Below are 51240 nucleotides of genomic sequence, written 5' to 3'. Positions count from 1 at the left end.
TTGGACCTAGATATCCCAACGTTCTCAGGTCGTCGACCGCCTCGGGCCTGGGATGCGATTCGCAGGATACAATAAATTCAATATATTAACTATTGCTTACGTTTACTGCATTGTTACAAAATAGAAACACCCTGTGAACTTCATCGTCGCACGTATCAGTCATTGGAATGCTTTCCTTTATATCTTAGTCTATACATTTAAATAAAATTGGAGTATCTGTGTGTAATATTGAAATAACCGTTTTTTACTACATGTATATATATACGGTACCTACACCTAAAAAAATTTTTTACAATTTTTGTCTGTCTGTCTGTTTGTTTGTTCCGGCTTATCTTTGAAATGGCTGGACCGATTTTGACGGGACTTTTATTGGCAGGTAGCTGATGTAATAAGGAGTAACGTTTACGTACGAGTATTTAGAAAAAATCTTTTATTTTAGAAAAATAAAGTAATGTTTCAATGTCCAAGAAATGGTCTAACTCTAAGCAGTCTTAGTTAAGCAAGTTCGGTTAAGGAATCCGAAAAGGGAGAACCGAAGGTTCTGTTCATTGAGTTACTTGACAAACGGTCTCATCAAAATCTATATAATACTAGCTGACCCGACAGACGTTGTTGTGTATATAATAAATAAAATAATGTTTTTTATAAATTTGTCAATAATATATCAAAACATCAAGAATTACTTCATAAAATATGCACCCTGCTGTCGTAATGAAATTGTTTCACAGAAGAACTGTCAAACCGTGCGTCAATAAATTCTCTCATAGAAATTATGTATGGACACATCAAAGGAAAAACAAATTTGTTGTTTTTATTTAATTTAGCAGCATTTTCCTATTTATTCTACTTCCACAAATAATATAAGACCAAAATTAGCCAAATCGGACCAGCCGTTCTCGAGTTTTAGCGAGACTAACGAACAGCAATTCATTTTTATATAATATATAGATTACAACTATTTATGAATATTAAAATATTAATTTGAAATTGAATAGGTACATGACCAAAAGGATCCTATCCGTAATATAATAATTGCGAAGAAATCATTGATGCCGTAGTCTGCAAACATGCTGGACGCACTACAGTACCTAGGCAATCTCATTAGGATGCGATTTGCATCATATAAAGACTATATGTCACGTGGACACTACGGTGGCGCAAGCAGTCGCCGATACAAACAAAATGTATATAGAGAGTTACTCACCTGGTGTGCTTTTGGTTGCGCAACCAATTTGGTGGCGCGACCAGCTCGGACGCATCATGAGTCTGGTGTCTGTATGGGGTCTAGTATGGTAGCTTACGGACACAACGGTGGTGCAACCAGTACCAGCTACCATCAAAATGAATACAGTACTATATAGAGTTACTCACCTGGTGTCCGTTTGGTTGCGCAACCAATTTGGTGGTGCGACCAGATCGGACGCGTCATGATTCTGGTGTCTGTATGGTCTCTAGTATGGTAGCTTACGGACAAAATGGTGGTGCAACCAGTACCAGCTACCATCAAAATGAATACAGATCTATAAAGAGTTGCTCACCTGGTGTCCGTTTGGTTGCGCAACCAATCTGGTGGCGCGACCAGCTCAGACGCGTAATGACTCTGGTGTCTGTATGGTGTCTAATTTAGTGGCTTACGGACACAGTGGTGGTGCAAACCAGTCCCCGCTACCATCAAAATGATTTTTTTGATGGTAGCGGGATTGATTTTTTATGAAAATAAGGGACGAGACGAGCAGGATGTTCAGCTAATGGTAATTAATACGCCCTACCCATTACAATGCAGTACCGCTCAGGATTCTTGAAAAGCCCAAAAATTCTGAGCGGCACTACAATTGCGCTCGTAACCTTGAGACATGGTATATTAAGTCTCATTTGCCCAGTAATCTCACTAGCTACGGCGCCCTTCAGACCAAAACACAGTAAAGTTTACACATTACTGCTTCACGGCAGAAATAGGCGCCGTTGTGGTACCCATAATCTAGCCGGAATCCTATGCAAAGTAAAATGCAGATCTATAGAGAGTTACTCACCTGGTGACTGTTTATACCGATCTTAGTTTTGAGTTTTTACTCTAATTAGTGTACTCGACGTAACAAGCAAAACAACAAAAACATCAGTAAAACAGTTTCAAGTTCTGAGTATCCCGAATATAACTTTAAAAGAAGGATATACTCAAGCTTTTGGCCATCATCATTGCATTGCAGTATTTTTTTTCGGCACCAATCTACAATCAGAAGTTATGCTAAAATGACAGCTAAGATTCATGGATTCAGCAGCAGGGACGCCTCAGGGTAAATTAAATTTTATTGCAAAACGTTGTCTCCCGCTGTTTTACGCTAATAAATTTATGTCATAAATACCAATTATTATAGCTTCTGTATAAGAAATGGTATCCCGTACTTTATAAGATGTACTCTTTGTAGGCACATACAAAGATATCGATAGTCCCGCTAAGAGTTCTGTTATAAATAATAATGGATTTTTCAATGAAAGACAACTTGAAGCTGGCGGATGTATGGAGGAATGTGCGAGCCTAAATCTCTAAAAAGGAGTGAAGTAAAAAAAATGCATTTTTATAACGCCATGCAATTTTTAAATTTGAAAAAAGAATAGTTCTTTTGAGCTTAGTACTTATCATATGTATTTATTTATCTATTCACCATTGGGAGGCTCCTTTGCACAGGATGCCGGCTGGATTATTGGTACCACAGCCGCGCCTATTTCTGCCGTGAAGCAGTTATGTGTAGACATTATTGTTTCAATTGGAAGGGCGCCGTATCTAGTGAAATTACTGGGAAAATGAGACCTAACATCTTATGTCTCAAGGTGATGAGCGCAATTGTAGTGCTACTCAGAATATTTGGGTTTCTCAAGAATCCTGAGCGGCACTGCATTGTAATGGGTAGGGCGATTAAATTACAATCAACTGAACGTCCTGCTCGTCTCATCCCTTACTGTCAGAAAAAAAAGAAATGTTTGTAGAAATCTCAGCAGTAAATAAGAAAGAGTTCTATACGAAAATACTGCGTTTGGTTTTAATACAAGCCTTTGACATGTTTGGTCACGAATCCATATATTTACGCAGAATGATGACCACGTTCCACTTTTCCGACCACTCTGTAATGTTCTTGTAACTTATACTTATGCCTATACTGCTCTTCAGTTATGATTTTTCTTTAAATAAATGAAAAGAATATTTCTGTACTTTGTACCAGTTCTATTTTCTTTACAACCAAATTCCATCATTATGCTTTATTTATTTATTCATAAAGGCTTACCAACTAAATATAATTTATTAACTCTTGCACTGAGAATTAAACAAATATAATAAAATAGTTTAAATGTACTTAAGTTATATGTAGGCACAACATTACTATGCTTAATACATGTGAAATTTTAAAATCTAACATTTACAAATTTTGGACAGCAATATTAATTTGTTTTTTAAAATTAAGGAAATTTGAATACAAAAGATATCAATGTTTTCATCTATATTAAAAATACTATTATATAATTGTTAATTATAATAATAAATGATTTGTTATATGACATTATTAACCTCGAAAAAAATATATAAAATGGCGGGAAACCATCGAAGTTTACAAGAGAAAAAAAACGCGATCCAAGTTTGAAGTCAGAAAATTAAAATTTTGAAGTTTCATAATTCTAACAATCTTTTATCAATTTTTTAGACAAGTTAGTTATTTACATATCATTAAAAATCATGCAAACGCAAAAAAAACTATACTAAAATACTAGTTAATTGGTGTAACTTAACCTAACCTAAGTGAGTAGCTAAAGTCAAAGACAAAATATCTTTATTCACTGAAATCAAATTTCAGCATTTTGCATCGTCAATTCATGGTTTCTTATAATAAAAGCTACTTAATGTAGTTTGAAAAAATAACACATACCTACTCTGGAAAATTATAATATTTTGTTTTATTAAAACAGAGTTAGCATTTTTATCATCTAAGTAATTAGTTATTCTATACTCGTAGTAATCTTTTTTTATAAAGTTTTCGTTTTATTGAATTTTTAAATTTGTTTACTGGCAGATTAAGCATATTACTTGGGAGTTTGTTATAAAAGCGTATATATTCCCCTTTAAATGATTTATCAATTTTATGGCCTATACTATACTCATTACTCTGACGAACCAATTCAAAAAGAAATAATCTAATCATTGTTGTATTACACTTTTGGTATTTTGGAAATCTCGGTCTGCACTTGAACTAACTTAACCTAACCTACCTTTAGTTTCTGGAAAAGGATTTGGTTTTCAGATAAGTTTTAGCTTGGTATACCTTAGATAATCTTTAACCTCATCTACATTATGTTATCTGAAACATTACAATAAATACTGGTGGTCGCCCATATGTATTAACGTTCTAACGTAACCTAACCTATCTTTAGTTTCTGGCAAAAGATTTTATATGCTCAACTTTAATTATACAGGGATCACGTTAATTATAATTACTTTGTATGAACAGAATCATAAATATTTCTTATCGCAATCACTAACTGTCAAGGGCAAACTTCATAAAGAGGTTATCATCAATGAAATATTTAAAACTTTAAAAATTCATATCTCGTAAAGTAGACATTTCCTAGCAAAATGAATACCACCATTGGATTTCTGATTTTTTTCTGATATAGTAGTAATATTGTTTAGTCAAAAATTGTGCCAATGGATTCTATATCGCAGCTCTTGGTTTGATTCAAAACCAAGCGGAATACGAAACTCAAGTAATAAGTTCCATTGAATCAATAAACAACGTACATATTTGTATGTTCCATCTACAGAGATTTCTGAGTTGTTTTCGATATCTCATACTTTTTATCTGACACTAAAGTGCACTCGGCCACGTTATTACAGTGATCGAGTCGGCAAAATACATTTTACGCGATGATTTTACAATAAACTTGCACATAATCATTTCGAAATGACACTCTCTGTGAAGCGAGTGCCTGGTAAGTGCCGAACAATATTATTTTAACATTACCTCGTTTGAGGGGTAGATATTTTCTGTCTACATATTGTGATCTTTGTATTTATACGCGTATGTATTATATGTAAAACTTTGGATCCCTTTTAAGAATGTAGTCTCGGTTTTGGCAAAGAACACACACAAGAGTCGCCGCGTCTGTCTGTTCGCCATAAACCTTAAAAGCTAAACACCGAAAAAACCGATTTTCATGATGTTTTGACCAATGATACCAATACCAATGGCGTGGTTCTCAAGGAAGGTATAAGTATACTAGGAATTAGAATGCCGCAGTCGCTCCGCGCTCGTCGTACCGCTTTGCTCACTGCGGCGTATAATTGAGCGAAGCGAGGTAAACTAAGTCTGTGTACAAAAACAAAACAAAATTAATCAAATAAGATTTGATCAATCGGCTCAATTTTTAATAAATATAAATAGCGCGTGCTAATTTAGAATAATTTGTAAATCATGTTTCTTTATAATTAAAATAATTGAATCAAGTCGAAATTCATAATGCAGTCTCTCGACTATTGTCGAGTAATTTCTAGGTTATATATATTAATTAGAAATTTCAAAAGCTTTCTATGAGTTCAATTTTTTTTTTAAATTGGTCCATTAATGGCTGAGAAACAATTTAACACAGAAATCAATTGGAGTCACCCGGTGGGAGCTCCGCTCAGCGTCGCTTCGCTCAATAATTTGTTTAGTTTTGGTATACATCATCAATATTTGTTGGATGTGGCGAAAAAATATAGGCCGTCTGGGCGCTTTCAACGAAAACACTGTCTAAATCCTTTGAGATATAACAAAATAATGTATGGTGGAATTGTGTATCCTGGGCAATCGAATGCTAAGCTGAAGTTATATGGTGAATTTAGTAGTTTTTGTTTGCTTAAAATTATTACAATTTGTCTTTATCAAATAATGTAATGCTTTAACCCCTTATTCATAATGGTCCACTAACTTAAAACAGCTGCTAAAGAGTGTTATTTCTCATTCTGACTTCGGTCAATAGAAGAAGACAGAGTGAAAATTAGCAATGCTTTAACTTACCAGACTATTATGAATAAGGGGGTTATTGTCTAGTAAATTAGAATCCCTACACAATGTCGTAAATTAAATTAAAAATTAAATATCCAATATGGAGGTACAAAAATAAATAAAATAAAGTCACATTCTGAAAATTTTTCACCGTGCAAAATTCCGTGTTTTAGTAATTAATTTAGTACATAGTATCATAAATTTGAAAAAAAAATCAAATTATGTAAGTCACATAACTTTTAGAAGTTTTAAATAATTTAGTAATTTTGGTTCAATGTCTAACGGAGTCATCCTAAGATATAACGTCTATATCTCAGGTAAAAATTACTTAATTTGTATTCCATAATTTTGAAAACCCAAACAGGTAATAAGGTTTGCTAGTAATACTTAATCCATCAATAAAACAGAGTGAATTTTCAAATAAACTTCACGTTCATTTAGATACAAAAAACGATACAGCATTGAAATACACTTAATAAATTAACGGGGACCCTCTGGCTTAAGTTCCAAGATTCAACCTACACTGAATCATTTACTGCATAAGATAGCATCTCTTACTTTATTGGACATTGTGCATACGCTCCGATTGCACGATAAAATAATATCGACCTTCACTACATTAATCAGTTCCTACCTCTTACCACACAAGACAAGACCGTACATTGAAAAGACGATTCTATAGCCACTGCGAAAATTAAACACCAATCCAGATTGACGATAAGCTTGTAATTGGTTTTCAATTGCCATATTTTATTTATGCCCTGTGTGGGAGGGAGTTGAATTGTTAAAATCGTAATTGGTTGATTGTGGGGCAGTCAGACTGCGTTATCAGTATCGCTAATTAATTGCTTAATCCATGTTCTGTTCTTGTAATGTTTACTTTTTTAGCTTTTGTCATTAATGTTTAATTTAAAAGTGCTATAGTATTATTATAAAAGGGAGGCACAGGATTCCGGTGGATGCCACAGTGGTTCTGCCGTGAAGTAGTAATGTTTATTACACTAATAAATTTGAAAACAAAATCTTATGATCGATGCGGGGCTCGAACCCGCGACCTCTCGCGTTACGTGCGAGTGCTCTTACCAACTGGTCAACCATTCGAGTGACGTATCGTTGATAAAATCTTCTATGCTTTGTTCAACTCTCAGGTTTGTACTCTAATGTTTTCACATTTTATTTGTGTAATAAATTTAATCACAGAAGTGAGAGTTACTCATATCACTTTGAAACATAACAAATTGCTTAGATTTGCAAGAGAGACATCACAAGTCAATTTCCTAATATGCAAATATTGGGGATGAGCAGGTCATCAACTGTATAGTAGATCCTGTAGATGAAGCCACAGATTCCTAAAAAACCAAATTCTGAGAGACACTGCAATTTTGCTCGTCATCTTGAGACATAAAATGTTAAGTCTCATTTGCCCAGTAATTTCACTAGCTAGAGCGCCCTTCAGACCGTATCACAATAATGGTTACACATGTGCAAGCAGAATTGTTTACTTTTGTAACCATTAATATTTTGACGCAACACACGTACACTTACTTATTTTATACATTGTACTAATGTATCTATCACCTGCCCACTACCTAAGGAGCTTATCCGCCACACTGAGTTGTGTTGGTTGGGTGGAAGAAAGCATTGAACGCAATGGCCGCCGTTACTAGTATTATTTATATATTATATTCTAGGATTTCATCATTCACGTGCCGCCGAGGTAATCTTAAGTATCGCGTTTAAATAATAAATACCAGCGCCCTAAAATTAATACAACCAGGGCGTCGATCCAATCCGAGTTTGTACAACCAAAGTAGGTTTATCACACATTTTTTGGTCCTTCGAGCCGGTGTGTTTTGGTTTGAAGGGCACCGTAGATAATGATATTACCATACTAATGAGGCTTAACATTGTATTTCTGAAACGAATGAGCGCAATTACGATGCCGTTCAGAATTTGTATACAATCAAGAACTACATTTTAATGGGCAGGGCGTATCACTTATCACTCACAGGTGAAAGTCATGATCATCTCGCCACATTTTCTTTTAAAAACGATTTAATTGAATATATTTTTAAATATAAAAGTACTCGTTGGTCTAAGGTATTGAATTTTTGAATAATATAATCCTCGCTTTAATAACATTTTTGGATCAATCTTATAGATATAATATATAATCTTATAGTAAGAGGCAAAGGGTCAATACCTGCTACTGGGTCTCGAAATCTCGAGGGATTGCCAATTCCGTGATCATCTGGAGGGCAAACCCAAAATGGCTTCGAAGAACCAGCTTCTTCCAGCGCCATAAATAGAGCACGGTAATACTTCAAGCCAGTCCACATTCTAGCGCTCTACAAAGCGCAGCTCCGGCTACATATAGAGTACTGCTGTCATCTCTGCCCTGGCGCATCCCAGTATCAGCTCGATCCATTTGACCGCGTGCAACGCAGAAGAGCTCGAATTGTCGGGGTGCTCTGTGAACGGCTGGATCACTTGGCGTTGCGTTGAGACGTCGCCTCATTGTGTGTTTTCTACCGCATTTATCACGCAAGTGTTCCGAAGAGCTGTTTCACCTGATTTCTGCCGGAGAATTTCACCTTCGCACGATACGCCACAAATCAGAATATCATCCCCATCTCCTGGATGTGTGGTGGTCCTCCACAGTGCGGTTTTCAAGGAGCTTCTTTCCACGTAGTACAAAGCTGTGGAATGAGTTTCCTTATGCGGTGTTTCCGGGACGATACGACATGTGTACCTTCAAAAAAAGCGCGTACATCTTCCTTAAAGCCCGGCAACGCTCCTGTGATTTCTTTTGCATATTTTGAAAAGTCAATTATATGAGTATTCACCACCAAAATTTCAAAAATGTATATTTCATACTTACAAGGGATTTATACAAAAAAACGGATTTATGGCCAAGGTACAACATACCCTATGTACCTAGGCAAGTACTATGGTGTACCTAGAAAAGGGGGGGTAATTTATGAATGAAAATATAAGTATTCTTAACTTTAGTTAAGTTTACAAAATATAACTCACAGATTCTGAACAAATGTACAACTGATTGTCAGTGACCGAGGTACAACACTACTCAAACTTCAACAAAACGGTGGATTTCAAATAATTTTGGGTTACTTATCTTGTATCTATATGATTGTTTTAATACTAGTTAAAGATAAGAACCAATGGCATATAGAAGTTCAGTGACTATTATAAAACGTTTAAAGCTATTATACTTTAAGCATATTATAAATACTTACTTTTTTCCCCAATAAACTTTTTAATGTTGATAACACCAAATACCGGCTTAATGGCGGTAAGTGACTAGTTTCAAATTGAATAGTCAGTAGTGACCGACATTAGACAATAGAATTTAACGGGATTATTGCGGGAATTTTTGTAACTAGCCTTATGGCCGAGTTCATTGCTGCATTGAAAAATTTAGACAAATTCTTAGAAAGTTAAAGTACTTCAAATTCACTAAAAATCATAAAAAAAATAACAAAAAACAACCGACTTCAAAAACACTATTTCAAAACAATAGATATAATGTGCACTAAAAAGTATTAAAATAATTGCGTATTTTTATACAATCTAATTAATAAATCTAATTCTAGTTACGATTACTGTAATTTTTGGAGTCGGTATAGTTATAGGAGAGATGTGCTTGAGTCGTGAGGAGGCGAGAGGTGAGAGCGGGTCGCGTACATAGTGCCAAGGTACAACAGGTTCCCCTACTTCTTTGAAATTGTAACTACCACAGAAAATATATACTTTGAGATAAAGTTTTATAATAATTCATAAAAATATTCATGACATATATTATAATAAATTCATTATAATAAGTTAGCCTATAATTATGAATATTCAAGAACATATTAAAACGTGTTACGGTTAACAAAAACCATTACATAAAAAAATATATAATATTGTAATGGGATTTACATTGAGGACTATGCGTGCTAATTTGCAGCAATAATGGCACTTTTAACTTTCGTTATTACTGTCGGGTCGATCCAGAGGCAAATGACATTATAATTATCATTATAAACTCATATTTGTACTGATTATGGTGACATTACAAATTTATATTGCCATGCTCGATTACTCTGTGCTGAACATAAGGTTATTATTTATTCTCACGTCATCAATTGTTAAAAGTGCAAATCATCCCAATATCGATGCATTCTTAGAAATATTCATAGAACTATATACAAATTGAAGGTTTCATTATAATATACGAAATACGAATCCTTTTAAATAGCTTAATTTCGAAATGATTAAATGTAATATGATTAATATATTATAGATCATTTTGCAAGAAATTTCTTCACTCGCACAGCCAAAGCTGCTGTTTTCCCGAACCGATAGGACTTAGGGACCTTCAAGAAAAGAGCATAGACCTTAAAGGCCGGCAACGCATCTCTTGAGACCTGTTGTTAAGGATGTCCATGGTCGGCTGCCTCACCTCTCCCCATCCCGTGAGCCTCTTGCCCGTTCGCCCCATCTTATGTAAAAAAAAGATACATACATCCAGTTCACTCAGATTTTTTTTTCTATGAAGCATAACTAATTGTAAATTTTTAAAATATGGCTGTGGTATTTCTTTGGTAACTAAATTGAATTATCGTGTCTCATTGAAAAACGGATCTGCGTCGGAAACATTTTTGTGTGATGATTTTTTAAGATATTAAATGTGGCCTTAAACCAGATGAATCATTTGATCTACTTCAAATAGCGAATTCAAGTTATTTTAATGGGTCGGTTTAATCGGTAAATGGTTGTCCTCCGACGGCTGTCACTGATTAAAATACACATTTTTTTCATTGCTAACACTAGCAATTAAAGTTTTTATTCAAGAAAACAAACGAATTACAAACGACGAAATTCAACATATATTGCAGATTAGATCGGGAAGCGTTCACAAGACTACACGGGCACCTTCGTGTGAGAAGTATAGTTACGCGTTAAGTGCCGAAAAACCTCACTGAAGCTCAGAAGCTGGCCCTTGTGAAATGGTGCTGTGGCATGATGAATGAATTTGAAGCAGGCTTGTCTCGGCGCGTTTACGACATAGTGACAGGTGATGAATCCTGGATTTTTCAATACGATCACGAAACAAAGCGTAAGTCGACAGTTTGGCTGTTTCAAAACGAACCAACGCCTACCAAAGTGAAGCGATTGACAAACGCAAGTAAAATTTTGATCGCTGATTTCATTATTGTAACGGGGTATTTAGTGTGCTAGCGTTCGAGAAGGCCGAAGAAGTAGTGTCTACTGGTGACTCGGAAAAGTTTTTCCGAAAACTGGTTTAGACGCATGACACTTAAGAAATGATTTAAGAAAATTATTTTAACCATATAAGGTGATTTTTTAGTTTCTCAAAACTGAAAACCCCACGTATATATCAATAAAAAGCGGGTGTCCGGGTGCACAATACGACAGAAGTAGAAACTTCATCAAGGCGAGGTTCTCCAAATACCGATAAAGCCGAGCGTGACTGCTTCACCACAAAATATAGTGATCATTGCAATATAGTAATAAATATATACAAGTTTTCGCATCAAGATTTAAAAATAAGCATCGTCATTATCATCATCAGCCGGAAGACGTCCACTACTGGACAAAGGCCTCCCCTAAAGATCTCCACGACGAGCGACGTCCTGCGCTGACCTCATCAACCCGCCTGCCAAGCGATTATGACAAAACCCCCCCAAAATTAAAAACATGTCAAAAAACAATATTACTTCAGAAACAGCTTAATAAGTATGGTTAATCAATGGAAATAGAATACAAACAAATCAATGAAAAATTTAATAACATCTCAAATTCCTCTACTAAAGTTACTCTATAGACACAAGACCATTTTTTTTTTGAAAAAGGAGGAGAATCGAGCGTACGTGTCACTTGGTATTAAGTGATCACCGCCGCCCACATTCTCTTGCAACACCAGAGGAATCACAGGAGCATTGCCGGCCTTTAAGTCAGGTGTACGCGTTTTTTGTGAAGGTACCCACGTCGTATTGTCCCCAAACACCGCACAAGGAAGTTCATTCCACATCTCTGTAGTACGTGGAAGAAAGCTTAAAAACCGCACTGTAGAAGACCGCCACGCATCCAGATGGTGGGGATGATATCCTAATTTGTAGCGTGTAACAGTTTAAAAAAAAACATAATATCAATTCGTATTACTTATTAAATTTGAGACACGGCTCAATAATTTGCAACGGCGGACACCCGAGGCACTCTCAGCATACGATATTATTATCGTATCGACCCAGAGGCAATGACATATAAACTCATATTCCCACACATTACGGCGACATTACAAATTTATTTTGCAACGCTTCATTACTCTGTGCCGAGAGCTGCCTTTATGCCTGTCCTGATTTAAGTTTCGCTTTTGTATTTTTATTCACACGTCATCAAGATATTAAACTTTAATAAGCCCCAGGCGTATATAATTGAAAATTAAATGATTATCTCTTACTGCTGAAACTTAAACGCAACGATATATTTTGTCTTAGATAATTTATACGTTTTCATAGAACCTTTTACCAGTGGGAGACTCCTTTGCACAGGATGCCGGCTAGATTATGGGTACCACAACGGCGCCTATTTCTGCCGTGAAGCAGCAATGTGTAAGCATTACTGTGTTTCGGTCTGAAGAGCGCCGTAGCTAGTGAAATTACTGGGCAAATGAGATTGAACATTTTATGTCTCAAGGTGACGAGCGTAGTTGTAGTGCCGTTTAGAATTTTTGGGGTTTTTCAAGAATCCTGAGCGATACTGCAATGTTATGGGCAGGGCGTATCAATTACAAAAAAAAGAAGCAAGAGGCTCTATCTAGACGTAGTTATCCAAGTTTTAAGTAATAGAATAGTCCTTCTCTGTGGTTATACTAAATTATATTTGAAATTCAGTTATATTATTAAAAGTAAAAGTTATTGTAAATATATGAAAATTTAGTATAAATATGACAATAATTTTCAAAAGATATTTGAAAGACGTAATAATTTAAAATAAACAGCTAATGCCCACTCGACTAAGTAAACTCGATAAAGTCATTTATCGGGAATTGCATTTATAATAAGCTTCCTAACAACATAATGTCAATGTCTCTTCAAAAGTTCAAATCCTAATACATATGTATATATTATATTATACGAAAACTTCTAGAAACACCTTATAACGTCGGATAGTGCCCACGTTGAACTCTGTCGACTAATTGATAAGCTTCCTTAGAGCTTTGAGCATAGATACGGTCATTTTGTTTGTTAAAATGTTACTCAATTGTAAAAATGTCATCATCCGTAAACAAAAATTTTCTATGACCTCACTTTGCGTACCGATTCAGTAGTTGTTTAAATTCTACGACCCTATTCTTTTTTAAATTATCAGTTAAGAAATGACCAGTACGTCTCTTATAGGCTGCAAGTCCTTAGTCATCTTTTAAAATACACGACATGGTTCTAGGTGGAATCTAAATCTTCCGAAATAAAATCATTTGCTTTCAGACAGAATTTCTTCGAATTCTTTCCCTTACTGCTTTGACCACCTTTTTCGTACGAATTCTACGTGGACGGTCAGATCTTTTTCTGTCACAAACAGAGGAGGTCTCATTGTACCTATTAATAGCATTGCACACAAACATTTTACTAATATTTATCGTATGTAGAGTTTTAAAAATTGCATTTGGCTCCATACCTACTTTGTGTAATACAATCACAGCGATTCGGTTCTCTTTATCACTCCACTCCATTTTCATATCGCAAAATGTTGTACAATGTATTGGCGCCAAAATTAGAAATCTCAACGAACAATCATGTAAAAATGACAGATTCCAAATTCAAATATAATATTTTGTTTATTTTGAATTGTAACAGTATTTATGGTCAGACTAAGTTTGTATATATAGTTACACAATGTATTTTTATAATCGCTAGCAAAATGCTCGCGATTATGCGACACTGTGTGTGTGGATTGATGTACATACTCTTGTTTTTATTTATGTATAAATTTTTTTTTAAATTCTTTTTGGCTAACTCATGTAAGGCATTGAGTATTTGACGTTTGAGTATTTTTGTTGCATCACTTTACATACTGTTTTGAAATAACATTAAACCACGACCAAATAATATTTTTGAATATAATTTGTTAAATTAATAGTAATAATTAGAATTGAATAATTAAAATATTGCTCTTAATAGTGATTTTCATTATTATAACACTAGAAATAAGGGATTGCTTGTAACTAATTCTAGTAGGCTTCATAAGATACATAATAGCTTTAAGGGTAAATGTATACACTTTTATAATAAAGTCCCAGCCACTGTTTAGGCATTATCTATAAATAAATTTAAATGTTTTATTAAAAATGGCTCCGTCGTAAATCCTACTACTCCACAGCTATATATATGTGATACAACAGCCTGGGACTAGATTATGATTATTTTATAGCAATAGCAATGACAGTACAATATAGTATATTTAATTAAAAAGAGCGCAAAAAAAGAATGCTGGGAGAGTTTCTTGCGCCGCTTCTTCTCTCTCAGAGTACCATTTCTTTCCGAAGCGGTAGTAGTATGTATATTAGAAATGACATCAAAAATAACTCTAAAGGAATCAATTTTGAGAAAATAAATGCCTTTTATGCCTTTTACAAGCATATAAAATGTGGATTTTATTAATCTTAAACTAGAGATCGAATATTGAAAACGGCTGATAATAAGATGTTTTATTTTTCTATCTATCCACTAAAAAGCTAGAATTGTTATTGGGAAAAAGACTGCCAACATCAACCTGTCTAACAGCGTGTTTTTGGGATTAAGAAATATTTGCGATCTTACGAATATTAATATTATATTCGGATCAGATTAAAAATTAAAACAAAAGAATTAAATTAAAGTTACCAGTGATGTAAAACTTAAAATAAATAAGGCTTATCACACGTGTGTTATTAAATAATTGATTATAATGAAAAAAGGTATTGCTTAGCCAGGGACGAGTAAAAAAAGAAGGACTCCGCGCCGTGTATTAGCAAGTGAAGCACCGTTATGTTAGTGTAATAGTTACACAATTTTTTCTCCCTTAAATAATCAATATCCGGACGACCGAGCCTTGCTCGGATTTGTAAGAATGTACAAAACTTGAACTAAAGAAAAACTAATAGAACATCTGGATTCGGACCGGGGTCTTCTGCTTTCCGGATCACCCAATGTCCCATCTCATCTGAGCTATTACAGTCTTGTATATAGTGGCGAAATTTACCTTTGTATTCTAATGTTATGGTAGCTGTTTCTCATTAAAACACGGATAAAACTACGTTTTTTTAAAGTGAAACCTAGCTAGATCGATTTATCAACCCCGAAATCCCGTGCATACTAAATTTTATGAAAATTGTTGGAGCCGTTTCCGAGATTCAGAATATATATATATTTATATACAAGAATTGCTCGTTTAAAGATATAAGATATATGGCCACAAATACTTATATAGATTCGCTGTTACACTTTTTTACAACGCACGACGGCATTTTTAAAATATTTTATTGAGACGCAAACTGATCTGTCACAGACGATGACAATTCTCATAATGGCCGCCCATCGGCCTCTAGTAGTGTAAGTGTGTGTGTGAGGCTATGTATTTACACGTTAATTGGCTTGTTTTGTTGCTGCACTGTTTTGTAAGTCTCGGAGTCCTTATGGACTCCGAGTCACCAAAAAATAATCTTTTACTAGTCCGTGTGCTTAGCTTGGTTATTAACGCACGTTTAAAAAATGTAACATGTGATAAACGTGTACCAACTAACCATAAGGAATAGGAAACGTTATATCGAAAAGAAATAGATTGAAGTAGACAAGTCTGGTCGAATATCATTGAACAAGAGAATAGAAGCAACAGAAGTTTAATGGTCACATGGTTAAATTATAGTTGACCAATATTATTCCCTCGACATAAAATCACAAGTTCAGGCGACTTTTTTTTATGAAAAATAAAGGACGAGACGAGCAGGACGTACAGCGGATGGTAAATGAAGGGCCGCTCAGGATTATTGAAGAACCCGAAATATTCTGAGCCGCACTACAATTATTGCGCTCATTAGCCCAATAATTTCACTAGCTACGGCGCCCTTCAGACCGAAACAGAATAATGTTTACATTACTGATTCACGGTAGAAATAGGCTCTGTTTTTGTACACATAATCTAGCCCGAATCCTGTGCAAAGTAGCCTGCCACTGGTATAATTAATATTAACTAAAAACTTCTACGGTGACTCACAACCATGATTAAAAAATGCAATCCCCACTGAATATTGCTTTTGTTGCACCGTATAATATTTATCATTTTGAGTCCATCCATGTCCAACATAATCTTTATCCTATGCTAAAATATTATGGATAGTACATTGATGGATGATATTTTCACTTCAACAATAAATCATAATGTACATTGTCCATTTCACATTCATTATTTATCTGCGATTTCATTTTTGATTTTGTATCTCGAAGCTATCCGTGCGCATTCGTTTTATAAGATCTTTTACATAATTCATCACGTGCATTGTTTGTTTCTGTTACGGCTAAATGTAGTTCTTTTTATATATTTTTATTTGTGTTTAAATAGATTTAAAATGTACGCTTTTGCTTATAAATGCACTCAAACTAATATATGAATAGGAAAGATATGCGAAATATAAGGGGCATCACTTGTGGTGGTTAGTCGATCCTGTCACGGAGATATCTGCTTTGTTTTTTAGTAAAAAGTTTAAAGTTTATTACTTTGAAATTATTTCATGTGTTGATAAAATTATAGTTATTTATTTGTAACTACAAATATATACCTTTATTTATTTATTTTTTTACAGATTGATACTGTATTCGTAAATCTTTTGCGGTTTTTTTATGATTCTTTAATTTTTTTTTAAACATATTCAATAAGTTTTCTTTGGAGCATTTTCATTCGTTGGATGAAGGTGTAAATATTGATTTTAAATATTGGTTCATTTAAAAAATTCATAAGAGTAGGCTACCAAACTTTTCTGGAAATTTTTATGGACTTTTAGTACGTAATATAACGTTTAAGTCTCATAAAGCGACTATCACGAAATGGCCAAGATCAAGACCAATATCTTTTATCCAGATGTTGATTTTGTACAGACAGAGCTTGGGAGTATAGTTTGTTGTTGTTATAGGGGAGACGGAGGGCAGTACAATACAATTTTCACATTTTGTTTCAAATACCAAATACTACAGACAGAAATCGTATGATATTAGTTCCAATCGATAGGTCATTATTGACACTTGTGAATGACTAACACAAAGAAATCGAAAGGGTTAAATATTGTGGTCAACTCGTTTCAACTCCCCTCATACCGAGGTAACATGAAACAGGGGTCGACGAGAGTTGAAACAAATGATTTTTGAGAAGAATTAAGGGCTGTAAGATAAAAGTGATGGTATAATAAGGAGGTATTTATCTTCAGTTAATGAGATTTTGAAACACATGTAACTAAAATACAGAACCCTAATCAAAATATAGGCATCGTTAAAAACTTACTATTCACGATTTTTGTCACATGGGATGCAGAGCACAACCACGCGACTGAAACACGTCAGCCCACGTAGGGAAGTGATTGAAAAGCGACGCTACAAACTCGATAACTATACAAATGATTTAAGTTTTCTTTAGTGTTAATTCCGCCAATATTTCAACACGTGTTTGGCCTCTACACGAGGCATCCTCAGGACGTGTTGTCTCGCCAAAATCTGGCACGAGACTTGTAAAACACGTGTCAAATTGTTTAAAAACAAATATTGGCGGAATGAACACTAAAGAAAACTAAAATCATTTGTATAATTATGGATTTCCGCAAAGTAACGCCTACTTTAATAAACTCGATAACTGTTTTAAGTTCCCAGAAATCGGTCCTGTTTCAAATCACCTCAGTCTCCCCTAAATGAGGTACTGCAAAATCGGAGCTATGTTAGGGTTCGGCTCTAAGATTTCTTAATTTCTTAGACGTGAAAGAATTATCCATGACTTTTGGGTATAAATATAATCTGGAGCTACTAAACCGATATTGGAAATAATTAATTAAATAGGATGCTTCCTTCATGATATGAGATACTTGATTTAATACAGGATGTATTTAATTAAAATTATCAGGCACTCTATTTTATATCATAAGGTCGTAAGATCCTTCAATTCGGAATATATTGTATTCATTAAAATTCGTTATTGACTCCGCCAATCTGAATTCGCTATTCATTTTTATCTTAAATAATAACTTTCAACAGCAGGTGCGTAACATTTTATTTTCTTGCCGTGTGATAAGAGTGATCGAGTAACAGGAGTTGTCTTCAATCTTCGATTCTCTACAGTACGTGCTCCTATAGGAATAGTGATTAATAATGTGAGTTGAAGCAAAAAGCTCATTACGGTCGTAAGTTAACATGTTTCCTTTAATTAGATGTACAGATCTAAGTTAGAAACGAATACAGGTTTCGCTGTATCTCGTTAAAGGAGTTAGAATGTGGTATGTTAAGTTATATTATTATTTACATGAACTGTCTATTCTGAGAAGGTAATTTTGTTGTTATGGAACTTGTTTTGTTGGCTAGCTTCGGGAAATGAGAGCATTTTGTTATGAAATGTTAGTTATGTAGTGTTATCATGATCTCGACTCACGACTTAAACTTAATAAGGTCTCAAGTAGTTCTATTGCAATGAATTTTATCTGCAGAGGTTAATGGTTTCGTTCTGTTGGTATTTTGGTTGACTGGTAGCTCCTTAGAATGTATACATTGTACCTAATTTTAAGCATTAATGTACTTATCATATTTGTATCAACTTTGTAACGAATCTGGTAAGATAATGAAATAAAAACTCTCATTTGTGATTATTAAATCTTATTATTTCCAGCAGTTTGCCTTCTGATTAGGATTTCGTATTCAAAATAACTAATAAAAACTCAAACCGACTAGATCTTGAGCGGTTTTTATTCAATTTATGAGGTGTGAGGCAATTTTGAATGCAAGTTTCCGATTTACATATTATATCATACACATAGTATTTGATAAAAGTCCATGGTTGGGCATAGATGTTGCCATTTGGCTAGTTGCAGAAAGCATCATTAAAGTTAATTTATTTAATTCAGTTCATTAAATATAATACAGTCACATTCTTTTTCATTTTCAGAGTCAAAGATAAGCATGAAAACTTTAACTTTAACCCCTCGTTTACACCAAGAAACAAGTCAAAAACTTGTTTTATACAAAACTTGTAGAATACATGTCAACACACAATTATTATTTGTTTTTAACATGTATTCCAATTGTCTGAAACATTCTTGCGTTCACACTGTGTTGCCAACAAGTTTGTATACAAGTATAAAACACATTCGCGTATAGATCTTAGTCATGTTTGATACAGTCTGATACATTGATAGGGTTCACATCAACATAAAACATACATGTTTTTAACAAGAATTGTTAATTTTATTGAAGTTTATGTATAATTCTTATTAAAAACAAGTTTTACACTCTATCCATGCTTGGTGGATAAAGTTTTAAACATTTACCGGACAGACCGATTTTTTTTTTAGTGGAAAAGAAGAAGATAAATGGAGTAGTCAAAGACATAAGCTTATATTAACATATTCGTTCGAAACTTTTATAATCGTCTCGCAAGCATGTGTAATGCATAAGCTACATTTTGCCTTTGATATCCGATGCAAATACAAAGAAGAATATGAGTCACCAGTAGCTAGAAGTCTCAAATAAACCGCTAAGTAACAAAAAAGAAGCACGTACGCCTTCCTTTAAGGCCGGCAACGCTCCTGTGATTTCTCTGGTATTTCAAGAGAATGTGTGCGGCGGTGATCACGTATCACCAGGTGACTCGTGCGTACGTTCGTTTGTCCTCCTTTACCATAAAAAAAATAATTGCTCTGCTGGAGTGATGGCATCTCAATACTGTGAATTCTGCTACGAAAAGTATGGTGCAACTTTTTGAAGCAAATTCTACAAATTTACTGGTCTCATTCTAACATAATTTCTGTATCTACTTCTGTCTTCTATTCTTAAATCATTCAATAAGGAACGATAGGCCCTTTCTTGCTGTCGTCTCATCAAAAGTGATCGCGACCAGTACTTGCGTGGTTTTCTTGAATTTCCTTCATTCTGTATGATGTACAAGTTTACTGCACTCAAGTTCCGCAGTACCTTCACTTTCTATTGTCTGTACCAGTAGTCTATTGTGTTGTCAAATTCGTTTGCTTCTGCACTGACATGTCAAAATCTTTGTAATACAACTAAGACAAAACGTTTGCATCTCTCAAAATTGATGCAAATATTGGACATCATTGTAGGATGGCATTGTAAACATTTATTAGGAAATATCAAGATGGTACAATATTATTATGTGCAAGTCTCTCTCATGAGTCAATACGTAGTGATTGATTTACAAATAGTAAATGGGTATTGAAAATGCGTTACCATTTCAATTAACATAATTGTAATTTCACAAACAATAACATCACAAATAGTATTTTTTACGCAAGTAGTTTATAAATAAGTACCGATTATGTCAGACCATTGTTACTTTTAGATGTAAGATGTTAAGTCTCATTTGCCAAGTAATTTCACTAGCTACGGCGCCTTTCAGAGTTCAGACCGAAACACAGTAACGCTTACACATTACTGCTTCACGGCTGAAATAGGCGCCGTTGTGGTACCCATAATCTAGCCGGCATCCTGTGCAAAGGAGCCTCCCACTGGTTGTTACGCAATGTTGAACGACTGTATAGAAAATAGTAATAGTCGGCGACATGTCTTTGTAATATGAAAAGAAAACACAAGTATAGAGCGAAGTGTTTTTATTTTGCAGGCACAGCGCGTTCTTGAGAGCTCGCGTGAGTCGTCGATTTAAACGGAGTGCTGATTCGTCCAAGCGGCCGCGCTGCGTGTATTGACCACATTCTGATACCACTGTCACATTGCACGATTCCTGAAAAGCATTTTATAATGTAATATTGTACCAGCTATCTATTAAAAATGCCTCACCTATTATCGGAATGAATCTTGAAATCTAGAGCGATTACCAATTTAGTGGTTATCTGGTTGGTAAAGCCAAATTGGCTTCGAAGAAGCTGAGTGTCATACGTAGAGCACGGCAATACTTCAAGACGGCCCACACTCTAGCGCTCTACAAAGCGTAGGTCAGGCGATATATGGAGTATTGCTGTCATCACTGGTCTGGCGCACCCCAGTATCAGCTCCAACCGTTTGGCGGGGCGGGACCCAGTGCTCTGTGAACGGCTAGATCACTTGGCGTTGCGTAGAGACGTCGCCATTGTGCGTCTTCTACCGCATTTATCATCCGAAGAGCTATTTGTCCTGATTATTTTCACACGCCACAAATAAGCCACAATTACAATTTCGCGGGTAGGTTTACTGAATAAAATTTAGAACACACACACACAAATATATATACACAAATATATAGCTGGAAGTAGGAAAAGAAAATATACCATCATCAGATCGTAGATAGATTGTATGGTGTCAGATCAATATTTGCAAGAATACGTGAAAGAGTTAGAAAACTATCTGAAAGTCTCATTGGCCCAGTAATTTCACTAGCTACGGCGCCCTTCAGACCGAAACACAATAATGCTTACACATTACTGTTTCACGGCAGAAATTGGCGCAGTTGTGGTACCCATAATCTAGCCGGCATCCTGTGCAAAGGAGCTTGGTCTCCCATTATTATTGATCCCAAATACTTACCACCAAGTCTAAGCCTTCAAAGGAGCGGTGCGATCATTGACTGACACCCTAAGTAATAAAACGACAAAAATATCGAAACGAACGATTGTATTGAAACTATTTTAAGTATGTTATTTATAGTAATACCTTATAATGATTCAATTGGACTTCTTTCAATGGTGCCGCCCAAGCTGTAAATCCCATTGAGCCAACGCTTGCAAGTGGGTAGTGATTAAATGCTGTTAAAACCCTATTTGTCAACATAAAGCTTTTACTGTAATGCCCTATTGGACTTATAGTGGCTGATCTGACTGTATGGTGAGCCAATTTTGGCATGGCGATTTCTTTACCACATGCAACAATACCTCTTTTGAAGTCTTCATTGTCGTTTTCTTCGATATTATTGTCACTTTTTTCTGTAATATCTATATCATTATTTTCAAAATCATTATCTATTATTCGCACATCATCGCGTTTATCGTATATTTTTTTTCGTTTTCTGTTAGCACTCTTGTATTTATGTTTGTTTCTATCTTGCATTGATTTAAAGAAGAATACATTACGTATTAAAATAGCAGAATGATGATAGGAGTCCCAGCCTTGCCGACTGAGTCTATTCACAAGATGAGACCAAGTATATGCTATTTTAGGTATTATAACTTCATCTATATCAAGTGGTATTAAAAAACTTGATTCAATTAAATTCCTATACAAACAGTCGTTGTACGAAATGATATGATCCCTTCTTCTTTGCCACAAAGATCTTTCTGGATTACTTTTTATAGGAACTTTGAAAAGCCTTACGAATCCTATTGACTGGTAGAACTGCAGAATTGCTTCAGTGTTCTTATGTACGCTATCGAGGTACATGTCTATAGCTTCCGCACCAAGTAGTCTGTTTGTTTCTATCCATTCTAATAAACTATCTGATATATTGTTTTGAAAGTTCATATCCTTAACACATATTGTGAATGATCTTTCATATTTAACTGTATGTTTTCGCTTGACAATGAATGCATTAACTGGGTCGTTACATGGTTCTGTAATTATCGAAACTATAGAGGTTTCTTTTAAAGGTTCCATCAACGGACAAGAGAGAAGAAGTGGTGTTTCAACTTCCAACGAAGTATTATCCCATTCATGCCACCATATTTCCAGTGGTTTTGCTGCGACAACCTCAACAATATCTTCTCCGGACAATGAACGCATTTGACAAAATAGCTGGTCCATTGAAGTTGGGTTACGACCTGAAAAAGAATATAATTACGTTATTGAATTAAAAAATATTATCATCTATCTCTAAAACAACTTGATCAATATTAAAAATTATTAAATATACCTATGAAATTTTTTGCGTTGTTAAAACAAAGTTGGTAGAGGAAGATTTCTCCTGGATAATACAATAAACATATCCAGAGAAAGTGTTTTCCGGGCGAGAATAAAATCCGAATCGACTATACGCAATAAAATCGCAAATAAATTATATGCATTTATTGCAAACCTATTCAGAAACCAGTGCCCGGAAGGTACTTATTCATTTGATTGCATAATACTTGTTTAATAAATAAACTTCATAACAATTCCTAGGCAACACAAAGACTATTATAGAATGTGAAGTTATATAAGCAATAATAATTTCCTTCGGTGTATTCGTAGCGGCTCTGAGACCCGAGGGCTATCATTACAACGGTTCTTCGCTTGCTAGCTCTGTTGCAGGATGACATTTCCTAGTTATACATTAACTGAAGGCTATTGTGAGCTTCTACGACGAACTGTACATGGCAGTGGGAAACTTTTTGTTATTTTTAAGCATTCTGTATTAACAGGCGGTTATTTATGATTTCTTTTCTAAACGATAGTTTGTATCTGTAGTCTATGTTTACGTTGCCAGGTGTCCGGTTAAGCCGGACATAGTTAGGCTTTTTGATTGTATGTCCGGTCAAAATAAACGGTGTTTGGCTTGTCCGGCTTTTGTTAGTCTTTTTTCTTTAATTTAAAAATGTTGATAAATGATAATCAAGTATTTAATTTTGTCTGATGATTTTTTTTAACTGTTTAATAATAAAGTTTTAGACTGATTTGGTGTTTGATTTTATTTATACTTTAATTTAACAAGATTTATGATAACAACTTAAAAAGTTTTGCGAATTTTTTCATTATATGGATTTTAATTTATTTTTATTTTTCTGTAGTAAGTATAGTAATACTGAGACACTAAATAAACCAAGAGTGTCCTTTTGTAGATCTTTTTACCCTAATGTTCAGCAAACCGGCTAATATGTCTGGCTATTAGGTTTGGCGATCTGGCAACGCTATCCGTGCTTGTACTAGTATGGTTTATACTGTCTTAAATTTAGTTAAAATATATTTTAATTATATAAAATACAATAATAATATATTTAAAATTATTATTTATTAATATCAAAAGCACTTTCTTTATCTATGTACTTTCTTTATCTACACCCATGCTTTAAATCTTCTGTTTAAGATTATAAAACAGTAACCTTATTGCCAACATTAAAACACCCAATGTCCTAATAACCATGACATCATCCAAACGACTGTTGTAATGAAATTCAGTACAACATTACATCATCCGTTTTCATTACAACACTCGTTTGGATTATGTAATGGTAACTAGGACTAGGTTTTTAATATTAGCAATAAGCTAACTTCTTTAGAATCTATTTGGTATTAAAACCCACTTTCGTGTTTTACTACCCCTTATTACACAACAGTTGCATAAATAACTATTAAATAAATGAATAGCGATTTTTATTTTATTATGAATCCTGCTTCACCCCTCACAGGCTGCCTGCAAATGTTAATAATGTGAAGTTCTCTATCCTCATAATATAAATGTGATTAAGTCCTTTATAAGTTTGACGACTCGTTATCGCCCAGTGGTTAGTGACCCTGCCTACTGAGCTAGTGGTCCCGGGCTCGAAGCCCGGTAGGTGCAAACATTTAAATGATAGATTTGTGTGTTTGTTTTCGACTCATGGATGTAGATGTATTTATGTATGTTTAAGTAAGTATATTGTATTAAATATATCGTTGTCTTGTACCCACAGTTGTATAAATATGTGTCAGTATTATAACAAATAGTAGTCTTATTTTACTCTTGTGAGGCTGCCACAGAGCAGTAATGTTAGATGACATTTCACAACAATACAACACGATCACTGTTTTAACATTCACATTGTTGAATGTTTTAGAACATAATATTATTTTGCAACATTTTCTAATATTTTATAGCCATTACTTCAGCTATATAAATTACTTTGTTAAATTTCGCTCTGACTGGTCGCACTCCCTTAGGCGACTTTATAGGAACGAGCTCAGTTCCATGCATTACACAAAGTAATGTGCTAAACGCGCCAAAATTAATTTTTATTCCAAAATTATTTAAATGTTTTATAAAATGTTCACCAATATTCGACGACTAACATTTTTGTGTGTGTCTTTTATACTTTCCTATTTATAGTATTTGCTTTAAATAATATTACATTTAATAATGTTTATCTTCTCGTTCCGCTATTTGCCATCTACATATATGAAATATGAAAGTAGAAGCAGATTGTAATCCACAAAACATCTTTTCTCAAAAAATTGTAGTTCTCCGAGCTTACAATTAACGATCTACCTATTTACTTATCTGTAAAAACACTAATTTTTTTGTACATTGAAATTAAATTTAAAGTAAAAACATCTTAAGATGCCATGGATACATGTTTGTAAATGAAACTTTTTGGATACATTTACTCCAAGAGAATTCATGATACAAGGAGCCGCTAAAGTATGGTGTTATCCTAAAAAGGAAAGCTTGCGATAGGAGTGTTTTAATACGACCGTGTACGTCACTATACAGCCTGGCAAAATAAGGCTGCCCGATATAGGAATACATAGAGTATTAAAACTAAAGGAGATGCCAGACAGTGCCGCAATCATGGAATAAAGAATTCGAACAGTAGGTAATAATATTTCGTTTTGGGGTATAATTTAATTCGCTTATGAACAGTTGTCAAAGTGTTAAGAGAAGATTTAAACTAATGTTTATTTGAAATACAACAAAAACTAGAATAAGAACCGCTTTCAATATTCGATATCTTATCAAAGATCATTAAGAATCCAAAAATGACATCTGTCAATCAATCGTAAACTATCACTTCAATATATCAATCTTAATTCCCTATTCCATACAGTATCAATAGAAAACGCGAAAAAAGATTACAAAAGTGTGTAATAGATCTAGATAGATAGATTTTTAGTTTTTTTTATTGAGGTGGAGAGCGAGCTGCGCTGAATAAAGCTGTTCAATTGATGAAATGTTATTAACAATAAATGATTTGTATTATTTATCTGTTAATACATTATTATTAATAACATTTTGCGCAAGTCTAATATTTTTATTTAATAATACTTACTTACTTTGTGACTGCCTTGTAAGGCAATTATACGAAATTGGATGAAGATCCAACTATAAACTTAATCTATGTTTTTTCTTCCATTTATTTGGCCTCAAAGGAAGGAATACAGGAAAATAAGATGATTTTTGCCTATAACGCGTCTCCACAATTAAGATGTTCTTGGGCCATCCCAAAAAAGGTTAAATGTGGGTGAGATTGAACACGAAATTAGCCACATAGCATAGTAATATTTTTACTTAAAATAAACTGAGCTAAAAACACGCAGCAAAAAAACCGTAGTTTTGTATGTACATCATATTAAGCTGTCGTCTTCGGATGGTTTAATACTCCAAGAGGGAAGACGTTAATCTCAGCCTGGGGAGAATTTACTCGACACGAACTCGACTCGAGTGACAAATGAGTGCTTGGTTATCGCTTCGCGCCATAGATCTAGAACTTTTTACCCCTTTTTTAACACGCTTTTAGTAGCTTGGTATGTATCTATGTAAAGGAATCTTTGACAGTGATTTTGTCTCTTAGGAATCGTTAGATTAGTTTGAAGCTTTGCATACTTATCAAGGGCTGAAGATAATTTAATAATAATAAAATAAGTAATAAGTAAAATTATCATCGTTTCATGATTAAAATAAATAATAGTGAAAACGTAACGTAAACGTAAAAATAAGTGAAAACTTAAACATTAACGTTGTGCATTTTTTAATATTTTGCAATAGTTAGGGTATAGTTTCGCACGAATTGCTTTATGTATCAGTATAAAACTAGTGGTTATGTGTTTAAATACAATATTCATTTATTACGCTATCGTACACAAAATGACAATTTATTAAACGCTTCAGAACTATTACAATTATTTTACATTAAAAATTATCTCTGAAAAATCAACTTTCATCCTCAATAGACTGTAAAAACATTTCGCGGCTGATATTCAATCCCTCGACCTCGCGGTGTTTCGGCTTCTCAATCATTATGATTATTTAGTTGAAATATGAGAACAATAATTAGTTATAAGTAAAAATCTTTCATCCTTAATTTCAACGACTGTGTTACGAATTTTCGCGACGCGAGTTTAACATTTTATATCCATCCCAAGAAAATTGCTCAACGCCGCTAAGCAAGTTTTCACTTCAAAAACTAAAGTAAAAAGTAGAAAATAATGTTCGATTAGCAAAAAAAATTAAAAGCGTACTTTGCGTTTAAAGATATTTTCGAAATTATTTTTTTCACTAATATCTAATAATATAATATTTATAGTAATTCACATCAAGCAACGCCTTGCTTTTTGACTTCTATTAACTTATTTTACTGCCCCTAAATCAATAAAGGAAAAAAAAAATTATTTTACTGTGCAACAAAATGGCTTCTATATAAATTGACTTCACATCAAAATCACAACTACCGAAAATACTCTACACGAAATAATAATTAGATAAGTAATTTTTGGATTCAAATTAAGGATTATTATGGATTTTTAAAGTTAAATTTCAAGTTAACCGGATATCTGAAAGGTCCGTGGTATCGTACGGTATTCAAAGAAAACAGTCTATCAAACAGTCTATCAAAGAAAAATTTAAAGAAATAAATATTATGACTGTTCATTGTCAGGACATTTATGAAAATTTAATATACGTTCACAAAAATCGTCACCTTTTTGCTCTTAATAGTGATTTTCATTATTATAACACTAGAAATAAGGGATTGCTTGTAATTAATTCTAGTAGGCTTCATAAGATACATAATAACTTTAAGGGTAAATGTATACACTTCTATAATTAAGTCCCAGCCACTGTTCAGGCATTATCTATAAATAAATTTTAATGTTTTATAAAAAAATGGCTCTGTCGTAAATCCTATTACTCCACTGCTGAATATGTAAATGATCGGATAGCCTGGGACTAGATTGTGATTATTTTATAGCGATAGAAATGATTGTACAATATTGTATATTTTTATTGAAAAGAGCGCAAAAAAAGAATGCTGGCAGAGTTTCTTGCGCCGCTTCACTCTCAGAGCGCCATTTGTTTCCGAAGCAACTAATTTTGTTGCAATTAGTTAGACATACTAATATATATATTCATTAAACAGTTAGATACTTGCTGGTCGAGTGAATAATATATAGGGCGTACACCTTCCTTAAAGGCCGGAAACGCTCCTGTGATTCCTCTGGTGTTGCAACAGAATGTGGGCGGCGGTGATCACTTAATACCAGGTGACCCGTACGCTCGCTTGTACGCTTTGTTCTCATTTTCCATAAAAGAAGCGCACAATAAAACCTTACATCATTTATTCTTTTAAATAGACTATGGCAGCGTGAAAACGTCGAAAAAAATTGAGTTTAGAATTAACCTCTCTTTTGAGCAATTCACGCACACTAACACAAAGTATCATACAAATCGCGAGTGTAATACGTAGCTTGTCACGCACACTAAATCGTAATAAAACGTAAATCCTATTACTCCACAGCTGAATATCTAAGTGATCGGACAGCCTGAGACTAGATTATGATTATTTTATAGCGATAGAAATGACTGTACAATATTTTTATAGAAATAATACAACAAATAATATATTTTCTTTACAAACTCATAAACAACCCAATAGACTGTCCAGATATTCTTCAAAATATTGGCATTTGTGTACCGTCATTTAATTGTCGAATAGGTATTTATTCCCCAATATTTATTAAATTTTATAGAAATAACTACGGATTAACATCTCCCATTCAACTCATATGTGTAAGCTATAATAAAATATTTAAATTAGATCATAACATCGATATATTTTCAAATATTAACTTTTATAAAAAACAGGTGTCCTTGTCATTAAAAGGCTTAAATATAGATTAGTAACTATGTAATTAGTATTAGTAGTAAATTCATTATTGTTAAATTTCTAATTTGTTTTTAGCATTAGTTTTTTAGTTTAGTAACGATGTGCATACCTTTAATTTAGATATGTAAATAGTAACACTTATTAATGTTTATCTTATTCGTATATGTAAAATTATGTATCTAGTTGGTAAGCCTTAATAAATAAATAAATAAATAAATTGTTTATTTTTATTGAAAAGAACGCTAAAAAAAACGAATGCTGGGAGAGTTTCTTGCGCCGTTTCATCTCTCTCAGAGTGCCATTTGTTTCCGAAGCGGTAGTAGTATCTAGTATATTAGAAATGACATCAAAAAGAATTCTAAGGGAATCAATTTTGAGAAAAAAACAATGCCACTAAACTAATATTCGTGGTCTGTTTTTATCGGTTGTCTAACAGCAAGAGACGTATAAATTACACACATCAAAAAAGTCTAAAGCAACATGCATGATATTACAAATTTACCATTTATATTAATTAATTTCTAAGTCTTTATTCACTCAAAGTGCATAGGTATGTAAACTTTTTTGTTAATGATGACATATTGGCTGGTTGTAAAAAAATATCCAATTTCCTTAGAAATTTCATTTTGTTAAAAAAATGTTTTGTTGCTTAAGTAAGTACCTTAGTTTCTGCAGTATATTCTAATATTGTTAATTTATGTTATTTAAAGAACTTATAAAGACAACAGCTGTTATTTTTACATCATAGGACCCTAAAATAATATTTTAAAAATAAAATACAACGTTATAATGTGAAAAACCATTCTAAAATTTAAATTAGTACATGTTGCTTAGACATTTTTGATGTGTGTATCTAAGAATAAAACTTTCCTTCCCTTACGGATCATCCTGACTAAAAAGACCAGTAGGCAGATAATAACATTAAATAGAATATTTATGCTTATATTTATATGCCAAAGAAATACATTTGAATATAACGGGGACGGCGTAACAAGTTCTGCTAAACACTCTAAAACTTACTGCATAAGTATAGAAGTAACCGTAGGAGTTAGTACTTGACACTAAGTAAGTACATTTCTAATATTTAACCACAACTTGAATACTTGTGACACAGTACTGTCCGGTACTTTAAGATAAATTGTATTCAGTTGTTATTTGAACCTTAGAACGTAATTTTGAAACACTTGCAGAAGTCCACATGAAATTTTGCACACGTAATTACAAAACAATATTATTTTTATTTATTTAGCCTTATACCTTCACCAGGATCTCTAGGATAATATAAAAATATCCACTCATAAATGATATGAGAAGATATCGAGCGTTTTAGTTATAAACAATGATGGTAACCGAGTATTTTATTATTTAAAGTAAGCCATTGGACTTTATATCGCCTTCGTATCGGTCAATATAGTGGCGGGCCTACCAACACAGTGTCAGGGATACAAAGAACGGAGGATGGTAGCAACAGCCTTACGAGAGAACAATCAAATAGATATATAGGTTTGTGGCCGATACATACACTAACACGTACACTACACCTACACAACACATAACTTATTACTATCTATATACTATTAATTATTATATATGATATATATTTTATTACACTGCAACAACAACAACAATATTAATATTCACACTTAACTATATTAATTAAAACACACTTATACACAAACATACAGATTAATATTAACAATAATTCCACATGAAATATTCAGTATTGTGCAGTGGAAATCCACCGCTTGTCACCGGTGAATATTGCGCCTGCGCAGAACGAATATCGTTCAACGACCCGCGCCCGCGCCGGTACAGGAGTCGTGTCTTGATCATTCGCAGTGAAGCCCGTGTCGCTTGTCTATAAAATTTACCTACTGTGCAACTGTCGTGTCGTAATATCCTGTGTTTTCTCCTTCTTTCTATATTGTAATGGTTTAACTTCATGTGTATCAGTGTACTTAATGTGTGTGTGAATTGTTAAAGTAGATTAAACTGTTATGTATTAGACTTGAATTAATTAGTTTTATTGAATCACTACTTATACCACCATACCACAACTGATAGCCACTCAATGACCATTGGTTTATATCTATATAATGTATTATAGTTTTTTTTTAATGAAGATTAGAGACGAGACGAGCAGGACGTTCAGCTGTTGGTAATTGATATGCCCTGCCCATTACAATGCAATGCCGCTCAGGATTATTGAAAAACCCAAAAATTCAAAAATTCACCTTGACACATAAGTTGTCAAGTCTCATTTGCCCAGTTATTTCACTAGCTACGGCGCCCTTCAGACCGAAACACAGTAATGTAATAACTTTACAGCAGAAATAAGCGCCGTTTTGGTACCCATAATTTAGCTTCAGTTTACTTTAAGAGTATTGAGTGAGACTAAGCTTTCATGTACGGCTATGTAACGCTCCTTCGGGTAAATTCTCAGTTTTTGTTACTTCGTCGGGATTGAAGTGTTTACAATGTCAATATTTGAATGTATCATTTGGAACTTATAAAGATAATTGTTTAACAGGATATTATCTGGGAGCACGGGAGTTCCCCCGCCAAGTCGAGCAAAGACAAGCGGCACGGCCATACCAACCTTTTCTCGAAACAGTTCAGGCCATTTTTGACCCCCTATAACTTCGTTCTGCATAAAATTAGAAGCCTGAATTGTATAAACTCAGTTGTATTTCAAATTTCAAACTTAACTTAAAATTGACTTAAAGAAAAAAAAAGCCCGATGAGTTTGTTGCGCCCATTCTTCTCAGGTCTGAGGCATTCATTGTGGAATGGGTGGTAGTTTTAGACATTCAATAGGACATCATCGTCACATCTTATTTTGAATAAAAATATTTGAATTTGTTTTTTTTTATATGAGAGGGGGCAAACGGGCAAGAGGCTCACGGGATGGGGAGAGGTGAGGCAACCGCCCATGGACATCCGCAACAACAGGTGTGTCAAGAAATGCGTTGCCGGCCTTTAAGGTGGGAGTATGCTTTTTTCTTAAAGGTCCCTAAGTCGTATCTGTTCGGGAAGACCGCTGCCGGTAGTTGATTCCACAAAGTGGCAGACGTCTACGTGATGCGGATGGTACTTTGCACGTAATGTCCGGTGGTGGAATTCGCCGCTGGAATCAACCCGAACAGCTCCTCTGAGCAGTCCCCGTGATAAATGCGGTAGAAGATGCAGAGAGAACCCACATCTCTACGCAATGCTAGAGAACCAAGCCGATCGGAGATGACTTGATCGTCAATGATTCGAACCGCTCTTCGTTGTATGCAGTCAAATGGAAGAAGCTGGTACTGGGGAGCACCCGCCGAGAGGTGAGAACAGTACTCCATGTGAGAATTTGGATTATAAATAGTCAAAGTTTCTTAATTTTGTCACTCACTGACTGACTGACCGATCATCAAAAGTTTAAGGCACTTCAAGCAGACATGGAAGCTTCAAATTGAGAATAAAATTAGGATTTTGTGTATAAGTCAAGGATTTTTTTTTTAAATTTGGTTCAGTTTTCTAGACTAACTGTTTAAAATACCTTTGTTATCCCATATATTATATATGAGATCACGAATTATAAATGATAAAATATGAATAATCAAATATATATAATAAAAAGATTGACATGGCTATCGCACTAAACAATCTAATCTTATATCTTTAAATGAGCAATTCTTGTATATATATATAATTGGAATCTCGGAATCGGCTCCAACGATTTTCATAAAATTTAGTATATAGGGGGTTTCGGGGGCGATAAATCCATCTAGCTAGGTTTCAATTTAAAAAAATGTAGTTTTATCCGTTTTAATGAGAAACAGCTACAATAACTTTAGAATACAAAGGTAAATTTCGACACTATATACAAGACTATAGTAGCTCAGATGGGACATTGGGTGATCCGGAAAGCAGAAGACCCGGTTCGAATCCAGATGTCCTATTACTTTTTTTTTAAATTCAAGTTTGTACATTCTTAAAAATTCGAGCAAGGCTCGGTTGTCCGGATATTTATATATAATATGTAAATTGTGAAATAAATTTTAATAAACACACACTGTGTATTCATGCGATTTCCTAGTTAATCTATTTATTTAAAACATAAAATACTATCAATATTGATATGCTCACTATAACATGTTGTTAGGTTAGCTAATTATGTAATAACTTAAGACAGAAGGACCGTTAAGTAGAGACTATCCCCCTTATTCATAATGGTCCGCTAACTTTAAATAGCTTAGAAGTGTTTTTTCTCATTCTGACTAGGTCAATAGAAGAAGACAGAGTGAGAATTAGCAATGCTTTAAGTTAGCAGACTATTATGAATAAGGGTAAAAATAAATTGAAAGACGTGGTATTACATGGATCTCAAAACTTTTTACGGTAGAAGAACTGAGTTGCGAGACTCGGTTTTTTATAAGTTATGTTTATGATGGCATCATTAATTTACAAGATACTATTCCTAATTGATTTTTATAGATTATTATTAATAAAAGCCATAAACCATCTAGGATAAACTCACATCGAATAGTGGTAGTTTCACGTCGATACGATCAGTGGTTCAGGCGTGATTGAGCCTCAAACAATGACCATTTTCAATGTATATATATATAGACATATATTCTGAATCTTGGAAACGGCTCCTAAGATTTTAATGAAATTTAGTATACAGTTAGTTTCGGGGGCGAGAAATCGCTTAGGCTTCAATTTTTTAAAAATGCAGTTTTATCCGTGTTTTAATGAGAAACTGCTACAATAACATTAGAATACAAAGGTAAATTTCGCCACTATATGCAAGACTATTATAGCTCAGATGGGACATTGGGTGATCAGAAAAGCAGAAGACCCCGGATTGTTTTTAATGAGTATAAATGATCTTTAAACCTAATTGGACAGTTGCATCATTACTACGAAATTAGATAAACATCTAACTTCTTGTTAAAATTTAAAGTCAACGTAGAAGAGATGCGGAGATAAACAGAAGTAATATTTTCGTTCTATAAATAACTTATAATCAATTAAGACAGTGAGCTTTATAAATATAATTAATTGACAGGTTTGCGACTACACCGCCTCAATTGTAACTTGAACTTTATATGGGGGCGCTTCTGGCGCTATGACGTGATAAAATCTCCGTAATATCTGCTCAGAACATAATTATAAAGATGAAATATCATTGAACAATAACGTAAAGTTTAATAGATTAATTGTGTAATTAAATATATTGAAACTAATTATTATTATTAATAATAAATCATTAGTTCGTTATTTTGCCACATGCCAACATATACTTGACAGGTTAATAAAAATATGACGTTTTAAAACACACTGCTGTAGCGGAGGAGACCTTAGGCGGTAGTCGGCAGATTTACTTGATACTGCTCACTCCCAGAGGAGTTCAATTAATTGGATTCCTTTATTTATATGTTGAGTGCGAACGACTCCTGATCGAAATCTGTGCGCGACGTGAGTTTACTTATTAAAACAAGAATCTTATGAAGCCATAAAGATGGCGGCGTATCTGTTGTTTTTGGAAGTTGCGCGCCAGGAAATTGAGATAGCACGTGTTTCAAATAATATTTAAATGCATATTGTCGTTTGTTTTGTTCTTCAATATTTGTTTTGTTAGGCAAAATTTATTATTTCTTTAATAGATTTAGCTAATATTATAGAATTCTTAAAGGAAATAATGTGTATTTTACTGTTTAGTTACTGTATTTTTACGTTGCTGTGTATTACAATAATTGCTGATTTGTTTTTTTCTTCTATTTTATTTTATTTTTAATCTCACGTTGATACATTCAATAGTTTTGTTTAGTAGTTTAAATATTTGTGTTTTTTTTTGTAATATTTTTTAGTAAGTTTAGGTTTTTAAAAATATTTTGTATTGTTTTTTATTTCATTATGCATGTTGAGTTAGCCTGTAAGTGAGGTATACAACTTTTATAATTATATTTATGTATTTGCTTTAGAATACTGCTTATTTAATAAATAAAATACATAATAGTGAAAACTGTATCGGTGTATAGGTACTGTACGTTTTCCGAATACTATAAATAAAAAAAAAATCTGCCATCAGTGTTGAACTGTGAACAGATTTGTTCTTAACTCGTACAGGAGACACCACAATTGCTAGGTCATTAGGTTGGCAATACATTCTTTAATCTTTAATTAGTTAATAGTGATTAATAGAATAAAAATATCGCATTGAGTTTTAATGTATTATGTTAAATAATCTTTCGTGACATTTTTGTTATTAATGTATCAAAAAGTAGATGAAGAATGCTTTGTAATTTAAGTTGAATTGTGTGTGTGTGTTTATAAGTTTTAATTTACTAAGGGTAATATTAAATCAGATACTTACTGTTGTTCGTAGATGGGTGAAAATTTGAAGTTGTATGTATTTTTTAATGCTGACTCATAATCAAACAAATTTAAAAAAAAATGTCAAAAAAATTAAAAAAAAAAAAATCGTGTGGACCACCCTTAACATTTAGGGGGATGAAAAGTAGATGTTGGCCGATTCTCAGACCTACTCAATATGCTCACAAAATTTCATGAGAATCAGTCAAGCCGTTTCGGAGGAGTACGGGAACGAACATTGTGACACGAGAATATTATATATAAGATTTAACAGTCATGTCAACCGAATGTTATTGTAATAAATAGGTAAATATCGAATTTATAAATAAATAATAGTGTTTTTATAAAGTGCCTGAATGAAAATATTTGAATTTGCAACTAATCAAAAAGCCAGCCAAAAATTACACAAATATATTTTATAACAATATATATATATTTTTTTATTTTACTTTACACATTTATTTAATTTATAATTCACCAACGGTTAGGTTGAGTCCACATATAGGTATATACGAACCGCGTTAAAAGAAAGCTATGTAGCGAAGGAAATAGATAAATCCATGAGCCTTTATTATTATTTTTAACTTTTATTCATATTCTTACTTCTAACTTATTTAAATAGTAATAAATTTTCTAAGCGAGTCCAGCTAAGTTTATAAAGCAATTTCTCTAAAAGTTTGGCGGTAAAATTAAATACTTTGATCTAGTTAACCAGAATAAAAATAAAACCTTAGATCATTTATACGTCGAGACAGACTGTGGATGCTGTTAAAAGGTTGAAAAAATTGAGGTTAACAGTTAACCTCTATTTTAAGCAATGCACGCACATTAACACAAAGTGTCGTACAAATCGCGAGTGTACGACGTAGCTTGTCACGCACACTAAAGTAATAAACCTGGCCTGTTTTCATCGGTAATCTAACAGCAAGACTCTATCTAGATAATTTATCTTAGAATAGAATTTGGGTCAGCCATTTCGGAGATGTTAGAACAAATGGTCTGACAGAGAAAAGCCACTTCTCCGCTTAATCTATACATATAAATAAAATTGGAGTGTCTGTTTGTAATATTGAAATAACCGGTTTTTACTAGATGTAAATGAATATATATACGGTACATATACCAAAATAACATATTTTACAATTTTTGTCTGCCTGTTTGTTCCGGATAATCTCTGAAATGGCTGGACCGATTTTGACGGGACTTTTATTGGCAGGTAGCTTATGTAATAAAGAGTAGGCTACGTTTATTAGAAAAATTCTTTTATTTTAGAAAAATTAAGTAATGTTGCAATGTCCAAGAAACGGTTTAACTTTAAAAATAATTTATATAGCATAACAACGTTTGCTGGGTCAGCTAGTTATAAATATTTGTGGAGTACTCCAGCTCCAGCGGTACAGACCTTCAAGTATGTCTGATATTCTGCCTGTGTCCTTCATAAATAACATTTAATCTGCTATTTCTCACTTAAATAATTAAGAGAGTATAAGTGTAATGTAGTAACTCACCGCGAAATATGCCGAGAATTCGTATGTAGTGTTGAGGTGCCCTGTGGTCGTAGTAGGCCGCGTATAATGACATTGATTGACCTTCAACTTTTTGCCAGATCGATTCCTCGCCATTGGGACTCCACGTGTTATTCTGAAATACAATGTAATTTTATTTAATTTTTTTTATGAAAAAGGAGGACAAACGAGCGTACGGGTCACCTGGTGTAAGGCTTAAGTGATCATCGCCATCCACATTCTCTTGCAACACCAGAGGAATCACAGGAGCGTTGCCGGCCTTTAAGGAAGGTGTGCGCGCTTATTTTGAAGGTACGCATGTTGTATCGTCCCGGAAACACTGCACAAAGAAGCTCATTCCACAGCTTTGTAGTACGTGGAAGAAAGCTAAGGAGCTTTTCAAGGGAAAACCGCACTTTACGAACAAAATTCATATTATCTTAGATAATTTATACGTCTATATAGAGCCTCTTGCTGCTACAAAACCGATAAAAACAGGCCAGGTTCACTACTTAAGTGTGCTTTCAATGAAAACGCTGTTGAAACTCTTTGAGATATAACAAATGTATGGTGCAATTTTGTTTCTTATATAGGTCTACAGTTGTCTGCATATGGCATGTCTATCTCTTATGTATAACATACTGTTTCCAGTTTAATAATAAAAGCTGTTTACACAAATACGATATTAATCCTTATCAGTTTATTACTACATATTATAAAATCATTAATTTTCGATGGATTTAGACTACATTGTTCCCGAAATGCAAAGGTAAGTACATCATTTATTATTCTATTGACAGAACAGCGTGTGTGGGGTCAGCTTGTAAAAACTAAAAAGAGAAATAGACGTCACTTTGATTTATAAAATTTGAAAATAGCACAATTTGAGAATTATTTGATAAATTAACAAGCCCTCACTACATTTTTTTTTATTGTAGTCTACCTTGCCTTTAACTTCTGCAGGCGACCCTCCAAGTAAGGCTTTCCACCCTAGTTAAAACCCTAATTGGGCCGCGACCCACAGATTTAAAAACTGATGAAATAATTTCTGGAGATAGTTTTCTCCGTAGATACAGATATTGATTTTCTTACTTTAGAACTTTTTTTGAAAGAAGAACAACGAGTTTTGAATTATACATTCGCTGTGATAGAAATGGGTGAAGTTGAAACGTGCGGAAATAAAAACACGGACGCTTTGTTAGATATCAAGGCAGCGGTAGTGTGCTGATAGGTATGGCGATTGCAGATGTTTTACATGCGGTGTGTCGCATATTATATGTAAATGTGGCCTAAGGCGTTAATAAGATACGGGAGGATTTCACTACAATGTTTCGAGCTTGTCCACGCTATGTCGACGATACAATCATGGCTACCATACCATTACTAAATGGCTGTTTATTTAGTTAGGTTTATCAACGTTTAACAATCATTATTGAGGTATACTGGCATTGGTTGCGTCTTCACGTACACATGTCATTATCGAATTCAATCTCCCAACGTGCTCAATGAACAAACATCAAAATAATGATGTAAATTATCATACTAAAGAATAAACAGAGATAACGCGTTATATCTTATATATAAACATGCCGAGAGAGATTGAAGTCCACGCTGACAAAGAGTCAGCCTGATGGGACAGCTCAAGGTTGCTCAGAGGGCACTGGTGAGGGCTATCCTCAGACTGTGAGATCGAATCAGAAATGAGGAGATTTGTATCACAACCAAAGTCACTGATATATCCCAAATGATTGCGAAACTGAAGGGGCAGTGGGCAGGGCACATAGTTCAAAGGACAGATGGCCGGTGGAGCAGTAAAAATCTCGAATGGCGACCACGTACCGGAGGACGTAGTGTTGGTAGGACCTCCACAAGGTGGACCGACGATCTGGTCAGAATTGCCGGTATACGTTGTATGAAGGCAGCGAATGGCCGATCATCGTGTAGTTTTTTTATGATTATAAGGTATAAAACGAGCAGGACGTTCAGCTGATGGTAATTGATACGCCCTACCCATTGCAATGCAGTGCCGCTCAGGATTCTTGAAAAACCCAAAAATTCTGAGCGGTACTACAATTGCGCTCGTCACCTTGAGACATAAGATATTAAGTCTCATTTGCCCAGTAATTTCACAACGGCGCCCTTCGGACCGAAACACAGTAATGTTTACATAATACTGCTCCACAGCCGGCTTCCTGTGCAAAGGAGCCTCCCACTGGTAAAAAGTTAGATCTTTAGGGGAGGCCTTTGTCCAGCAGTGGAAATCTTCTGGCTGCTATGATGATGATGATGACAAAGTGTGGGCACAACTAGTGCATAAGCCGTTTAAAATCATCTATGTATTAAGTACACTTTACCCTACCAGAAAGAAAAAAGGATTTATACCAATAATTGGCTTTCTAATAGTCAAAGTTTGCATCTAATTTAAGATGGCGATTTAGATTTAAAGAGCCCTGTTAGTCGTATATATAGAGCAATTTAAATAAATCGCATTAACTTGAATTCACTGAGAAAGTTCATGCAAAGCCTGATTTATTCTAACTTATTCGATATCAAAGCAAAACATTGTGGTGCTCAAAATTTCACTGTGTCTGTAAGGAGTAAGGTCTATTTTAATGTGTGACATAATACTGTGTTAAGGAAGGGCTTAGGACTATAGCAGACGGAGCGGTTAGTACGCCTTGGTATGTATTGTATACTAAAAATATGTTTATCCAATAATGTGTTATGGTTTATTGTGTCAATTCAATTTATTTTCAGCCAGAATAACGTGTAATTGAATTCGATGACATTTAATTGAATTATAAATTGGAGGCATTAATACATAAGAAAACGACCTTGAAGTTGTGTAAGTCACAAAGTTCAGGATGGGCGGTTAATCATAAACAAATGTTAAAAAATAGATATACCAAAACTATTGATAAAACAGATATCTCAATAGAAAACTGAAAAAGCCCCAAAGTGTATTAGAAAATCCGAGTAACGAGGAAGATCTGAGAGACTTCGGAAGGAGGTCGTTTTGGAGAAGGGAGGTCAGTGGAATGAATGATATAGAAAAAAATTGATGAAGACGTCAAGGATAGACCCATCAAGGGCTATAGTGCCGTAATTAAGCAATTAATTATTAATTTCGATCCAAGACAGCCCGTTACTGTAAATAAGCAAGTAGCATGAGCGTTTAAAAAACCGCTCGGTAAGTCCTCAGCCTTATAGTTAGGAGTCGTGCGTGATTAAGCATTGTGCTTTCATGAACATCAATGTGCTTTTTACTCTACTCTTTCACCATTGTTGGCAAAGCAATTTATATATCAATCTGTTAATTGGAATATATTGTAAGGAGGTTTATATTGGATAATCGCTCAGCTTTATATAGTCGACGCTTTTACGACGTAATAAACGAATGAAGAGACGCATTTATTAAGATTTCTATACGTCCACAAGCTTATGAAATACCAAGGGTAATTAATGCATTTGTCTGTTGAAATAAATTATATCTAGTAGTAATGGTAGAATCACCCTGCATAAATCTAGCTAAAGCTCTGTTCAAACAAAGCTGGACGTTTTAGCGTAATTCGCTCGCTCGCTTTGCCTCTCAAACTGACGCGACTTCCTGCGTGTCATTTTTGGTTCTTCAGTGGAGAAACATCATGCATTGTGAGATCAAACTCTCCCGCCGGGCGTCCCGCTCTGATTCGCTTCAACTTGAGCGATTACTCGCGTCAATTTGAACACGTCCATACAAGTTAGCTGACACAATCGGCGCGAGCGACTTCCGTCCCGCGTCCCTCGCGTTATTCGCCTAAGTTTGAACAGAGCTTAAATTTCCATAGATATGAAGTTCCATTGAAGTTCTATAAACAAAAATGCACATCGAAGTCTAAAAGACTCTTTTTTTTTTGTTTCAACTGATAACAACTGAAAGATCTTTTATTAGCTATATTCAAGATTTGCCTGTGAAATTATAGTACATTGTGATAAAAGGGCGGAAAATTATTGCAAACAAGCTGTCATTAACAAGCCCGGGCGGAAGTCGAGGGTTTTTATTCTCCCGATTTTACAATAACCTACACGTCCGAGTATCACACGATGTTTTGTAATGCAATTGTGGGAAAAAGTAAAAAACAAATTAAGTATAAAATTAAATATGTTATTTTCAACTTACAGAAAATGGCGCGTTTTTGCAACTGGACTTTTTTTCACAACGAAATGTGGCAACGGCATCGTACAATACAGCCTATTCGTTTTTTGACAAAAATGTCAGAATAATTAAATTAAATCTGTATGGTACATTCTAGCTATAAAACTTTTTAAATTGACATTAAAACTAAACTGTAAAAGTAATGATTGAGCTCGTTAAAGAAAATCTATCTGAAGTACGCCATGTTTGACAACTGTATTAAAAAAAAAAGTTAAAGCAAATATACGTTCTACTTTTTGGTGTCATAAGCATAAATTAAAAGGTGTGTACCAACACACCTTTTTATATTAGTCATTCATTTCAGTACGAATTTATATTGCTTTAATAAATTTTGCTTACTTATACCATTGAATTTAAAATAGATGTTCATCTGAGATTAGTACTTCGCTGTAGGTTTACGCCTCTATACTTGCTGCTTTTATAATATTATCTAGACTGGGAGTCTTCATTCAGTTTATATTGAAAGCTACTTATTAAAAAAACTAATATCATAAGCTTTATTAACAAAACATTTTATTATTAAACTGAACTAAAAGTTATAGGTGTAATGATTCTTTCAAATATTATGTAATTGGCATGAAAAACATAATAGTATCAAACCATTTTTACAAGAAGTGAGGAGACCAAGGCGACGAATCAAATGTTCAATAAAATCCGCTAAGATAATTTATACGATCTCTTGTTGTTATACAACTGATGAAAACAGGCCAGGAATACTAGTTAGTGTGCGTGACAAGCTAAGTCTTACTCTCGTGATCTGTATGACACTTTTTGTGGTAGTGTGCGTGAATTGCTCAAAATAGAGGTTCGTTCTAATCTTATTTTTTTTTTATATTTTCACAGCTGTCATAGTCTATGTAGATGTATATATTATTTAAGAAAATCCGTTTAGCACTTCTTGCAGATCCCTAAGTCACAGCATCATAATTGTGCCTAATCATTAAAAATTTTCTTATAGTTGAACAAAACAGCAAAACCGTAAATTCATAATGAATTTTTTTTATTGAATAGGAGGACAAGCGAGCATACAGGTCACCTGATGATTTGATCACCGCAGCATTGTATAATACGCTCACTAGAAGTAGTAACTCTACGTCACGCGCTAGAATCATGCGCGTGGACGCGAACACGAGGCAAGAACATTTTGTTTTGGTAATTGAAATGCAATTATCTAGTAAGATGATTAAAAACGTCGAGATAGTTACACAATTTTGTTAATTTAAAGAGGCACTTACCTGAAATGCGAAACCATGCTTTTTAGGTTTGGAAAGTCTTTCACTGAACATTTTGTCACTTCGTGGCGTTGTATTCAAAGCGCGGTCGAAACAGAATGTAAACTCTGCTGACGCGAAAAAGACGCGAAGGCAAAGTTTTACTTTAGACAGTTTTTGAGAGTGATTGTCAGTCTATCTGTTTATTGTCCTCATGCTCGTTTTTTTACTTTTCTCATAAAAAAAGTAACAATATATCAGCTTACAGGTCAGCTGGTTTGTTCGTTTGACCTCATCTTCCATAAAAAAAATCTATTCAGGACCGTTTTAAAAGAGGTTCGTAATTGATGGGGGTTCGTTGCCCTGTCGGCAGATATATACAACTACATTTATAGTATCATAAATATGCTTTTATAATAATGATAACAATATTTATAGTTTTATTAACTAGTTTTTACCACAGCCGTATAAAATCAAGTTTGATTTGCATAATCGTAAAATGATGCAAGGTATTTAATCTGTGTTAGAAGATAAATTTTATATTTCTAATTTCTGTTTCCATTCTTCATTCATTTATTTTTATACTCTTACTAGCTTTTACCCGCGACTTCGTCCGGGTTGAATAATTAATTGAATAATTTTTTAGGATACTTTTCAAATAATACACACACAAACTGCTCTTTCCGCTGCTGGCAGCGTTCTTCTATGATAGCGCATATCCCTTATCATTGTGGACAGTCTCTTTAATAGTATTTTCCTGTGAAATTTAATCTCCTATTTCAAACCCAAGTAGGTCATAGTTTCAAAAATGCTCGAACTTTATAAATTATTTCTCATCAAGTGCCTAAATACAAAGTTTCATGGTTTTATCTTCGATAATGACGAATGTCCATACAAACTACCATCCCCTATTTCAACCCCTCCGTTTATTTTTTTGCAATTACAGGTAGTCTATGTCCGTTTTCAAAGTTTAGTCTATCTCTGTACTAATTATTATCAAAATCGATTCGGTGGTTTAGGCGTGAAAGCGTAACAAACAAACTTACAATCACATTTGTATTATTAGTAGGGATGTATTCCACTATATGTATCTATTGCGATTTTCATAACACGTCCAATTTACATCAAAATTTGCTCACGCATCAAAGGCTCACGACAATAAAATATTTTTATAACTTCAGCCTTGTGTGTTATCCTGGATCTATGGGAAAGTAAACTATATGAAATGGAATCATTCATCGTAATTCTCACCTATTTCCTATCCCACCTATTTAACTAATAATTTGGAACATTGATTTCTAAACAGGATCACCACTGTAGATAAAAAAGTATTGAAATGTAGGTAAACGATAAAATAATACTGAGTATAGTCTAGCCTAGCATGCTGTTACAATTAAAAATAAACAAAATTTGAATTTGGAATCTGTCATTTTTATATGATTGTTCATTGCGGTTTCTCATTTTGGCGCCAATACATTGTACAATATTTTGCGATATTAAAATGGAGTGGGGTGATAAAGAGAACTGAATCGCTGTGATTGCATTACACAAAGTAGGTATGGAGCCAATTGCAATTTTTAAAACTCTCCACACACTTCGTATTAGAAAAATTTTTGGCTAATAAGGTACAATGAGACCTCCTCTCTTTGTGACAGAAAAAGATCTGGCAGTAAGAGAAAGAATTCGAAGAAATCCTGTCCGAAAGCAAAAGATTTTATCTCGGGAGATGAAGATAGCACCCAGAACCATGTCACGTATTTTAAAAGATAACTTAGGGCTTGCAGCCTATAAGAAACGTACTGGTCAGTTCTTAACTGATAGTTTAAAAAAGAATAGGGTGGTAAAATCCAAATAACTACTGAAGCGGTACACAAAGTGAGGTCACAGAGAGAAATTTGAGAAATTTTTAAAATTGAGTAACATTTTAACCAACAAAATGACCGTATTTATGCTCAAAGCTCTAAGGAAGCTTCCCAATTAGTCGACAGAGTGTAACGTGGGCACTATCCGACTTTAATGATAGTTTGGTGGCGTATTAGCTAACAGGGAGCGACTGAGTACTTTTTTGTGTACTTTTGTGAAAAAGTGTGTCAAGATACCATTCTTGAGAAGTTAGTGAAACATCTTAACAACACCATGTTCAATAACCAAGAATGATCCTTCCCGTAAGACTCGCCGCCGGGTCATTAAGCTCAGTCTACGCAGTCTTGGTTGTAAACGAACGTTTCGGACTTCATCAGAGCTACAGACTGGCCGTCGTCTAGTCCCGATCTTAATCCGCTGGATTATGATTTATGGTCAGTTTTGGACAATACGGCTTGCTCTAAGCACCATGATAATTTGGAGTCCCTAAACAATCCATACGATTGGCAGTGAAGAATTTTCCCATGGAAAGAGTGCGTGCTTCTATTGATAACTGGCCTGATCGTTTAAAGGACTGTATTGCAGCCAATGGAGACCACTTCGAATAAGCTTTTTATATTTTAAATTGTTTTATATTTATGTATTAAACTAACACACTTTAAAAGGAATAAAATATGTTATTTGCAATCGAAATTATATTTTTTTTTGTTTCAGTATTTATGGCAAGGTTAGGTAAAACAAGCAATTATAAATACTTCTGTATGTATGTTTCTAATACTAGAAAATATATTTTAGTTTTAAAACAAACTAAAATACATATAGGTTGAAAGTAGTAAATATGTTTTAAATTATTTAAATATTAGACATACAAAGAACCTAACAAGAATAAGGTTTAACGGGTTTTTTGTGAAATCTTGTTTCCTGGTTTCTTGGTTTTTTGAAACCTTCACACATCTCAATATTTATTAGTTTTAATCACCACCGTTATATCGTTCTGTGGCTAGATAATTTCAGTGAAGATGCGTCAATGTGTCAATCTTAATTTCCAAATCCATAGAGTAAGAAAACGCTTATCTAATAACATCGGTTATCGAATCGCCAAAATCAGGAAATGTATTAAAATACACTTGTCTGATTGGCCGACAACGCTCCTGTGATTCCTCTGGTGTGCCAGGAGCCGTGATCCGTATGCTCGTTTGTTCTCTTTCATAAATAATCCGATCGCAATTTCAGTATTTACAAAGAGTAAGACTTATGTAGAAGTAAGAACAATGTTATATTATTTAGTTATATTCTGTTGCCATTAAAATAATTGTACCCATATGAGAAGCAACCGTAGAATTACTTCACACATACCAAATACCTGTACCAATTTGTGTATAATTGTACACCAATAAGGTAGTTCTGTGCAGTGTATAATCAACTTTGTGCCTTCATTAAAGTAATGTGTAAAAAATTGTATAACCAAGTGTAATTATTTTTGAAGGGGCAATATACCCATAAATCATGAACGTGGTCTATGTAACAGATTTAAAAATACGTTGTGAACAATATACCTTAATAGTGTCTAACATAATTTAAATGTATTTGGTATTTGATTAAGTTTTATGTAGAAGCTTTATAAACAGACAGGTATCTGATATTAATAATTGAAATTGTGTTTTCCAGATGTCTTGACAGTTACCGTAGATAATTTATACGTCTAGATAGAGTGTCTTGCTTGCATATATAATAAAAAGGAGAAAGATCGTGCAGAAGTGTGAAGAAACGTGCAGTCGATGATAGATTGGCAGATGACGGCTATAATCTTATAAAAAACGGAGATAGCCGAAATCAACTCTTATGCAACTCTTCGCTTTCAAACTTAGCCGGATAATACATTTTCGCTAATCGCCATATTGTAATTACTACTATTTCAAACTTGTCAAAAGACTGCACGTTTCATAGTAAGCTAAATTTAAATTTACACTTAGGCAGTCCCTCCTCTTATAACGAAAAATTAAATGCTTGATGCGATGCCACTTTCCGGGAAGGTTTAGTATAAAGAGGTATTATTAGATTTAATTTTGTATTACGAAGGTTCAGTAGTCTGTGGGATATTTTCTATATTGGCGTGAGAATATGAAGAGAAAGAACGAATGCAGTACGATTACTTAAATGATAACACATTATTATGACAGCCGTTCGATTTATCATTACGCGTTACAAATGAAGGTCCTATGTAAAGGAAATGTAGGTAATTATAAAACTCACCCAATAGATGTATGGGACCAATCGGATTTTTTTTAATCGCCGTTTTTGACGAAGCTGTTGGCCTTGAGACCGCTATTTTAGTTGTCCTTCTTGCTGAGTGTAATACTTTTTACAAATTACGGTGAATTTTGCTAAGATAAACATAAAAGTAGCTGCAGACTGCTAGGGTTTTGGAATTACCCCCTATACGGGGTAATTTTGTCGATGAAATAGTTTATAGTTACTACGAGGGCTGCACTAAAAGTATCGGGAATGGAATATTTCCACTGTTCCTGTCATATTAAAATCTTTTTAATTGAAACCTCCTTGGTTTTAAAAATCGAATACCATTTATTTATTTAAAAAAGATTCTCGGTCTTTTCACAAGGTCTTTTTAAACTTGTTTAGTCGTTGAGAAAATGGAATTGACTCAATGGAATTGACTCGAAAAATTCTAGAGCGATGATTTATTATGACTTTCGAAGTGGTTTAACACAAAAACAGTGTGTTGACCGGATGATTTCTGCATTTGGTGATGAAGCCCTATCCAAAACCACAATTATCGCTGTTTTGCTGAATTTCAACGTGGACGTGTCAAGCTCAGTGATGATCACCGTCAAGGTCGTCCAAAAACTGCAGTCATCAAAGGAAACGTTGATGCTGTGCGTAAGCTGATTGAGGAAGATCGACATGTGACATACCACGAAATTCAGGCAACTTTAGACATTGGCATGAGTCAAATACAAATAATCTTGCATGAACAATTAGGTGTAAAAAAGTTGTTTTCCCGATGGATACCGCATTTGCTCTGTGAAGAGCAAAAAGCGGCTCGCGTTACTTGGTGCGTCAGAACTCTCGAAAGATTCCACACAGGATCCTCAAATGCTGTATACAACATCGTATCAGGTGACGAATCCTGGATATACGCGTACGAACCCGAAACAAAAAAACCAGTCACGAGTTTGGGTGTTCGAAAATGAGTTAAAGCCAACAAAAATTGTTCGTTAACGGAGTGTTGCAAAAAAAATTGTGGCCACGTTTGTCTCCAAAACCGGCCATGTTGCGACTATTCCTCTTGAGGGACAAAGAACGTTTAATGCAGAATGGTATGCTAGCATTTGTTTGCCACAGGTCGTTTCTGAACTCCGCAAAGAGAACTGCAACCGCCGCATCATCCTCCATCACGACAATGCGAGTTCTCACACCGCGCACAGAACAAAAGAGTTCTTAGAGCAAGAAAATATATAATTATTAGACCATCCGCCGTACAGCCCCGACCTAAACCCTAATGATTTCTATACTTTCCCTAAAATAAAAAATAAATTGCGTGGTCAGAGATTTTCATCACCTGAAGAACGGCCATTTTGGAGACCCCAACTTTCGAATGGAATGGTTGCTTCAATGAATGGTTCCATCGTATGGAAAAAAGTGTCAAATTTCGCGGAGAATACTTCGAAAAGCAATAAATACATTTTTAAATAGTAATGTTGTGTCACTTCCTTGATTCCCGAAATTTTCAGTGCCTCGCTCGTACTCCTAAAGTTTTATTACTACATGCCGTGGTACATTGTATATTGTATAAAGAAGATGAAGAATCAACAGCTTCTGCTATAATTATATTAATAATATTGCCAACTGTGAAAAAGGAAATGCAACTCTACGATGCTGGCGACGAATAATAAAGTACATGGAATATATTAGAATATGATTATGCAGTACAGCTCTGTCTAGAGTAGTGTAGACTCAAGTCTTCGCAACGACAATAAAGAAAATTATGTTCATTTAACTATATTTGTATCAACTGTTTGTGTGCTTTTTCTGTTTTATTTATTTATTTATTGGCTCTTGTTATAAGTATTAACCTACGATTAGTATTAGCTTTGATTAACGTATTTAAATACAACGCGTGTGATTGTAACTGTGTTTTTACATTAGATTTTGCGTAAAAGTTACAATTTTATTATTATTTTAGTTAAACTTTTGAAGACCTTTCTAGATCTGGTTTTCAGGAGGCTGCAGATGAAAAAAATTATCTAATGTTAAAACACGGTTACAATAAGAAGCATTTTACTCCATTAAAAAGGTGTTTTATTTATTTAGGAATCATCACTGCGGCTTTGTGCAGTAGTGCGAACATTAAGGGGCGTGTCAATTTATTAGTTATCTCAAAGGTTCAAGTAAAAAATATGCAATTGGGAATATATCAGTGAAATTAATAAAAATAAGAAAGATACATTATTAATAATATTATTATGTATATATATATATATATATATATATATATATATATATTGGCATTTGAATGTGTAAGTCGTAAATGTTATAATTTATACCGCACGCAAAGTTTTGAAGTATGGAAATAGACATTTTAAAAGGCCCTATATATGCACTTAACCCACCGACGCGGCGAGGCGATACGATAATCGAACATTGTTTAGCAATGTAATATCATCTCTCTTTTACTTCTTGCATCTTCTTACATCACCATACTGTGAAGGCAAGCAATTATTATGATATTATTAAGCAAGGAGAGATGAACGGTTTTTTTTATAATAATTCCATTATTAAATCGTAAAAAGCCACTGTTCATTTTACCGCTGGACTTTATGCATTTGTATTACCTTTCCCGCCTGTCTCGAAAACGGGTAAGCAAAGATGATTACACTCATCACTATCTTGATAAACTTCCATTCTTTTTTCTTCTTCTATCAACTCTTCCATACAAGTTGCGATGTCCTTATTAACCTTGATTTAGCTCCGTTTTAATAAATCCCCAATAATAGCAGAATTTATTGCTCTCAATACCGGCTAGATCGGTTCCACAGGGGCGCCTATTTATTCCACAAAGCAGAAGCATGGAATTATTTATATACATTTTTCTGGGTCGAAGAGTTAGCGGACGAAGTCACGGGCATCAGCTAGTGTGCTATAAAATTTATGAAATGAATAAATATTTCCAACTTCACATATCTCGCCTCCCAGTGGAAAACCACCTTTACAAGCTATGTATGTACTGCGCGCATCTTATTAGAAATAGCTGCATAAAATATTGATTTATTGACATTTTACATCCTCCAGTGCACAGAATATTTATACAGCATAAAATTAGTTTTATGGTGAATTGAAGTCTTGTTAGTTCTGATTGTGAAATATAGGGAAGGTCAGTTTACAATTCGAGGTTTTTGTTCTTTGAAAAAAAAAAATAGCATGAGCTCTGGCGTGGAAATAAGAAAAAGCGCGAATGCAATGAGACGTGTTACGTGGACCTTTTGTCTGAAATAAATCTTAATATAAATAGCTAGAACCTAAGCTACCGACACGTTTCAAATGATTGTGAAACTGAAGTGGCAGTGGGCAGGGCACATAGTTCGAAGGGCAGATGGCCGTTGGGGCAGTAAAGTCCTCGAATAGCGATCACGTACCGGAAGAAGCACAACCCTTTACGAAGTAGCGGTAGATTCAATAAAAAAAATATTTTTTTGACATTCATAAGTGTCATTTCCTTAACCTACATGAATAAAGTGATTTTGATTAGATTTGATTTGACGAAGTGTTGGTAAGCCCTCCACAAGATGGACCGACGATCTGGTCAAGATCGCCGGGATACGTTGGATGAGGGCAGCGTAGAACCGATCGTCGTGGAAATCTTTGGGGGAGGCCTTTGTGCAGCATTGGACGTATTCCGGCTGATGATGATGATATTGATAGCTTAACACGTAAACTACATCAACGCAGGCTTGTGTTTGTTTGCTAATTACACCATTTTCGTTATGCACACGCTAAATGTAAATGAAACAATTTTATTACTTTTAAAGAACAGACAATAGCTTAGATAAATGCGGCCATGTTGAGACTTTAATTGCATTTTATGAGTAGAAAGTTATGATGAAATAAAACTATATTATGTAGATCTAATTTGGATTATTTGAAAGACAGATGTAATATCATCAAACTCAATATTTATAATAAATTATAGAATCTTCAATTATTTGGCTATATTAAAATTATATTTATACTTAGATTAAGGATTTGTCTCCGCTGCGCTCCAACTAGATACCGCAACATACGCCTAGTGTTATTTTGATTTTTAATTAATAAAATACAAAATACTTACTTATGGTATATGATCCCAATGTCTTTCTCATTTCTTGTAGAAATATTTTCAAAAAGTTTTACTACGCAATCGGGCATTTTAGTTTTAATTATTTGCAGTTTCACTGAATATGTGGCACGTCAACGTCACACATTGTTCAAGACTGGCTCGAGTACGTAGTATTAGTTGCCGCACCTTGTGACTACGCCCGCGGCATCTGGTTGGAGGTATTTATTTATCCCATAGACTTTGTATAGACGACCTGACAGCCCGTCAATGCGTAACCAATTTTGATTTGTCAATGTACAAGCATTAGCAAGTTTAATATTCAAAAAACAAAGGAACTAATTCCACGCGTGGTTGTTTACGACTTGTTATTCAAAATAGGTTACAGTAATTTATTTTCGGTGTCCTTTTCTATCTTGTTATATCTCCGTTAGAGATTTTCTTCTCTCTTGACCACTTCGTTTGTCTATAGGTTAGTATAGTAAGTCTTATGGTATTGAGAGTCATCTAGCCCTACTGATGCGAATAGGGCTGTGGGTATCAGTTGTTCGTAATTCCGCGCACCAGAACTAATCTTCACAGTCGCATTGCGAAATTTAAACGAACTCCCACATAGATTGAGTCTGTTCTATCTGTCTGTAGTTTTTGTAACTAGTTTAGTTTGTAGCGCCCTTCAGACCGAAACACAATAATGCTTACACATAACTGCTTCACGCCAGAAAA

General features: G+C 34.2%; 1 protein-coding gene across 1 annotated transcript; it reads right to left on the bottom strand.

The window, feature by feature from the left end:
* Positions 1-20657: 20657 nt before the first annotated feature.
* Positions 20658-42398, bottom strand: LOC126976657 (uncharacterized). The gene is made up of 4 exons (XM_050825140.1): positions 42348-42398; positions 36921-37053; positions 21941-23040; positions 20658-21035 (listed from the first exon to the last, which is right to left on the bottom strand). Exons 1-4 carry the CDS (start codon positions 42396-42398, stop codon positions 20697-20699), a joined length of 1623 nt encoding a protein of 540 aa, XP_050681097.1. The 3' UTR covers positions 20658-20696.
* Positions 42399-51240: the final 8842 nt, after the last annotated feature.

The sequence above is a fragment of the Leptidea sinapis genome, chromosome 41 (genome assembly GCF_905404315.1).
Source record: "Leptidea sinapis chromosome 41, ilLepSina1.1, whole genome shotgun sequence".
In the NCBI taxonomy this organism is placed as follows: Eukaryota; Metazoa; Arthropoda; class Insecta; order Lepidoptera; family Pieridae; genus Leptidea; species Leptidea sinapis.
The sequence above is the reverse complement of the archived record's forward strand: the minus strand, read 5'-3'. Positions and strand labels throughout refer to the sequence as shown.

Excerpts from the sequence above, each read along its gene's own strand:
- LOC126976657 (XM_050825140.1), bottom strand. The coding sequence starts at position 42,398 with ATGTTCAGTGAAAGACTTTCCAAACCTAAAAAGCATGGTTTCGCATTT. Across the intron at positions 37,054-42,347 it reads AGCATGGTTTCGCATTTCAG|AATAACACGTGGAGTCCCAA; the intron begins GTAAGTGCCTCT and ends ATTGTATTTCAG. Across the intron at positions 21,036-21,940 it reads TCCAATTGAATCATTATAAG|GAATCGTGCAATGTGACAGT; the intron begins GTATTACTATAA and ends AATGCTTTTCAG.